Source organism: Oreochromis aureus, linkage group 20 (genome assembly GCF_013358895.1).
Source record: "Oreochromis aureus strain Israel breed Guangdong linkage group 20, ZZ_aureus, whole genome shotgun sequence".
NCBI lineage: Eukaryota > Metazoa > Chordata > Actinopteri > Cichliformes > Cichlidae > Oreochromis > Oreochromis aureus.
The window spans coordinates 10580325-10651803 of record NC_052961.1 but is presented as its reverse complement, the minus strand read 5'-3'; the positions used below and the strand labels follow the sequence as shown (position 1 = coordinate 10651803).

Here is a 71479-nt window from a genome sequence, read left to right as displayed (position 1 = left end):
TGGAATCTGCTTTCACCAACCAGAACTGCAGCTGAGCTCTCAGTAGCTTTTTTCCTTTAGTGACATCACGGCAAACCAGAGAGGAAACGCTGCATCACCTCCAACGAGTATAGTACCCAGCTTTGTCCCAAAATGGGAAGGTTATTCATTCACCCTTTAGAATATAAAGAAAAAAAGACATGCATAAACATTATATGTAGAAAAGCAAAAAAACAAAAACAAAACAACAAGAACATCATGTTCTGGGTAAAAGCCTTGTTTTAATATGAAAACTAAATAACAAAACATGCCTTCACTGCTGTAAGTAAGAAGCACTCAAGGGACAGACTTACTGCTTTTACTAATATTAATGTTTAGAAGGTCTTCGAATGGATTTGATTTGATGTATAACTATTGCTATAGATTTGATTTATAGATTTTTAATAAACGTAAAATTTGATTGTATATCATGTGATCATAGATGCCAATAACATTTTTTCCTTTATCTAATTTTTTGCAGTTATTTCTTTACATCACACCAGAGAGTTAGCCCTTTCTTTCATTTTCTTTGCTCTTTTAGCCAGTGTAAAATTGATGTGACACAAAAATTAAAAATCAGCTTCTGAAATCAGTAAATGTCATCCTATTTGCCAATAGCCTGATATGAGCTGACAACATCAGCATCACTAGCTATTTGAAGAATATATCAGATATAGTCTTTGCATCCAGCATCCAGCAATGTTGGATAACATGAAAACATTCAAGTAAATCCAGTTAGTAAGTAATTTGTCATTTGTCATAATATATAACACAGTGTAACATGAAGTAGAAGTAATGAAGTAAAAAAGTCTCACATTCAGAGGCTGAAACCAGGAAATCTTTTACCTTTTAGCTTGATGCTAACATAAAAAATTAATCTTAAATATGTGCTATTAATATTTTATGAGCCCCGAGTGGGATGGCACACACATTTTCTCACTAGAACAGCCGAGCTGTGATGATAGTGTTGAGGTTATGTGACGACCTGACAGTATATGAGGTGACACATCTTGGCCTCCCTGACTTCACACATACACGCTGACACAGTCTGAGCCTTCATTTAACAGCAAACCTCCAGAAAGGGGAACAAACAGAAACAAATGCCCTGTGTTAAAGGCTGTGACAGTACACACCCATGGCTGAGTGCTGAGCCCCACAATTCCACACATTCATGCACAACACGGCTCTTGTCCAGTTTAAGTTCACCGCCCTGAGTACGGAAACACGCCTGGTAGCTCCATTGCACCACAGCTAGGACACTTTCCACTTTCTGGTTATATGAAGCAAAATTTTAGTTGCATAAAGCCATATAACATGGAAGGTATTGTACAAACATTGGAGGTAAACCAAGTATTTTTTTAGGCTCGTATTTCAGTTCTGCCACTTTGGAGTATTCATACCTCATTGATTTGGAAAAAAATGTAACTTTTAAAAATGTTTTTACTGCAGTTTGTGGCAAAATTATACAAGAACTACCAGGATGACTTTCATAAAATGAATGAAAAGATGAATCATGGGCAAAACATGACCTCATTAAGTTCTGGTCGTGATTCAGGATTCATCTATTTTTAAAACAGTGGTGTTGTTGGCAGATGATACGTCTTTGAGTGCTATTTTTGTTTCAGTCGTGGTCAAAAGTATACACTCATCATGGCGTGAATGATTATTTGGGGCTTTTAATGATTTATTTGATCTGGGTTTTTTGTTTTTCAGAGTGAATTAACTGTGCAGCATACATCTTTAATGACTTAAAAAACAAGAATTGGGTTCCCAAGTTTGATTTTATTTCAACTTTATCGTAAAGAGTGAATCTACAGGTACTTGTAAAACTCTTCAAGTCTTGGATTGAAATTATAGTAACTGTAAAGTTAGAACAGCTAGATCAGTAATGGATGTGTGTGGAAAAAAAAGAAATTATCCAGTTGCTTTAACATTTAATGTAACGATTTATCAACGTTTTAAACTGCAAATTATGTTCTCAAAGTTAAACTTTGATGGACCTTACTGGATAAGGTAAAGTTATCTCACTTCAGATACTTGATTTTTGTCACGGCCAGCGAGGCGAGCTGTGTGTAATTTATTAAAGGACCGAAGATGCAGGCACTAGTGATGTGAGTGGGCTTTTATTGAGGAGGAATACAAACAGAAAAGGTGTGGACGGAAACTAAGCAAAACCTAAACTGGAGGACGCTAACAAAACACAGACCTGAAATGGCGACGCAGGGAGACGCAGGGAGACGCAGGGAGACGCAGGGAGACGCAGGGAGACGCAGGGAGACGCAGGGAGACGCAGGGAGACGCAGGGAGACGCAGGGAGACGCAGGGAGACGCAGGGAGACGCAGGGAGACGCAGGGAGACGCAGGGAGACGCGGGTAGATAACGCAGACGAACCGCAACAGGCAGGAGAACACACAGGACTTAAATACACACAGCAATGATCAAGAGATGGGAGACAGGAGGGGAACACACCTGGGAGAAATCAGAGCTGACGAGACAGGGGAAACGTAAGCTGAACACACTCACATGAGACAAAGACCTTCAGAATAAAACAGGAAACTTACAGACACAGAGAACCAGACAAGACACTGAACTTAACAGACAGACTCACGAACAGACACAGTGACACCATGGACAGACAGAGGGAACACAGAGAAGTGGGAGCAGGCAGGCACAGAACAAAACCCTAACAAATGGCAAACCTTAACAAAAGACATAACAGAATAAACAAGAACATAGAGTAATATAAAGAAATACAAAACACTGAGTCGTCAGACTCAGGACCATGACAGTTTTTGCTGCAAAATGAGATTGTTGAGGATGCTGACACCGTCCCTAACACCTGCCATAGCTGTTTTAATAAGACAGAGTCACTCTGTGATCATATGGGGTCAGGTTGGCAATTACATGCAATCTATTTCCGATAATACAGTAATTAACTGTGATAAATCAGTAAAACTCACATGTTGCTGTCTACATAAACAGGAATTCACATTTAACAGAAGTCCACAGTTAACTATTATATTTGCACTTAGAAGAGTAACAAGAATTAAAACAGCTGGCAGCCAGCTGAGTCGAGTTCCCATGACCTGTGCTCATCGAAGAAGACTCATTCAGACTGATGGCAACATGTCAGCATTTATAAATTAGATAGCACACTCTCTGAGTGATTGCAGTCAGTCCAAGTCAGACTGCGACTGATTGCAGATCTCCTATCATGAGTATTTTAATTTATTTAATAAAATCCCTGTCCCTGTATCGATACAGTATTACTACACAAAATATTGCAATATAATACTGAATCAATTTTTTCCCCAGTTGCCACAGTTTGGGGAAATTATAAAATCAAAGTTTTTCTTTACAGCTTGTAAACATGTTTATTTCTGCTGTAAAGCTGAGCATTTTAACATGGGCGTCTGTGGGGACAGACTCGCTTTCGGAGCCAGACGCAAGCTCCCATTAGAGGAACTTTAGTTTTTGGCACTTCATGTTTCAGCCCCCCAGGGGACATATGTTTTACAACAGTAAAATCCTGCTTCCTTAATAACCTCATCGTGTCCTATGTGTTGCACATGAGTGCAGAATATGGTAGTTTTAACATTTTACAACGATCATCTGGCGAATACTGACAGACTTATTTGATCTGGAGTTATTTTCCTCCTGCTGATGTCTATATGTACATGCTGCTATTGCACCTTAGGCTCTGAAAAATGTGACATTCGACCTAATTTTGAACAAAACTCACATTATATCCATTATTTTGCCGAGATCCTCTGATTGACTCGTTTTAGAAGCAGACCCATTTCCTGTTTCCTGTTTATACCAGGTCCCACCTCTTTTACCTGGAAACACCCGATCAGCACAGATACACAGCAGCATGTGTGTTCGTTAATATTATCCATCAGCACTTTAACCCTCTTGATTTGTAAACAAGCTCTCATTGTATCACGTGAAACATGTTGCAGAGCACACAGTGTCCGGGCTCCTGCTGGAGCTCTGCTGCTGTAAAACAAGTGCAGCTTTATACTCTATTCAGCTCCACCCTGAAGTTTCCCTGAATGGCATCACACAGTTACAAGTGTTTTAGCCTCCACTCACCTGCCCGTCATAATGCTTATGTCAGACTTGAGCTGTTGGTAGACGCAGGGTTAGTCCTGCATGCCTGTGAATAACTGAGCACCATATAACTTTGCAGCATATGGGGAGCTGCATTGTTGTTTCTCCTTTCTTTGTTTTTTTGTGCTTATTTAATTTTAACACCAGCGGTCCAAATTCTGAACTGGCCTGTAAATCTCTTTGTGTGTGCCTTAAGTTTTCAGGTAAGTCTGTGTTGCAGGACTGTGGGGCTTTTGCAGCACTTTCCCAACAGTGCTGACTCATATAATATTTGCAAATTAATTCACTACTGAGTTGAAGCACAATCCAAAGTGTATAAAAGATCTATATATTATTTATAGTTTCTTTTTGCACTGAAGTAAACTTAGTATTTTGAGTGGAGTCTGGCTTCAAATCCTCAGCAGCCTGTTTGTACACCTTTCTTTCTACTATATGATGATATAGCAACAGCTACAAAGTCAGTGCAGCACTTATTCATCATGATAACTGTAGCAAATGTTACCGCTTCCTCTTGATTTGTGGCCCTGTTTTTGTGTCTTAGAGTGGTCTTAATCCACTATTGTTTATTCACAGCTGTGTGAAAGAACAAACAGCGCCTTGCAAACTTGAAGCTTGTTTCCTGTGCTTGTGTGTCCGCTTTTATGTGCTTTTTTTAATCTCTTCATGTCAAATCCGTCGGCTTTTGGTGAATCCATGTTGGCATATTTTTAAGTCGTTGTTTTTTAGTTGTTTAATTAGGATGCTGAATTGATTGTGAGCCATCACCTTCTCAAAAGATTTAGTCAATAAATAAGACAAATGTTGGCCTGAGCAAACCTAATTTAGTGGCCACATGCGGAGCCAGGGGTCACGGCGCACTTCACAGGTTTGTTAAGAGGTTTAGTGTGTTTGTCAGTGCCAGACTCATAGCATTGTGTACACATCTGGAGACACACACACACCTAAACACACACACACATGCTCACACACACACGCTCACACACACATTTCCATACGGATGCAAAAACTGTTTTGCCACAAATTGGCTTAGAAAGCTCTTGTTTTTTTCCACTGTGATCCTTCCTGCTTTCTGTTGTCTTGCTGATAAAAAGTCTTACTTTTTCTGTTTGTGTGTGGAACAGTTTTGGGGTTTTTTTTTACTATTGCTGAAAAACATTCTACAATACTGACTGTTTTTTTGATACATTGCATTCTGTACCCTTTTCCTTTCCTTAATTCATGAGTTTGTATTTACACCTGTTTTATCGCTCAATCAAAAACCATAAGATGACATTTCAACAGCCTGCTTACTAATAACAAACCACACGGAGTGATTATTAACCTGTGTATGTACCAAAACAAGAGTATAGTTGGGGATTTTTATGTTTAATATGATTACATCTAAAAAAAAAAAAAAAAAGGGCAAATCATTTTAACAGTCAGGCTCTGGCACCACTCCGGTTAAATGCGTTGCACCAAAGCCATTTTTACAATACAGCAAACCTGTTCAACTCAAAAGTCTCATGAAACATGCAATAGGTGCTGAATTGTCAAAACTCTTAAGTTAACTCTTAGTTAATTATATAAGACTTTAATGCAGCAGAAAGAAACAGACAGGTTTCAGCTAGAGTCCTGACTCAGCATTTCACTGCCTGAACAACAGAGAAAATCCTGGATGAGGTTTAAAGATTTCCTGGATTCTTTCCACGGTTTATATTTTCATTATATTAACAGACTCACGTATTGACAGCTGGATAATTAAATGCCTGTTTGGCAGGCCTTTGGGGATCCTTTAGCACTCTGCAGCTTTCCTCATTGATTTGATTTAAACAGAAGAGATGCCATCTCTTCCATTACTGTCACTTAACCCTAGAGCTGAAGACATTAGTGGGTTAACTGATGTTAGCTTGTTGACAGAAATTTAACCCACTGATCAGCACATTTCTGATGATTTCAGTCTCGCTAAGGTTAAGAATGTATTTGGATTGTTGATCAGAAATTTATTCAACAGATTGACTGAAAAAAACGTATTATTTTGCAATCTTTCTCAACAGATTAGAAAAGCAACGCGCAGAAGAAAGATGGACAAAAAGTGTCATTTATTTTGTATTAACATGTTGGGTTTTACAGATAAATGATATTTCAAAGACAAACAGCTGATAAGTCCATTTTCAGACATTTTTAATTTATTTGAATGCTTTAGATAGTTTTAAATGGGAGCCATTATGATTTTTTTCATTCTATATACTATGACACTGGTTTATATTCATCCATCCATCCAACCATTCGGTTCCACGTATCCTTTTCAGGGTTGCGGGGGGCGCTGGAGCCTATCCCAGCTGTCTTAGGGCGACCCTGGACAGGTCGCCAGTCTGTCGCAGGGCTAACACATAGGCACAGACAACCATTCATGCTCACATTCACTCGGACATCCACACCTATGGGCAATTTATTGTTTCCAATTAACCTATCCCCACTAACTGTCTTTGGACTGTGGGAGGAAGCCAGAGTACCTGGGGAGAACCCATTCAAACACGGGGAGAACAAGCAAACTGAATAAAGAGGTCAGTGTATCTGTGAGTAATCCCTGTGAGTCCATCAAACTGCTCTAAATGCTCAATTTCAGACCGTTTTTGTCTACTTTTGAATCTCAACGAGTGTGAATATCCACAGTATGATCCTCTCAGACATACAGCTCTGGCTGTGAGCACAGAAGTCCCACCTACCAGAAGTTCAGTCCTTGTGTTTGTGAAGGACAGCCAATCAGAAGAAAACAGGTTTTAATGAGAAGCAGTTTCAGAGACGAGTGGGATAAAAAGGGTTTATTTTTAAATTATTTTTAAATGTGGATCACGCAAAGTAGCTTCATTTAAAACATGGAGCTAAAAAGTCAGTAGAATCAGTCCATTTTGATGAAGACTAAACTATGTGAATCGTTTAATAATCATGACGGTAATTAAGTATTTTGTCTGTGATTTGGATTTCTGCTGTGTGTCGTGTTGTTCACGTTGCACATTTCATAAAATCTAGTCACATGTTCTACAAAATCAACCTATGCACAGTGTCTCTCTGTTGTCAGACTAAGACTGCCCCCTTGTGTTAACTACACCTCACTCCAGTGTCTCCCTTTTTCTTCTGATTTTCTGTTTTTGCAATCAACTGATAAAAAAAAATGGGGAACATGATCACAATACAAGAAACTTTGGCTCTGGCTGGTCCCTTACTGTTACAGTCTGATATTTATTTAAACAAACTAAGCCCAGTGGGTTTTTTTGGGGGGGGGTTTGGAATGACCAAAAAATATAATTCCTCAGTCAAACATTAAAACAAAGCCGTGCTGCTGAGTGTAAGCCTCAAATGTCTATTATTAATATTTGAGGCTCTTTGATGTTCTCTCCTGTGGAAACTATTAATTCAAATGGTTCCTTTCATCTTTTAGAGCTCTAACCAGGCCAAATGTGCCGATGCTTAAAGTTTAAAAGGAGCACTGATGCTGCAGTCTGTTTCCTCAGAAGATTCTGCAGAAACGACTCATGTCCACACCCTGCCAATTAAACTCAAACCAGTCAGCTGGGTTTTATAGTCTAGATAAATTACAATGCCATTCCTTTGGACCGGGGTTTTGAAAAATCAGGCCAGGCAGCAATCATATGCAGTGAATTTGAAGAACTTTGTGTTGATAGTGGGAGGATGTCTGGCAGATGTTGTCATCTAACGTGCAATCATTTCAAATAAACATCAACCACATGATGCAACAGCAAACAAAACAGCAGGGGACTCCTCCTTACATACATCCTTGGCATCTTTTGATTCTAATAAACCCAGAGAGAGCGTGTTAAATCAAAACACAAAGAGTGTCACACCATTCATCACTGTGAGCAGCTGTCACTGTGAACAACTGTGTAACTAGGAATAAAGGGCCCTATATACTGAAGGGACCTCTGGGTCCTTAAGCAACCAAACCATCCTCAGTTTTGATATGCAGAGTCTAATGCTTGTATGTCTTTTGCCATGCCTTAAAGAATAGATGTTAAACTCATTTTACATTGTGGGCCACATACACAGTACACACCTCACTTTGATCTTAAGTGTGCCATACCAAAGAAACTCCCTAATCCATCATTCTAAGAAAGTTTAACTACATATTAACCATGCATTGTAAAAAAAAATAGACATTTTTGTTGTTGGTGGTGAAAAAATAGGAAATGTTGTGTCATATAATTGTTTATTTATCACTTAATTACTTTGCTAGTATTACTAGCAGTGGGAGAGCTCTTCATCAATAGGAAAAGCTGCCAAACAAAAATACAGTTAAAATTCCAAAGTTTATCCCCAGTGTAGAGACCTTGATCAGTCGATTCTGGACTTGTGTTTGACACCCCTGCCTTAAAGAAATGCTGTTAAAATTTTATTTTGGCAATGAGTAAAAATTGCAGCTTAGCTTAAAGACCAGAAACTGTGGGAACTAGGTGATAGGTGCTGGCTGCACCTGTTAAACTCACCAAGTAAAGCACAACTTGTCTCTGTCAGACTTACAGAATAAGCAAGTGATGTTCAAAATTTTAAATTCATTTTAGCTGAATTGCTTGGTGTCCTTTAATTACTTTTACAGTGCATCTTTTCAATGCACTTTATGGTGCTTTATAATATAAGAGAAAGACCCTGGAATAGTAGAGAGAACCCCAATGAAGAGCGAAGGAACGAAGTTTCCATTTAACAGAAAGAGACCTTCAGCAGAACCAGACTCAGGGATGGAGGCCATCTGTCAGGACAGGTCGGGTGTTGGAGGGAAAGCTTAGAGGGAACTGATGAGAAAGGAGACCTGTACTTCTTGCCCACACACTGACCAGTATACTTCTGTATCATGTTTCATTCTCCCCCTGAAGGGTGTATGTAATCGGTTCTGTGTGTTTGTCTGTCTGTTTGTTGGCTGTCTAGTCTTCATAGTTTTCAATCATTTTCAAATTGTGTGTAATGATAGATACCAAAAACAGCTTGAACTGGTTTAACTTTTTATGGACTGTCTTCAAACTTCACAACAATGTACTACGCTGTGAGGCATAAATAACTAGGCTGGTTAAACATTTGACCTAGACCTTTATTGTTAGCACCCAAGGTCAAAGTTGAACTTGAAAAAAAACCCCATATTGAGTAATATAGCATCTTAAAGAGAATGGAGAGAGCTGTACAACATACTTTTAATTTTTTAATATGATGCGCTACGATGTCACACTAATGCCATAACAGACTGATGTTTAGTCTAGAACACTTCCGCACATGCAGCTGTTAATGTTTGACTTTAAATCTTTAATAGAGTTGATCATTATTTCAGTTATTGTTTAGTCCTTAATTCTTGTGCAACAACCTTTTATATTAGTAGCAACCGGTGACTCACAGTCAACGTTCATGTTCAGAGTTTGTGTTTAAATGTGAAGACAACCAGTTTTCTTGTAACTGTGCTTTTGTATAGGCACAGAAATCTTTGGAAATCTTTGTTTCACATAATGTAAATATTAAATTATCCTAAGTTTCCTAAAACAAAACCCCATAGTGATTTTTTCCCGTTTAATAAAAAATGCTTAACTTAGTTTGTATAGAGTGCATTTAACATGATATTAAAGAGATTCATTGCTTTTTTGTACCATTAAAACTTTTTATGACTTATCCTTCTCCAATACTGCATGCTCAAAGTAAACACATTATTATAAATCACCTCTTTTAAGCTGATGTTACTTATTTTCTCAGTTTGCATAATGTTTTAAGCAAAGCCAGCTTATCAGATTTTACAGTCTAATACCCCTACTTCACTACATATCAGAGAAGAAAGCCTTCTACACAGCTACCATTTTTTGGAAGCTATAATTGGGAAATGAAAACTCTCTGCACCAACACATGCATTCAATGGATTAGACCTTTACAGGCCGAGTTGAGCTCTTTAAGAATCTCTCTCAAATAAAAACAATGGATTAAACAAAAGACAAACTGATTAAACTACCAAACATGAATAAGAAGTCTCCTGATAATAGTCCTAATTAATATCATGTGACCTTATAAAAACTGACAGCATTAACTGAGAATTTGGTTTTTTGCATGCAGGACTTAACACATTAACATCACTACAATATTTTGACACTTGGAGGTGTCGATGGAGGCAGAGCTGGAGGAGGCACAGTTTAAGATGTTATGGTTTCAACTTGGAGTGACCAGGATGAGTCCATCAGACAGCTCAGATTTGGCATTTTGGAGACACAGTCACAGAGGAGGGATAGAGGATATACTGGACAAAGAATGCTGAATATGGAGCTGTCAGGCAGGAGGCAAAGACGAAGACCACAGAAAAGATTCATGGGTGTAATGAAAGAGGATATGGTAAGGGTTTGTGATAGAGTGAGATGGAGGCAGTGAAATCACTCTCTCTATAAAGGGAGTAAACTTTATTCTCAAAATCCAAAATGTCAAACTTTATTTTTATTTTAAAGCCATTCTTTGAATTTAATCTCAGAACGAATTGTAGCATATTTTATGTGTCCATCCAACTTTTGTCATTATATATATCTTAAAATTACTTGAGCTCTCTGTTTTCAAATTATGGTGCAATTTAAGTAAAATTGAATTGAAATGGTGTTTGATAATGTATAAGACACATGGAATAGAGGACCCGAATCCAAGACACACAACAGCCGAGTAAAAGTCCAAAATCCAAATCTTTAGAACAAAAATAAGACAAAGCACTTTATTTATCCCCAAAGTTAGGAAATTACTGTGTTACAACATCTTTTACTTTAAAAGTATGAGTCTAGATATCAGTTGGGTCATCATTTAATTGTCTGCTTGCTGTAGAATTCAAAACCAGCTGGTGGAGCACTCCTTGATTGTCGTCCCACTGTCTGAATTCTCCACAAACTTACATCTGCTCAACATTCTCCTTTTAAACCAGATGAATAATATGTCTCTGTTCTCGATTTTTTAATGAGGACACATTTTTTTGTTGTGGAATCAATATTGTTTTCATTATTCAGTTTTTTACTTATTCAAATGATTTGTTTTTATGTGTGCAGATTCTAGGATTAAATTTTCTTTATTATTTCTGTCACATTTTCCTATTTTTTTCTCCTTTTTGAAACATTTTGAGGTTAAAAATCCCATATTATCTGATCTTTTTAAAGTAAATAGATTTGATTAGACTTCACCCGTGATTACATTTTAACCTAATTTATTAATTATGCAGATAATCCAGTGATAAATATCTGGTATATCTTTCACTGATCAAGCACCATGCACACCCCTGTGCTACCTTGATGTCTCTAATCTGCTTTCATTAACACACCTACAGCACTGAAACAGCAGGACAATCATGTTTTATGATAGAGGATTAAAAAAAACCCCAGTTTCATCTGTGCTTTTTTAAGTTGATAGCACTCAATTGCATTTGTTTGTGCTATCAAATGAGTACAGTGTCATGTTTTGAGTGGGCTGTTTCCTGATGTTCTGTAGAGTTCAGCCAAACCGTTATAAAACCAGAGCAGCCTGATATAAAAGTATGAAATATTTATAAATATACAAATGAGAACCAAAAGAAATATTCTAGTCGAGATCTTCAGGGGCAATCCCTCAGCTATCTCCTGAAGCTCTAGTAAGGCAGAGCATAAGAAGATTCACTTTATCCTCATGTTTTTAGTTCCTTTTGGGGGGTTATGTAAATATTTTATGAGAACACACCACAGTCTGAAACTGCAATACATGGAGTTGAGGTTAGAATATGAAATAAAATGGATGGATGGATTATGTCACAGCTTGGTGGCTCTGTGGTGATTGTGGAGATGAAGAAGACCCAAAGTGTAGGAAACAAGAGGCAGAGTTTATACAAAAAACAGTTTTTAATACTGAAGGGCACGTCAAAAAAATCCAAAACAGCTAGATGCAAAAAGAACAATGGAGACCAAAACACCAGAGAATATCACCTGGAAGGTAGCAGGGCAACACAAACAACACAACACCTATAGAAGGACAAAGGACTATAAATACTCGAATGAAGCAGGAGAGAAGTGAAAGAGGTAAAAAACAGTTAGAACTGGAGAAAAGCAAAACTGACACAGGACATAAGAAAACAAACCTTCAAAGTAAAACTGGGAAGAAAAACTAAAGAGATTAACACAGACTGACACTTTAGGGAAACACTAATACCATTAACATTGATAAAAGACACAAACTAAAACAAAAGATAAGATGAAAACTAACTCTCTGACTTTGTAGCATATTAAAAAACTCATATTCATATTCTACTAAAATGGAAATCAGAACAAGAAATTCAACTAACCCAAACATCATATCCTCAAACAACAGGGAGACTAAACACAATTAATACTCAGAAATAATAACCAAACCATGATAAGACTGATATTTTACAATCTTTAACATTAAGAGGGATGAGTTAAGAATACAAAATAAAAGATTTTTCGTGCAATTAAATTTAGAGTAATTGAATCTTTTGTGCTGTTATATCATCTATCCTCAGCATGTGCATACATTAAAGGGAAATCAACATGTTTGCATTCATTTTGTGAAGGGATTCAGGAGGGTCATATATATGTTTAAAGGTGCTTTGGGTACGGCTTTTTGTTTTCTCTTGGGCAGGTCACAAAGGCAGGTTCATCTGCAATTTTGGCTGATAAGTTGATCTCAGTGCCAGCCTATATGAGATGATGGCTAAGCTTGAACACTTCTACACATCCTATCTGCAAATCTCACACAGCGTGCACTGGTTAAGGTGCTTTAGATGGCCTACGGTTGCTACTTTGCAACCCACCTCCACCCTGCTGTTTCTGATTGTGGTTAATGATGCCTCTTCTGTGGGCTCTCTGGGAGTGGGGAGACCTGATCTTTCTTTTTTTTCTCTCTTTTTTGTGACTGAATGATGATAAGATGAACTAATCTCATGGCAGCAACTCAGTGCATTCAGGCATATATACGTGGCCAATATGACCTGCTGAAGTTCATACTGAGCATCAGAATGAAAAAGAAAGGTCATTTAAGTGATTTTGAATGTGGCATGTTGTCACTGATGAACAGGTCGGTCTGAATATTTCGGAAATTAGGATGTATTGAGATTTTCAAACACAACCATCCCACTCAGGTACTAATCTAAAAAAGAGAAAAATATCCAGTGAGCAGCAGTAATCTGGGTTTTTTCTATCGTGTATTTTTTCTATTGTTCGATATTCAAATGGTTGATGTAAACAGCATGAAAGCAAGGAGCAACTCTGCCTTCTGTCAGTCTTCAGGCTGGTGATGGTGTAATGGTGTAAGGAATATTTATATGTTGAATCTATACCACAAGGAAGACATTAAAACTTCCAACCCAGTACCAGCTGGTGAGGCGATATTGATCCTGTAAATGGCTGTTACTGTTTATTATATATATATGGAAAGCCTTTCTTATCTACAGTGATGATGAACAGAGAGAAACAAAACCACATTAATAGAGGTTTGTGAAACAGGTTCTGATAATTATGTCAAAACACAGACGTTAAAATTAGAGCTCATTCACTTTACCCTTAAAAAAAAAAAGCAGCCCCTTTTTCTTCCGCCTTTTGCTCATCAGCCCTTTAAGGCAATGATGAAACCAAATGTAGCTTTTTCTTACTTCTGTTTATGCTTGTTCGTATTCCTTTTGTTTTGAGTGAGAAGAATAAGAAAGAAAGACAGACAGAAAGAAGGTCTTTTGCATGGCTTTGATTGTATTTGGGTTATGTTGGATGCTTAAAGTTTTGTGCTCTTCTGCTCTTACGGAGGTCTTCCTTTTACTCTAAATGTGGCCAAATGTGGCCAATAAAGTGAGTGCAAGGGCAGGTGTGAGCAGGAACAGTCACCGTCCTGCAGCTCTTCTGCACAGACCCGACATAGAGGGTCCATCACAGGGAGGGCGCAGTGCCCACGGGCGCGCACAGAGCTCCCTTTCTTTAAGAAAAGGCAAAGGGGAATTCCTTATGGTGGATGCTGCAGCGATGAGAAGCCTTTTCATCCGGCTGTTTTTCAGAGTCTCCACTGGCTGCGTTAATTACAGGGCCCGGGGCTGCACTTTGAGCTCGCTGTGCTCATGCATGCTCTTGAGAAAAAGCCGCGCATCTGATTCTCACGACACAGACGAAAACCACACACAAATACGCACGCGCGCGCACATGCTCGCGCCCGCCTGAGCCCGCGGAACCAGTCAGCCAGCTGCTCGGGGACATTCTTGTCCAGTCTTCTGCAACTTCGTCTTCACAGACAGCAGCAGCCAGTGACACCGAGGACGACGTGAGCTGGTTTTAAGACGTGGTTGTTTTTTGTAAATCTCCACTTAGCCCAGCAGCTCAGGTCAGAGGATGTGGAGCGTCGCTGCTCCTGCCAGACCTCAGTGAAACTTTTGTCGGTGAGCGGAGCGCACACAGAGGGGAAGAGCTGGACCCGCAGCCCGTGTGTCGGTCACCGGAGAAGATGGGAGACTTCCACTAGGCTGTCTCCGAGAAAACATCATGGCTGTAGACGGTAGGAAGGTTGCACTTCAATATTATTATTAATAATAATAATCAGTAACTCTTTTCTAAATAGTCCGAGTCGCATTCCGCGGAAATCTAAAGCACGCTGATTCCATTACTTTAACTCAATACTTGCTAAACCAGTTTATCTGTTACGTAAGTGGCCTCAGCTGGAAAGAGCCCCCTGAAATAAAGTGCAGCTAAATCTGCCTCCTGCTACATTAAATCTATTAAAAACAGACTCTGTCATATACATGCATTCAGACATTATAAGAATATTATACATAAGAAAGGAACAGAAGGGGGTCGCTGATGGTCAGTGACATAGTGCTGAAATGGACAGCGCATCCAGCATCGCCACTATCAGTGTGACTGTTGCTGTGGTCACTTTCCTGCCTTGGCTTGCTCTTAATTGAATTTACTCCCAGCAGCTAGCTTCTGAAGTCCTGATGTGCATATTTCTGATAGGTAAAGATGTGTGCCAAGTCAGAATTTTAAATACCCCAAATAAGAGCTTTAATTTAACGTATAATCATCCAAAATACAAGATTAAAGATATTGCAGGCAGGTCACACACTTCATAATTTGTTTAGCAAGGATTTTGATCATGAACGCGTTTCCTTTCCAGTACTGGCACTTTTTAAAGAGAAGGTTTTTTTCTCCATTTGAAGGGAAAAGGCTCTGACAAATAGTCTTAATTATGCATACTACATCCATGAAAGGGGCACATTTGTGTTTACAGCGGCAGCCTGGGTGAGTAACATTCTGAAGGAGGGTTCGTACATGCCTCGAGTAAAACCTCAAAGAAACCAAAAATCGCACACCAAGTTTTATTCGTAATAACCTGATAGTGCTGGTTTGCCTTGATGATTGCAGGACGCGGCCTGGCTCCGCTCTCGGTGGGAGATGGTGAATGACAGAAAAGAGAAGCACAAAGCAGGAGAAACGAAGGCACCCTTTCATCTCCTCAAAACCTCGTTTCCCCCTGACAGCCTCTCTCGTTCTGTCCTCTTTTCAAATTCTCTTAGTCAACTTAAGATATTGAAAATGCACATTAGCGCGCACGCAAACACAAGCTGCACACGGAGCTTCAAACGTGGTAAGAAAATCCTTCCAATCTGGCACATGAATGTGTAATGACCCGTGGCTTTCTGCCAGAATCTGTGCCAGTAACAGCGTGTTTACTGTAGTTGCACACTCTTTAATTACTGGATGTTGGGAAGCCACCTGCTGTTGAGTCAGTTTGGATATCTGCCTGCAGGCCTCGTCCTAATGATGAGAAAGTGGCTTGTCTCACAACTCTACAAGCTTTTCACAAAGTAATTGTGGTACCTGAACGCTGACTTCCAGGATTTATCTAGGATCTTGTCCAGGCTCAGATAACTAACTCAAGCCTGGTCTGTGTCAATAGAGCAGCTCCAAGCAGGAATTTCCTAATGAGACCATTCCTGAATGGCAGGTTGTCCATATGGTTTCAACCCTACCTTTTGTTTCCAAGTCATGCAGAGAGAGGGAGTAGGGAAGTAGTCCCATGCTGTTTTTACACTGTCAGCAGGTCTGGCCTGTCTAATCATTATACCTCCTCCCTTTATCTCTCCAGCTGCATCCAGTTTCAGTTTCTGCAGGCCAGCTGTGGAGTACAGGGCTCTGCCCGAGGACTTCAAGCACCAGCTGAGTCGACGGACAGGTGGGAACCTGACCTGGCATGACGGCCGCGGACAGAAAACAGCGGGAGGCAGAACAGTGAAGCTGCTACAGCAGCCGGGGACCGAGGCCCTGCAGGTATTGAGCACCTACATCACTTCAGCATGTCAAAAAGCACACCTGGTGCATGTTGTGATAATCCCCTTAGGTTTTCTTATTCTTGAAGCTCAGGGTGATATCTTTCTTTCTGCCTAATTAAGCTTGATGAGGTTTGCCACAAATCCAGAGTTAGGAAAACCTATATATTTACTTTGAAATTCTAATATGTTAAATATTAGTTTCATTGCTAAAAATTTACCAAGAAATGTAAGAATGCAAACCTAATCAAAGAAAAGGAGAAAGGTCCTGTGCCGATAGTTTCTCAGGTCAGACATTGAAACCTTTAATCTTTCACTCATTTTAGAGTTTTTTCTGATACTGCAGAGAAAAATAATGACAAGTTTCCGACTAAAGTTTTTCACGTGAACTATGTGGCTATCTGAAAACACGGCCACCTGTCTGGACATGATTGGCTGGTTGCAGGCATGACTGCTTAAACTAATGGTCACAGATATGACTGTAGAACAAGCTGTGGTGAAACGTAAACAAGAGGGCCAGTCAGAAAATCAAGCATCATCATTTCAGCACCTTTAGCCAAATAAACAGACTCTATCTGGACATAGATGTAGAGCTTCTTGTAGGCCATACCACAGTCTATGATGTTACAATCATATTTGTCCCAGTGGCTTTGCTGATCTGTGTTGAAGGCATCAAAATAAATTTGTGTGGATTTATACACTTTTCTCTGTATCTGATTCCAAATACATTGATTTTTGTAATACGATTCACTCTGTTACATGGAGATAGCCACCTCAACGCACCGTGGATGACTGACTGGATCACCAGGTGTTGTAATAACATGTAACATCCACAAGGACTCAGAGATGACCAATATAAAAGCCTTACTTTATGTGTTTATGTAACGGAGGCAGTGCATGTTAATGAACATTAGCAGGAAAATATAAGATAGTTTATTTAAGTAATTATGCTGGATTAATTTGGATCCGCATCCCCTGGGTAGCTTGCATTTAAAAGCACACAAAGACTCACAAAGTCAAAAGAATAATCCAAGTCCTGCATCATCCAAAGTTAAAAATGACTATAGAACTGGTTTGTCACAATCTGCTGCTTGAAATGTGGCTTAAAAGTAGGAATTCTGCTTTATTACAATTAATAAGCAATTGCAATATTTAGTTCTTTTTACTGACAGCACAGTTGATGCCAATGAGCTACCTCACAGTCACCTGTGTTTTTAAGCATATTAATATTTTTAAAATCCACTAAGATCAAAAGATTGTTGTTGTTATTTGAATGCTACCAGGATGAAGTGAAAATTACTTTTCTGAAAATCAAAGCTTTTAGTGGCTTTTTTGAAACGTGTTTGCACTGAATAAAGTGTTGTTCCACCTGTTAGTGACCAGGTAGCAAAATCTTTTAACGTTGCATTTTATGATGTTAGATAACTTAGTAGAATGACTTTTAAAGGTTAAATAGAGTTCATTTTGAGTCCAAGATACTTAAACTCGTTTACAACGTCATGTCCTCGCCTTGCAGTGAACACGCTGGAGTGTGTCCTCTCTGCTGGTTGTTTTCTGCACATCATACACACTGTTTGGTATTTAGTAAAAGACATAATTTCGTAAGCCAGTCCTGGACCTGAGCCAATGCCTGTGCCTGGGAGATTTTTCAAATTACTAATGCATCAATATGTTTAATAAATTGAGGGTAATCCACATCTACATAACTTGTCAGTATAATAACCATTTATAGCCATTCAGTTTCCATGGCTATTTAGCACTGTTGTATTTCACTAAAAATAACTATTGTGATTTAAGTAAACTGCACCCATGGCGATATCAAGAAATTAGTGGTGTTATGTGTTTCTGGTTTTATTTTTTATTTTCCGTTCCACTGACTTCTTGCATGCAGACATGAAAAAGTTGCACTGCTCATACGAGAAACTGCTGTGTTTGTTGCATTAGCAATATATGAGCACATGCAAAAACCCCTGCTGCCGTTTGGCAGCTCTCCTCTCAGATTTCTACTTGGAAAAGTCTGAAATAAAAAAAACTCATAATCTGACAAATGCAGCCAGTCATCATCTATTGTTGTAAATGGACACTTTGTTAGTAGAGAATGAAAGTTGCTCTCTCCCCAGCGGGTTGGTGAGCTCTAACAGCCTTTTAGCTTTAAATAGCACAGGTCTTCCAATGCTCGCTCTGTGCTGCACCACCACTGTGCTTGTTGACTGAGAGCAGAGAAAAGCTGAATTTATTTTGATCCTAACTGCCTGATAGTATCCAGCCTGTATCTGTTGTTTCAGGATAATAAACAGTTAGCCGTTTCTATAGATCTTCTCGCGTGAAAACGTCCTCATGTCTACTTCCACTAGTCATTCTATTCCAGTATAAATTAATAGTTTTTTGTTATCTGATACAGCATTGTCTCTTCACACAGCCAGTTTGGGCAGTAGAGACAATCCATTTATACTGTAAGCTGGCCTCATTTAAAGCTCTTGGTTACAAGTCAGAGAGCCCATGCCTTTGTCTTCACCCCATGAAAGACTCTTTAAAAGGCTGTTACAAGCTGAAGCTAAAGCTGCAAACATAGAACTGGGCTGGGCTGATAACACAGTTGTATGCATTGCACGGTGTCTTTGCTTCAATCCTCTTGGATGCACATAAAGTAGTGGTCTGTTTATTTTTGTCTCGACGCACATGAACTTAATCGGTGTTGTGTGTCTGTGCTGCATTGTAATGTGTTTACAGTATTTTCACTTCCTCCATTGTTAAGTTTTTCCACTTACTTTTTTTTTGGCATGCTGTTCTCGTATTCACTCTGTCAGTATGCATCTCTGCCACCTCTCACAGGCATCCAAACACTCATTATGGTCTCTATAGTGTTTTTATACTTCACGGCTGTGGACTCAGAGTAGCACAGTACATATAGTAACCGCTGAAAGGAAAATTATTTGGAATGTTTTTGGTAATGACTTCATAATTTATGTGTGTGGGTTTGTTTTTTTTTTTCTAGTGAGAATATAAACTATATATTAACTTCTGATTCTAAACTGGTGCGCTTAATATGCCTTAATAAAAGGTCTTTAGTGTTAGTATTCCTCAACTTGTTTAGATTTATTAATAGAACCAGTGAGAAGAGGCTTTGGTGCATGTGTTTACTGAGATATACTTCTTAAGTTTTGACCCTGAGTAATACGCCCATATTTGAGGTTTTAAAATATTAAACTACTACTGCAATAAAAGCTTCACTAAACTAAAAATTAAACAATAAGAAGCCAGAGCTTAAAACACAATTTAAAATACAAATAATATGAAAAATATACATAACTATACATAGAAATACATAACTTTTGGTCCATATTGACGTGATAGCATCACACAGCTGCTGCAGATATGTTAGCTGTACATCAATGATGTGAATCTGCTGCTACACCACATCCCAAAAGTGCTCTATTGGATTGAGAGCTGGTGACTGCGGAGGTCATCTGAGTAGAATGAATTCATGTTCATGAAAGGATTTGAGATTATTTGAGCTTTGTGACACGGTGCGTTATACCCATCGGAAGATGGGTACATTGTAAAGGGATGTCAGCAACAATACTTAGGTATCAAGACTCACCTGTTTAAACTGCAGCTACAGCTTCCTGTTCTTAGCTGACAGGAGTGGTACCTGGTGTGGTCTTCTGCTGCTGTAGCATATGTGCTTTCAAGATGTTGTGCATTCAGAGATGCTCATCTTCAAACCTTGGTTTTAATGACTGGTTCTTTGAAGCGGTCTGGGCACTCTCCTCTGACCTCTGGCATCAACAAGGCATTTCCTCGTGTGTGCGTGTGTGTGTGTGTGTTTGGTTAAGGTTAAGGGTTAGGAATTCATTTTTGATGGTTAGGGTTAGGGTAGGCAGCTAGGGAAAGCATTATGTCAGTTAGATGTCCTCACTAAGATAATGAAAACAAGTGTGTGTGTGTGTGTGTGTGTGTGTGTGTGTGTGTGTGTGTGTGTGTGTGTGTGTGTGTGTGTGTGTGTGTGTGAAAATCTCAGTAGATTAACAGTTTCTGAAATATTCAGACCAGCCTGTCTGGCACCAACAGCCACGTCATGCTTTAAGTTTGAATTTCAGCAGGTCGTCGAGGTCAAGTTGCTGCCATGTGATTGGCTGATTAGATATCTGCATTAACGAGCAGTTGAAGATGCATACCTAACAGAGTGGTCAGTGAGTGTATTTAAATTAGTCCTCAAGTGACCCTTACCGAACTAGCAGTAAATCATTGCTAGGGTTTTGCGATGGTTCTTGTTCTGCCTCTAATGGATCTCTGGCCTCAGAAAGTTTTACAACTCCTACTTTACATGACTGTGGTCAATTTTCACATATTCTGACATTTTACTGGGCAAACAGTCGTTTTATCCACAAAACGATTAATAATGAAAAATCATAACCTGCAGCCAAATTAGAAATGGAGCTTTTTGGGATTTTGGGGGATTGTTTTGCATATTGAAGGACGTCTGACTCATTTTATTTTTAATGAATTAAGGGAAATGTTCACTCCAAATCAAACAATGTTTAAAAAATACCGGTAAGTAGAAATCCTTTGTGCGATCACTCTGACCACATTTATTCATATACAAGCCAAACATGAGGGCTCGGGTTTTTACAAAAGGTAGGGTGTGAAGTGAGGAAAAACTGTTTGCTGCATAAATGGAAGTGATGCACTGAGATGAAAGATGCAAGTCAAAAGAAAGGAAAGGAAATCCAGAGGGTGAGAAGGAAGTCTAAAGATAAAAGCTCACCATAAAAGTATTCATGGTGCATTAGAAGTCAGTCAGAGCCAGAAAAATACTTGATTCAAACTCTGAATGTGTCTTTCTTTGTTATTTAGATCCCCATTAACTGCATTGCCACAGCAACAGTATCTGCAGCATGTCAGTGAAAATGATGCACATCACGTCCGACATCCCCTCTCACAAAAAGACTTGACAGTAAATCTCCCACCAGTGAGACAAAACTGTAATCAGAAAGCAGTAAACACTCTGAAGTAAAGCAGAATAGGTCACTTTCTTGATCAGCATCGCATGTTTTAGGAGAAATAAAAGTTTAATATCATTAGCTGCTTGATTTATTGTGTGAAAACTTCAAGACAAATTATTGTTCTTTGTGTTAAACAAAATTTACACAGGGGGGGAAACAAACCGAGTGCACTCGGCTCCAAACCCCAAATCCTGTATTGAGTGTTCAGCCTTGCCAAATACAAAAACAAACAGAATAATTGGCTTCTTGTTTATTGTTGGGGAAGAGCATATTCCAGCTACAAACCATAATCATCGTAATCTGAAAAATCTCACCAGGTGAGGCGCACACTGAGAACCACAATGACGTGACAGAAAGAATGTAAATGTCGCCCTGTGTGAGAGTAAACCACACAGGACGACATCATTACAAAGTCATTTGTCATCATGCACAGTTAAAACTCCTCTATGTCTTTAAAAAATTGTGTAACACTATATATTAAATTGCATTAAACAACTCAAAAGTGATTATTGATTTAAAACGTCTTGCAAAACCTTAATGTTTTGTTTGTTTCAGCTCACAGCTCGAAGCCCAGTGTCATTCATTCTCCCCAAAATTAAATAGAAGAATACTCACATTATGTAGCAGTTTTGTGAACAGGCCAAAGCCATTTGTATATTTCATCACAAATTAATTACTGATCACAAGAAAAGAGACTTAAAAATAAACAGGGTGGCATGGTGGTGTGGTGGTTACCACTACTGAAGGTCCTGAGTTCAAATCCTCCATCTGGCCGAGTGTAGTTTGCATGTTTTCTCCGTGTTTGCATGTGTACTCCGGCTTCCTGATAAGGAGGAGAATGGATGGATATTGTTGATAAGAAAAATACTTTCAGTATCTGTATGCTTGCACTACGCTCCGGTGTTAAAACCAAAAGCAAGCTAACTACTTCTTTTTTAGTTATTTCGATTTTTAGTGCAGATCAGCATTGTGTTATGGAAAGACTCAGCAAATTCTCCAGAGTCTGTGATTCATGCAGGAGTGGAATACTTTGTCTGTCCCGTCTGTAACAACTGAAAATAAAAATAAATAAATAAATAATAATAACAAAGGTCAATCAAATGGACCAATACGGCAAGGCCGTGATGATGTACTTGGTAAAGTGAATGCGTTGGACATCTTTCTTGGCCTTCAGACAGTAATTCTGATGGCTAAAAAGAAAAAAAAAGGAATTGAATACTTTCATTCTTCTGGCTATTATTCTTATTATTACTAATATTATATTTTAATGAAATTAATCATTACTGACATCCTATGGATCAAAAAATTGTTGGTGAAGTGATGGACATTGTTGAATGCTTAAAAAAATATCAAACCCACCGTTCTGGGTTCTATTTTGAGAATAATACTGTTTTTAACACTACTGCATCCTGACATATCAGCCAGACCCTCCTGCAAAACTTTTGCTCCACTGACTCTTGCACATCAGCCAGATGTGATTTTTTTTATCTCGCAAATGAACTGCTGAACTTGCTACATTTTTAAAAAAGTGATTGGCTGATCAAAGGCGCAGCTTGATTACAACTCCAGTTTTGCATCCTGTACATCTATAAGATAAAAGAGCTGAATCCCAACATGACACTGGCCTACATGCACGTCTTTGTGTGCTTTTTTGTTACTGTTGCTGCTGCATGTTCGCCACTCTTCTAGGGAACTTCACAGCTACACAGATGTGCCTACACTGCCTATACATATGGCAACGATCACCCCTGTGTTCTTTAATGAGGCCGAGACATGTTCTACCCCTGTAGAGGCCCAAACTTGTCATCTTTTGATGTATATAAGGCATGTGAAATGAAATGTGATACTCAATATTCATCTTATAATCCTCCCAGCAGATGCTCAGTTAATTGGCTGTGTGCACATGTTATGTACAGTGAATAAAAGACAGTGTGCAGATTTGTACACGGCGCATGATAGATGTGGGTTGTATGGATGCACAGCGGCAACAGCAGGCGAAAAGATTAAAAGAGCTTTAAGGTTCATTCAGGTTTTAAATGGAGTCTGAATTTTGTGCGATTCCTCTGGATACATTTTCATGGGAGACATCTACTAGAAGTCAAATGCCACCGATAACTGAATATCTTTGGCTGTTAATGAGAGATATGCCTGTGGTAGGTTATCTATCTCAGCACAAAGCGCATCAGTACAGTATGTCCCCTGTGTGAACATGTTAGTGTGAAGTTAAAGACTTTCTTTTTTAAGAGATAAATTAAAGGATACAAGTCTCTAGTGTGCACAAGGGAGGTAGAACTGGCCCTCAGCTAATTGAAGGATGATTCACTAACTCGATCCCTGGCTCCTCCTGTTGGCATGTCTTAGACCTAAATACTGAACCCAAAGAAGTGGAAGTAGTGTAGTAGTATATCTGTGTAGGTTCTCAGTCATCCAGGTCATGGTAATCTAAGGAGCTTGGAAAGAAAAGCAACTGCACTTCTTTATGTTTCTTGAAGACATTTCACCTTTTCAGTTGAACTGAAGAAGCTTCTCGGATAAGAGGCGAAATGTCTTCAAGAGACTTGAAGAAGTTCAGTTGCTTTTATTTCCAAGGTCTTTAGATTAGTGTAGTAATAGTGCAAAGGACTTTGAGTCGTTGAACAGATCTCACTTCTGAAAAATGCTGTCTGTTTGCTTATCCTAGTATCTCTATATTTGAAAAATCTCCTTAAGCCTCTTTTTCACTAGCACATGCTCAGCTTGATTCAAGTCCATTTTTGGGGTTTTGCATTAGGTGGTAGTACCTTGTACCAGGTTAAACTTCTTCACAAGAATCAACCTGGCATTTTTAAACACGGCAACAAGGGAAATGGCTGCAAACCGAGGTGCCTCATTCACCAACGCAAACACTTTTTTTCTACACTTAAGTGCTTTCTGTCTATCAATCACACACATTCATCAGAGAACAACTTGGGTTAGTATCTTTCCCAGGGATATTTGGCATGCAGAGTCGAGCAGCCAGGGATCAAACCACCATCCTGCCAGTTAACAGATGACCTGCTCTACCTCCTGAGCTACAGCTACGTCTTCTGTGGTTGGTGGCTGTAGATTTAAAGATTTAAAGTTTAAAATAATCCTTTTTTAATCTTAGACTGAGCATTGCTGTAGCCTATGTGTTCTTCTTCTGTTAAGCTATTTTAGCTACCTTCCCCTTTAAGACCAGCCTGTCTCTTCTGATTGGCTGCCCCTCAGAAACACATGATTTTAACAGCTGGTGGAAGGTTTTCTGTGCTCAAAGCCAGTGTGTGTCCTGGTAATAACAATATTATGTATATGCACTCTGTTTGACGTCATTTAGATTCAGGAGTAGAAAAACTGTCTGAAGTTGTGTATTTAGTGCCGTTTTAAACCTGAGATTTTGCTCTGTAAATAAATTTAATAAAGTCTGGAAACCCTTTTTGATATTTTTTGACCAACCATCTACACAGGTTCAGGAGTGACCTTTATTTATTTATTTTTTTAAATATATTTGTTTACTTATTTTTCTTCCTTCTTATTCTGTATACCTTGGCTGGTGTTATTTTGCATTGATGTGAATTGTTTTTCCTTTTAAACTTTTGATTACTTGACAGCGAACAGGGGTGTTGTTTGTTAGGGTGGGTTTTATTTTAATTTTTCTCTCCTTTTTTATTTTTTTATTTTTATTTTTTTTATGCTTTATACTTTTGTATTTCATTGTGAAAAATAATAAATATATTAAACACTAAACCTGAGATTTTGGTTTCACTGGGTTAATTTGCACATACTCTGACCTCATTATGTACAGCTTTACCCATGTTTGATGTGAACATCCGCTACTGCAGCAGTACACGAATGACAGAAATAAGGAAAAAAGCATTAAATGTCCCCTTATATCACTCAACCCTCTGCATTTATCTGTATGTTTTCCTGTCTGCCTTCTTATCTACAGTACCGCTCCAGTGACAATTATGGGATATATCACACGAGCCCAACACAGCCCAGCCTGATCCGTCCTGTTGTTCTTTGGTCTCAACAAGATGTGTGCAAGTGGCTGAAGAAACACTGTCCACACAATTACCTGACCTACGTGGAAGCGTTCTCCCACCACGCCATCACAGGTCTGAGATAGTAGAAAAACAGTACCACTAGTGAATTCATGAATTACAGTTTAGTTGTAAAAAATGACTTTGTCATCACCTTAAAGGCCGAGCGTTACTGCGCCTGAATGGGGAGAAGCTGGAGCGCATGGGTTTAGTGCAGGAGACACTTCGACAGGAGCTGCTGCAACAAGTGCTGCAGCTCCAGGTGCAGGAGGAGGGACGCAACCTGCAGCTGCTCAGCAGAGGTGAGGGTGTGTGTGTGTGTTTTCAGTCTTCCCAGTCCTTGACTTTGAATACACAGTTTGACATTTTTCACAAAATGTGAAATTTCTGACTCTTATTCCTGTCAATTAAAAATCAATTTTTAGCTAGCAGTGGTTTAGCTTAGCACTAAAATTACATGTTTTATGATTAAGATAGCTGGAAAAAAAATTTTGAACATGGCTCCATAGTTTGTGCTGCCGTCCCACAGCAGGAGGGTCCAGGTTCAAACCCAGGCAGGCAGGCAGGCAGGTTAAAACTTGCATGCTCTCTATGCTTGTGTGAGATTTCTCCACTCTGTTTTCTCCTGTCCTTGTAAAACCTGCTGCTGTAATTATGCCTGTGCCAAGGATACATTTCACTTCTTGGTTGAATAACACTGGAAAAATGTTGGTGGGTGTAATTCTGAAACAAAGGGGCTTTTCACATGGGAGGCATTCTGCTGTGTGTCCACCGCCACCAGCCTTGCATCTGTCTGGAGTCAGGGAAGTGTTATGTCTCTCTGTGATGTAAATATGAGAACAGCAATGTAAACAAACAACACTTACACAATAAGCGGGTTTGTTTTCATGTTTTCCATTCACTTTATTCAGATGAGACTACTGTAGTTTTAATATACAAAGCCCCACCCTGGTGGCCCACGGTGACTGGCCAGATGGAGCCTGAAACCAATGCATGGGTCAGCCCTTCTGTAGGCTTTGTTTCTTAAACCGATTTTTTGTTCACATGTCTGTGTACTCACAGGGGTTAAGTAAATAAGAAGTGGAGTTTGATTTTTGGCTTTTTCGATGTCTTTAAAATCATGCAGATTTTTTGTTCAAACTTCACATGTCTGTGAACTACACTAAAAGCACTGCGACTTCTCATTGAAAATAATTGAATGCTAGCAGTTGTTATAAGCCAACAGTGGAGTTTGATGTAACTTGGCTTTAAGAATAATGGAAAAGATTCGATGTCTTTAAATCATGCAGTGACGTTTTTAGTCAAAATTCTGTTCAAACTAAATCTAAGAGAGATAGCAGAGAGGATTTTCCTGCATGCTTGTATTGTTAGGATGGTTCCCATTTAGGCTATGGAACATAGCTGATGTCACAATGATGATAATAATGCAAAGTAGTTCCATGTCGACTTTTACTTGTAATAAACAAGTCTGGGCAGAGCCGTCATGGCAGCTGCACTAGTCGCATGTAGGATAGGCGCATGGTGCCTCTGTCACTTCCCAAAGACCTGCAGCCGGTGCAGATACTGTCTGTGGTAGATGTAATAAAAGGACAAAACAAACTCGACGTGGATGGGTGTGTGTTTGTTTGTGTATCTGTTTTTTGTTTTTCTCTCTTTCGGGGACGGTGTGTCCTTTTGCTAGAGTAGATAACATGTTGTGCTTTCTTTGTGCTTTGACCTGTGATCTTATCTTTTCTCCTGTTTGTCCCCTTTTCTATTTTCTTTTGTATTCTCTTTACTTCCAGCTGTCAGCTCAGGCATTATTGCACTATTCATATATAAAAATAATTAAATAAAAATAAATTGGCTAGCAGAAGGAGCCTATGCACAGTTTATAGTGATCCTCTTGGCAAAGCAAATATGTTTGGCACATCAGTGCATTCAGGCCATGATTCTGCTTGCTGAAGCTTCTAGAAAAGAAAGGTTTAAAAACAAACATTAAACAATTATTGTCACATTTTGAGAATTTTGATATGAATTGGTATCTTCTGATGATATCCCTTAGACACATAAATGTTATATCAGGCCTTGTGGCATGTGTCTCTTTAGACTGAACAGAAATGTTTGTGCTAATTTTTGATGCTCTAATGAAAGAAAAGCAAAAACTAAACAATAAGCAGTCTGTTTTTAAAACTGACTAAATATTCATTGACTGTCCTGACAAAACTAAAAGGTGATGATAGTTTGAATTAATAATCCTTTGGAAAGCTGCCAAAAGTAAATTGTATTTGCCACAGTTTGTGTTACTGTGTTGTTGTCCTAAATTATCTGACTGTTAACTCTTTTTCATGGTACTAACAGCTCAGTAACGGCTAACTTACATATATTCCTGATTTGTATCTACAGAAACCGTCAGACCTCCACAGTGTTGTTCAGATGGACTTGTTTTGTCTGCAGACTCCCAAAAGATAAAGTTAAAAGGCATTCATGAACCACAGCACTGAAGATAACAGACTCAAGACATGACAAGTATGGGAGTATTCCTGTCAGTTGAAATGCAGAGAGCTGTAATATTGAGTTTTATTGTGTTTTATAATTATGTTGTGGAAACATTACAGTTATCAACAGAAAATAAGCCTTTTGTACAGTTCTGACATTTATAACTAACTAGAACAGTTTAATCACTTGTAAATTCAGAGGTATGGATTAGACGGCCCAGCTCCCACGCAGCAGTGATGTATTGTTCCAATAACCAGCAGGGACCAACACAAAATCTTTGTCTATACTTATCTGTAACATCGAGCGATGAAAGCTTATTATTGCACCTCTAAAAAAAAAAAGCTTTAAAAACTTGCTGTTAAAAGTTAAAAAACATATCTGAAAAGTGTTCATCCTTCTGTGTTTTGCAGGGTCCTTTGGAAGGATAACCTAGCTGGATGATGGAAACACCGGAGTCAGAGTACATATAATCATGTAACGTGAAATGTGAATCAGATCTGTAGGATATGTGCATCCGGTGAGCTGTGGTCTCCAGAATAAAGCTGTTAACTGGAAGTTGGCAGCTTTTCATTCCCTGTCTGCACGATAAACTGATATCATCTTTACAGACTGACTATGAACTGTGATGAAAAAGCATCATGACAATCCACTTATCAATTTATTGCCATCTGTGATTAATTATTAATTAGCTGTTCCTCTCTTACTGTCTCTTCCTCTCATTCTTCTCTTTGAAACGTTTTTTAATGTCAGAAAAACAAATTAATAAATAAAAATATTAAAATTTAGTCGGTTTTTTTGCAAGTGAGTCGTTAGGCTCTGTTGAGCTGAGTGGTGTGTAGTTCCTTTGCCTGGGTTAGATACTACATTACCCACAATCCCTCCGCACAGCTACGAAGAAACTATCCATGGCTCTAACCAGCCGCTGCCGGCTCCGAGGTCTCAGGATCCCAGCGGAGGCGAAGTGCGGTAAAAAATAATGACGTCCCGCTCGGACAGGTACACGTACAGTATTTTTTACCTGTGCTTGAGTTTTTTTGAATCCTGAAATAATTAATGCAGTTATTTTTATTTTTTCTACATTTTTATAGTCTGCAGCAGCTTCGTCCTGTATAACGCTAACCACACTGACGCCCCTTCTCTCCTCCTCCTTCCGTCACCTCCTATAAACAGGGCAAAGATGTTTATTCGGGCCACACCGTTCGTTAAACCCTGTCTCTGTTAGTTAGTTATTAACTGATCAGTATCATGACGATGGGGGGTGAAGGTGCATCAGTTGCGCTTCAGAAGTAGGTGAGCTGCATGCTGACACAGTCGTGCGTCACAGTCTCTGAAGTCACGAGTTCAATCTGTGATCATAAATAAACCTCTGTATTTCAAGCTTTATTACAAACATTAGCAAGGAAGTAATACCTCAATCATTTTTTCTGTTGGAGAAGTTTGAGGTGGCGCCCGTTAAACTAATTTTAGCCTGTTAATAATGTAATCAGAGTACTACACGCCAGACATTTTTTACATACTGACTGACAGCATCATACAGTTGTTGCAGATTTGTCAGCTGCACATCCATGATGCAAATCTCCTGCCCCATCACATCTCAGAGGTGGAGGATTGAGATCTGAACTCATGGTCATGTTCATGAAACAAGTTTGAGGTGATCTGAGCTTTGTGACGGGGCGAAACACGTGACATGATAACGGACAGAATAAAAATTAAAAACTTGCTACCAAAATAATGATCAACTAACAACAGACACCAAAGACACAATGTTACTAGATTCATCGTAAACACGAATATTAAAGAAGTCGAAACTTAAACCAGTGGTCAGACACCATGAGCACTAGGATGGTGAAGAAGATAACGAATGATAAATTGTGAATTTTTACAGTTTTCAGTTTTCTGTCTGTCTTCTGTCTTTGTCCTTTGGGTTGTTGGTCAGCCAGACTCCCTCTGTAAGGGCTGAGACTGACAGTTTGCACTGTTTTCTCACATCACGTGTATCATAAGAAATCATTTTGCCCCATTTGGTTTTGTAGTGTTTCTGTTGATCAGGTCAGTGAACTGAGAGGAAGGATCAACAGACGACGTCCATCATGGCTTCGTTTTATTTAGAGGTGGCTCTATTAATACCAGCCAAGCAGCTCTTTGCTGTCAGTGTTACAGTGATCCTCTTAGACTCTGTCACTCACTCTCTCGCAGAGAGAGAGAAAGCAGGACACGAAGAGAAGAGCAGATTTTTCAGATGATTAAGGCTTCACAGACGTGTGAGTGCACAAAGTGAAAACAGACTAGAAATAGACCTGTAATTAACACGTTCACGGCCTCGGTCAGTGCTGAGGGCCGCTTGCTGTTGTTTTTGGGGAGGTTGCCACAGTGACGGGTGAGCTGGAGGGTAACAGGTTGTCGTCCGAAGCAGATTTGACTCTGCTGGACTGCACAGGAGCCAGAATCTCCGGCTGCTGGTCGTTGAGGTCTGACCGCAGGTAAGATGTGGCTGACTGCAGTGTTGCCGCTGTTGTTTTCTCTCAACACAGACACCTTGCTAGTTTTCCCCTAACAAAGCTCACATACACACTGTGGATACGTGTGTGAGTGCTATAAATAGTTTGCAACCAGGGGTTGTTGACAGGTCAGAGGGAGTGCCGTATCCGGATTAGTTTGCAGTGATTTGGTGTGAGAGCTGGGTTTATTTGGGTTGCTTGAAACGTGTCATTACTGCACATTTATAATGACCTCAGTCGAATATGCAAAACACTCATTAGTCTTCACTTCCATTCAAGATTTGTCCCATTTAGTATGCATGCGCTGTAGTAGTGCATCACATCCAAAGCAAGCAGGGTACCGATTTAGTTTCTAATTATTGCCTGTGGGAGTGTAGAAGTCCAGAAAGAGTCCCCGGAGAGCATGACGCAAAAGCTAAGCTGACTTTTCTATGTTCCACAGTTAACGGTGATGTGAGCCTAATCTAAATCACTGTGATCTAAGCTGCTGTGTACCTAATAAATGACCTTACAGAATTACTACTACACTCTAAGCAGAGATAAAGGAGTATTCAGATTCTTTATGCCAGTACTGCACCATAACCGTAAAAGGAATGACAGTGTAACTTAAAGCTTTTGTTTTGTGGCTACAGTATCAGAACTTAAAATAGTGAAGAGAAAGAGTCACAGCATGTGTTTATAGCATTGTTACGATAACAATAGTACAGCTCCACTCCTACTGAGCTCTCACAATGCCTTTATGCTACAAGCTGCAGTCACCCTCATGCACACTTTTTATCTACTTGCAGAAATGCCTATGGATCAACTTGACATTCACTATCTTGAGCGTACAATGACGTTAGCTTTTCAAACTCTCAGCTTGCTGAGGTGGAGCCGGAACAGTATTCACTGCGGATTAATCGGCTGTATACTTTCTTGAAGCATGTTTATTTCTGTATTTGTAAAATGCGTAACAGTAGTAACAAATTTCCATCATTCATACCCATACAGCTGACAAATTAAGGATAAACCAACATCTCTTTATGTTAATAAAGTGTTCTCATACCACACCATGCTAGAAAAGCTTCAGTCATCCAATATGTGTAATTCCTAAAAGACTCAGAACTTCACTGGAGGAAACACCATTCTTCTAAAGGCTATATTTGGTGTTTTGATCATGGTGTCACAAGCTGTCAGTGTAAAGTCTCCCAGAAACGCTCACTTCTGTTTAAACGTGGTTCCTGTAAATGTCAGAGCATATGATTCATATCATCTTAGTACTGAAAGAGATCCTTCTCATCAGGATAGTGATTTTCCTCAAAGAATAAAGGTGATCAGTCACAACAGTGAACTTTTACTCAAAGCGAACCTGAAAAACCTACCAGCAAAACACCCCAGAGCCTCAAGACCCTCTCACAGTAGGGGTCAAGCGATAAGGATCCTTTAATATGTCTTGTTATATCTGAGGAATAGTCTAAACTTTACATTTACTGTAACTGTATACAAAGAAAAGCTGTGATTTCTTGCAGTGTGGGAATCCACTCTCCTCCAGTCCTTGGGCAAGATACTAACCCCAAGTTCCTCTCTGATGCATCCATCTGAGTATGAATGTGTGAGAACGTTAGATAGAAAGCATTTACATAGCAAAGAATGGGTGAATGAGGCCTGTTGTATGAAGTGCTTAGAGTGTTCAGATAGACAGAAAAGTTCTGCGTTACATTTTTAAATGTTCTTGATTTGTATTGTAATTAAAGTCCTATTTTTTTTCAAGTTGTGCCAAAATGTCATGCAGTCAGAAGTGCAGCAGATGTCCTTAAACTGCTGTTACAGAAAAACTGGATGTGGCCCTTATATGAGATTTTTCATCCTCAGTGATCAACAGCAGACCTCATAAACAGTAATGTGTTTGCGTCTTTTCTGCTTGCACAGCAGGTCTTGGCATTCTAGAAGTTGTACCTTGCTGTTGTTGTTGTTTTTGACCATGAGCTCCACATTTTTTAGTAAAATATTTAAACAGGATGGTTTAAGGATGTTTGGCTATGGTGCAGATTTAATGCTTTCTAAATACAGAATTATTGGAAGAAAAGAACTAATTAACTTTAATATGTATAAAGGTATAATTTAATTTGTATATGTTTGTTTGTTTTCCTATGAATGTGTAGGTATGAATGTACATGTATGTGTATGTGGGCCAATGGCAGGTTAATTGAAAGGAGGATGAATATTTTATTCATGATATTGCATTTCTATTCAAGCATAAATTTGAGTTGCTTCTGTACAATTGGTTAATATATCCTCCTGAGAACTGAGGAACGTGAACTTTTTTGTGATTTCCTTCCTCTTTGGAGCTAAGAGAGGCCACCCAAACACATGAGATATCAATGGTAAGCCCAGGATGTCCTCTATTTAGTACATTAGGACTTAGTAAGCTAGCTCAAATAAGTCAAAAGATATAGACCAAATCCATTCCATTACAGAGGACTTAAATGAATAGGATGGTACTCAGGAGGATATGTAGTTTTGTTTTGTTTGTTTACCATCTAAACTTCACCTATCTATCTATCTATCTATCTATCTATCTATCTATCTATCTATCTATCTATCTATCTATCTATCTATCTATCTATCTATCTATCTATCTATCTATCTATCTATCTATCTATCTATCTATCTATCTATCTATCTATCTATCTATCTATCCATCCATAAGTTTTAACTAACTTGTTAGTATACTAATACAAATACTTGTTAGTAATGTTAGTGTTAGCACTGTGTGTGACCGTAAATTAGCTGCATCATGCAGAAAAGCCCAGTAAGTATTTTCAAAATAAATATAAATTTGCATTAGAAATCAGAGAATACAGACTATACCATTTGCTATAATAACTCTATAGGCCTAGTTGTGACAGTTTCCCTCAGGTTCCTTCCAGGGATTGTTTGTTCAGGCTGTGACCTGCCCTGCTGTTTGCTGTTTTTGCAGTGGGAGCGGGGAGGACTCGTTGGACCGCCTCCTGCCCCCGGCCGGGGCCCCTCGCAGGAAGAGCGCTACCTCTCTGAGTAAAACAGAGCCTCCTCTGCTCCGCACAGGCACACGCACCATCTACACCGCTGGCCGCCCTCCCTGGTATGACGAGCACGGAGCTCAGTCAAAAGAGGCCTTTGTCATTGGTACGACACTCGCTGATGATGTTGTTGGTCCTCCAGACTGCCAAGTCGTGGCTTTGAGCTGCAGAAGCTGTCCTTAATGTCCTATTCTCTCATATTATACCCATAAACATTTTAGTGCTATCACACATGCATACCAGCAGACAACATTAGACACACTCTGAAAAACACACATAATGGGCCTTTGAAATGCTGTGTGGATCTGCAGGGCTGTGTGGGGGCAGCGCCTCAGGGAAGACCACCGTGGCCAATAAGATCATTGAGGCTCTGGATGTGCCGTGGGTTGTGCTACTGTCGATGGATTCTTTCTACAAGGTGATGCCTGTTTGTGTTTTTTGTCTTTATCGATTTGGTAATTATTACAGATTATCTGTTGGCTTGTTAAAGGAAGAAATGATCTATGTGCAGAGAAAATCTTTCGGTAATCTTAGGAGCATTTCCATCACAGACTCGAAGTAATCACTGTACTGCTGTCACTTGATTTAATAAGAGGTTGTGGTTTTGCCTTAAAATTACAGCCTTCGAATGACAGACTATTCATGTGCTGCGCCAGTGAAAATGAACCTACAGAGACCTGCAGGGGAAAAAGAACAGAGAACAATGGAGTAACATATTTGTGTTTAGGAGGAACCTGGAACAAAATACACTGTAAGAACATCAATTAAACTTCATTTAAATCGCCCAGTGTATGCTAAACAAGAAAGAGTTTGAGGCTTCCACCAAGACTAAAAATTCCCTCCACAACCTTTATGAACGGAGTTTCTGGAACCAAAAGTGTGTCTCACAGTTTTTCTTCTAATATGTGTGAAGAAGTCTCATCCACAAAAATCCAGATTTCTAGGTGAAACTAACCACTAGTAAAATTTTCGTGCAAGTTTGTTTATAACTTTTTGTGTAATCCTGATAACAAACAGAGCCAATCGCATAACTTTCTTGGTAGAGGTAATCAATTTGAGTACCAGCAGGAAACCAACATGTTAGCCTGTTTGTTAAATCTTCAGAAAAGATGTCAGATTAATTAAAAATTTCCGTCCATGCTCTAAACTGGTATGTAACTGATACAGTGCAAAAACATTGCATATTTTGTTTAGACAGTAAATTGTCCTCCATCTTGTTCAAAACAGAAAGTTCCAATTTGATGCTCAATCCAAAACAAGTCATTATACGATCCACCATATTGTCTACACAGGATTATGGACCTATCCTGTATGTTCATGCTGTCGCTAATGCTCTTAAACCACTGGATGCGCTCTACCACAGTGCCACGTGCTATTCATTACTGCAGACAGCTACGGCTCTCACCAGCTGTGAGTTACACAGTCATCAGTCCAGAAAGCACCCACTGATCTGTGATCTGTGTTTGTTTTCACAGACTCAGACATTTAACTTCTTTAGTTGAGATCAGTTGGGAAAATGTAATCATTACAGATAGAGAGTCATAACAAGTTCCTCATACTGACTTTTTTCGTGTAAGCTGCACACTCATAAGCAGAGATGTTCAGTCCTTTATAGGACTTTAAATCTTGCTCATGTTTCCAATTATATTTGTGCATTGTGGGTGTTTTTTTGAGTGAAAGAGTGTAACTATTTGCTCTGCTGCAAAGAAACTCTTGATCTCAATTAAATTTGTCACATAAATAAATCTTAAGTTAGTAAATTACAAAGAGAAATATTTAATATTTATGTTTTCTGTCCCAGTGTCCAGAACCACACTAAATAGAAAAATTATTCATCACCATCACAGAGACATGAACCAATCATTTCGAACAAACCACATATACTCTGATCAGGTTTTTTTAGAAACTGCAAATGTTTGGTGTCTTGTAGAGTTTAAAAGATCAGTAAAAGAAGAACTATAGTTAGATGGTTTATTTTTTAAATAAAATACATATAAAATGTTAATTACAACCAACTTTCCAAATGGTAATTGAGCTAATCCACCACCTCTGCCATCCAGCATTAAATCAGTGCCATTGATTATTAAATTTGGATTTTTGAGCCCAGTAAACTATTAATCTTGATTCCTGTCTTTATGCCAAATCTTCCCACTGTGCAAAGCAACATCAGAGTGATGTCTTTTATGTGTCAGTTTTGGACGTCAAATTTTGGTCCACTGAAGGAGTTGTTTTGTAACAACAGGCAACACCTTTTTTTCTACATCTACTGAACGTCTAGTGTTGACGTCCATAGGACCTCCGTGTACAGTCTATTTATAGTCCCAGTTTGGTCGTTTTGGACGACTTTTCAACGTCAAACTTAGACTCATTTTAGGTTTTTTTACTGCTTCCTTAGGCTTCTTAGTCCCATGTTTCCAGAGGGTGGAGGACATGTTTCTTATAGGCTACCAGTTAATTTTTCTGTAGCTTTCTTTAAACCTTTATTACCTTTATCAATATTAATCATGTAAATTTGCTGCACCTTTCATGGACGTCCAGATGAAGTCCAAAGTTCAAATGTTGACGTTCAAGCTGGGTCATGGTTGGATGTCCAAATTGTAGACCTAGTTTGGTTGCGTATAGTTGTCCAGAACTAGTCGTTGACCAACGGACCCAATATAGACATGATCTGAACGTCTATCCGACGTCCAATGTTTAGTGGGATCAGTAAATTAAGACAAAATGAGGTATGCTGAAGTCTCACTTCTCTCTTCTGCATCCACAGACAAAGGTATCAGCTAATTAGTAATATAATCTATAAGTAATAATATAATTTCACAGAAGAAAATCTGCTGTTACAATTAACAGCACAGCAATCCGTAGTTTTTGTCAGATAATTGCATTAATAAGAAGGCACCAATGCAATTTAGACGTCCATCTCAGTGACTGACTTAAGCTGAAATGAAGCCTGTCAGTTCATGCCAGTCAGTCAGATGGTCCACATTCCTAATTTTAGGCGTTAGCAAAGGATAAATGGGTCAGTTTTTGAAAAATTCACCCTCACTACACTTGCCATGAATGGGTAAATTAACTTAAAACATCAAAGCTGTGTTTTGTGCCAGAGTTAAAACATTATTTGAATTCTGTTAAGTTTCGTATTTTAACTTTCGAGTCTATGAGGACTGACTTGTTTGCAGAGCCTAAAGAAGTCATTGGCCATTAGAAGAAGTGAAGTTGTTAGCATTATAATAAAACTGCATTTTCAGCCCAGGAGTTTGATGGTTCATATTTATGGTAATAAGCTGATCTAAATGATAAAATAAACCCTCATTTAAAATCTTTAAATAGTTAATCAAGTTAATGAGGAAGATCCTCTGAAATTCATCTTTACTTTGTGTCTTTCAGGTTTTATCCCCCGAGGAGCAGGCTCTGGCCGCAAAGAACGACTACAACTTTGACCACCCGGGAGCATTTGACTTTGAGCTGCTGGTTTCCACCCTGAGAAAACTGAAGCAGGGCAAGAGTGTGAAGATCCCGGTGTATGATTTCACCACGCACAGGAGACATAAAGACTGGGTGAGTTTGGTTTTATTGCTTCAAAGGAACCTCAGTGTTGATTATGCCAAAGATGAGATGGACCAGAAAGAACCCCAGTGATAAGGCAGCATTCAAAGCTGAAAATGTATTAAACTTAAATGAAATTTAAATTTTTAAAAACTATGTGTCAAAGTGACACACTGCAGCTTTAATCTTATAAAAGCTCAAACGACTGTTTGTGGCGCCGCTTTCTTCTTTAAAGACTCGGCTTTCCCTCCTCTTCTTGCAGAAAAATGTGTACGGTGCCAGTGTGATCATTTTTGAAGGAATTATGTCGTTTGCAGACAAAGAGCTTCTTCAGGTAAGACAGTGCATTCTTTTATTTCCTTTCTTTTGAAGAATTCTTGAGTGAAGCAGACTAATCATCACCAGGAATTGTTTTTGCAGCTGCTTGGCTGAAATGAACATTATTGAACTGTTTGCTCTTCGCACCTGCAGCTCCTGGATATGAAAATCTTTGTGGACGCAGACTCAGACATTCGGCTTGTCCGCCGGCTCCGCAGAGACATCACAGAGCGTGGACGGGACATTGAAGGCGTAATCAAGCAATACAACAAGTTTGTGAAGCCAGCCTTTGAGCAGTACATCGAGCCAACCATGAGGCTGGCAGATATTGTTGTACCAAGAGGTGAGCCAGACAGGCCTCGTCTTTCCTAAAGACCACCTAAACTAAAATGTTTGGACATATTTGTTAACACTGGCTGTTCTCGGCTTTTTGTTCCCTCCAAGGTGGTGGGAATATGGTGGCCATTGATCTGATTGTCCAGCATGTTCACAGCCAGCTGGAGGAGGTGAGTCACCAAATCGCTCTGTATACTTGAGAGCATGGTGCCACCATGTGTCTGAAAGCTGAAACATGCAGACTCCCAATTCTTTGTGGGATAAGTGGCATCAGAAGAAAAATACATCGAGCAAGCTTTCACATTTTTAACCCTTTAACTTTGAAAAATATTGCCAGCAAACTGAATTAAAAACACAAAACCTGCAATTTGTTGATTTTACAAGTGTTAAGTGTGTAGCCATGTGACCTCTACTGTTGTCCAAAAGACAGTGAAAAGTGAGTCCTGCAGTTGGAGTGGATGGCATGTTCCTTTATTGTGATGAACATGCTGAGTCAGTCGGATGTGGCCCATCCTGAAAACAGTCCCCAGTAAAAGCAGTATATGTGTTTGAGTCACATATGATAAAATCCTCAGTGCCCTGCTGTTTTAATAAATTATCTATTCAATTAAAAAAATAATTAGGAACAAATGTACTCAGTAACTAAAACTAAAAACAAAGACTAGATGTGAATGTTGATTTTAGTTATCAAAATACAAAGACAGAAGAAAACCAACTAAAATCATGCAGTACTCTGCTAAAGTCGTCTCATTTTTTGGTGTTTAAATGGGAAAGAGCTGCAGTGATGTATTGAAACATGCAAACATACAGTATATAACGCAGAAATAGAGTTTGTACAGTTCTAATGTGTGCTCATGCAAAATATTTGGTGTGACCACCTTTATTCTTGAGCACAACCTGAACTCTAAGGCAAGCTTTTTCTTTAGGAATAGTTCTCCAAGCTTCTTAAAGGACATTCAAAACTCTTCATTGGATTTTGGCAGCCTTTTGTTTTGTTCTGTGTCAAGAGGATTCCACACTGCTTCGGTAATGTTGAGGTCCCGGCTGTGGGGAGGCCGATCCATGACTGAAAGTGTTTTATTTTGGTTTTTCTATCCAAGTGTGCTTTTACTGCATTGGCAGTGTCAGGGCAAGATATTAAACGTTTTTTTAAAAATAGGAAAAACAGCATCACTATCTTCTGAAACATTATTTTTTCTCTACTATTATTTTCATTTATCGTCTCTCTCTGTCCTCCCTTTATGCAGCGTGAACTCAGTGTCAGGTATGCTGATACATACTTTCACTTCTGTGATTTTGGTCCACTTATTTTAATTGGAAATTTTATATTCAAACTGTGTCCTCTATGCCTTCCACACTGTGCCCCATCTGTCCTCTCTGAAAACTCCCTGCCGCCTCAGAATCCCTTTTCTCTGATAGTGTGTCGGACTAACAAAGTTAAACCTTTCGATCTGATCTGCTTTGTCTCAGGGCGCTCCTGGCCTCTGCCCAGCAGACGCAGCCGTTGCCCCAGACGCTCAGTGTCCTCGAGAGTACGCCGCAGGTCAGAGGCCTGCACACCATCATCAGGTAGTGACATGTGATCATGATGTCCTTCCTGCAGTCCTATAATTTGAAATTTAAAAACTTTTTGATTCCCTCCGCTGCAGGAACAAAGAAACCAGCCGAGACGAGTTTATCTTCTACTCAAAGAGGTTAATGCGGCTTCTCATAGAGCATGCTCTAACATTTCTACCATCTCAGGTGAGTAAACTTGGTTTGAATATCTAGAATCATTACTTTTTATTAATATGATTACCCTTACATGAAAAGAGTTGCTCATAGTGATTAAAACAAACAAACAAACAAAAAAAACAGTAATTAATTCCCTCCAAATCTATTGAGTTTCTCATATTTTAATTCATAGTTTTGGTTTCAAGCTGACTGCATTTTGAAGCTTTAACATTAGCGTTTTGGCCCCCACTGTGTTGGTTTTTTTAGAGCCACAAGTTACCTTGTATGAATAAAAGGGCTTGAGAAACAACATACCAGAAAGTTGATGCTAAATACACTCACCAAAACTGAATAACAAACTACTGGGATGTTCTTAACTACACAGCAAGCCATAACGTTAGTCAGGTTATCAATCAAAACCCTCCGAAAGTCACCAACGGCACACACAGTGAAGTGAAGTGTTGTGATGAGTCCGAGCAGATACCGTTTGGCTGCTTGTAAATCAGCGCAGCCATATCCTATACTCAATCATCCTGGTGGGTGACTTGTAAAAAAGTCACCTGTCTCAGAGGTTTTGGAAGTCAGAACAATCCGTAAAGCCCCAAAAGCTTTTTTTAATGCTGTACAGTTGGACATTTTAAAATGGGAGTATATGGGGATTTACTCGTTTTGCATCCAGCCTCAAGTGGACACTAAATGAACTGCAGTTTTTTGCACCCCTCGATGGACACGGACACAAACACAGCAACAAAAACAAAGTTGCAATGTGCCTGCTGGATGTATGAAAGTGCAATACATGTGTTCCTTTAAATAGTCAAACTAAGTATGACCAAGTATTAAAAAATAATCTGAATTTTACATTTCATGTTTCATAAATCAGCTGTATCAATTAAAAAAATAAAATGAGCCATGGTGAACCCTGTCGGCTCCCAAATTTCAGTGATTCCTGTCACTGTCATGCAAACAAGAAATTTTGTCTGTAACTATAGCGTTATGTTCTACATACTGTGTATTAAAACAACTTCATCTTCATATTCATGTATTTCTATAATCACAAAACAATAAATCCTTTTTTGCGATTATGTTTCTTTCTTAAGATTTTTCTATTACATCTTCGATTCACTGAACTGCAGACAACCCTGTTTTCACTTTTTTCATCCTCATACCTTCTACTGTTTGCCTAGCGGTTAACAACCAAAACCACTTAACAGAGCATATAATTATTTCTCTGTATTTCTCTGAAAATGTACTTGTGTTAAAGCTAAGTGAACACTATTTATGTTGAATTGAGGAGTGAAAAGCTGCCCTTTTTGATGTGAACTCTTGTAATAAAACTTGTTAGGCTTACTGAGTAAAGCACCTCATTAGAGACCCCTTCACAGTTAGCTCGTGCATGTTAGTCATATTATCCAGAGGGCATGTTTCATACTTCACATTCTAAATCTGCTGACTTTACCTTTCTGCATAATGAGCTGATATTATTAACTTCTCCTCAGTCACATAAAACAGTAACAATTAATTTCACCGGGGATTTTCTTTTTTTCGTTTGTTTGTTTTTTTTGGCAAGGAAAGTAACACTGAAATATGATAAAACTTGAAGTGGACCCATTATGCTCATTTGCACCTCCTGGTTTTTATATTTGGATTTCTGAGGAGTAGCTTTGCATAATTCACATTTTAAAAATAAACCTTATTTTTAAGGGATTGAAGAACCTAGGTGCAGCTCAAATCTTCAAAGCTACTCTCCTTTTAGGTTCCATTACATTTAAACCAACTTTCTTCTGATTGGCTGCCCCTCGTGAACAAAATCTTTTATATCAGGTGGGCGTGGCTTCTGACCAAAGCTGCTTGCTAGCCAGAGCTGTGTGCATGAGATGACCATGTTAGGGATTTCTAGGGATTAGGGATTACCTACTGAAAAAGTAACTAAATAAATCACTATGATACTCATTACAGCAAAAAAATAATAATCTGAGTACTCTAGTGCAAATGTAGTGTTTGTACTAAAGATCAGGTTTATATTTTTGTATTTTTTTATTTAGTGCCACTTTTTTATGTCGGTGTGTTTGTTTGTGGGGTATTTGGTGTGTAATAAAACATCATTTCTTCTTCTGCCTTTGCAGCCGTGTTCAATTCAGACCCCACAGGGCCATGAGTACGAGGGCTGCAGTTACAACGGTAAAGGGGTAAGTGATGTTCTTGTTTTACAAGGTCTTGTTAGCTTCCAGTCGAGTATGTCCTCAGGGTTTCTGTCATCATGCTCGCTCCGCTGCCTCATCTCCTCAGATCACCGGTGTGTCGATCCTGCGTGCAGGAGAGACCATGGAGCCCGCCCTGAGGGCCGTGTGCAAGGACGTCCGCATCGGCAAGATCCTCATCCAGACCAACCTCGACTCAGGCGAGCCAGAGGTAGAAAAATATGAGTCATTTACCATCAAATCCATGTGCATGCTTTGCTTTCAAGACTTCACGCGCTCCTGGGTGTGTCTCAAAAATCACATCAAACAAAAGATGAAAATGTTTTGAATGTTTTTTAATTCTTTTTTCACTTCCACATGATGTGTGTCTCCGTGGTAACTACCCTTCCTGCTTTTGTAACCATGGCAACTGGTCTCCTCCTCTCTGGCCTCACCAGCTGCATTACCTGCGTCTGCCCAAAGACATCAGTGAAGATCATGTCATCCTAATGGACAGCACAGTCTCCACCGGCGCTGCTGCCATGATGGCAGTTCGAGTCCTATTGGTGGGTGGAAATTAGCATCATTACCCTGCAGTAAGGCAACAGTAGGGACCCTCTCCTCTTGGGCAGTCACATGTGTTTTATTACCCATCTGTGTGGGCATTGAGTTGATGTTATTTTTTTCTCTGGTGCAGTTTGAGTTGTATTATTCCTGCAAGGAAAAACCCAAATGAATCCTTTCCACTTATTGACCTTCTTAAAGTGATCAAGAAACCACTAACTGTTGTTGCTGTGATGTGTGTGGCTGAGCAGGATCATGAGGTGCAGGAGGATAAGATCATGTTGGTGTCGCTGCTGATGGCAGAGCTCGGGGTGCACTCTGTGGCCTATGCCTTCCCAAAGGTCAAAATCATCACCACTGCTGTGGACAAGGGCCTGGATGATTTTTTACATGTAATTCCTGGTATCGGTAAGCACCTCCATGCATCTTTTCATTCTTTCACGTCTTTCACGTCTTGTAAATTCAGATGGCCTGCGTTCCTACCTGTGCACACATTTTACCTGAAGTGTTTAGGGGGTTCTTTCAGCTTGGAGTCAGGAGGAGAAAACTTTTGAATTATAGCTGACGTACAAAAATAAAAATTTAATGCAAGTTCATAAATCTTCATTAGCTTACCACACCGCCTTCAGTGTGCAGGTGTTGGGTTCATGATTTTAGCTTTGTGCAGGAAATAAAAAGCAGCAGACAAAAGATAATAAGCATCTGTTTCTCTAGTTGACAAATTTAATTTCTTGTACCAGCAGTTTGTAATATTATGATTGTGTCATGTTAGATTTGAAGCAAGCATCTTTTTCTGTCACTACTGAGTGAATGAGCAACGTGAGCATCAGATGGCCCACTCTCAGCTTTACAAACAGAAGTACTTACATATAATTATATAACTTGTCCTGCAGAGAATACAAGTGAAAATACTGCAGCTGTTTTTTGAGGTGCACATACCTGAAATCTCATAAAACTCATTTGCTTATAGGCATTGCAGTCCTGAACTTTTCTCACACTTACCTGATAAAGAGACAAGTGTTAACACAAATGTCCGATGCACTCACATTGCATTTTAGCCGGTCTTTAATCTGCCTGTTGCCTAGTATAGGATCCATTTGGTATCAGATTGCACCAATGTGTGAATGGTGTAGCTAATCGTCTAGTACATTTACTGTTAATGAGTGGTCATCCTTTGTCCTGCCTCCAGTTGCGCTATCCTGGCAGCACCCCACCTAATCCACACATTTCTAGTAGTGACAGTGTGTTTGAAGCTGACTATTTCCTGAAACATGCACATGAGAAAAGATAGCTGTGGAAACCTGATCACAGCCTGATCGTAGCAATGCTGTTTGAAGTTCATGTGTGAAAATGCAGTTAGGGACAGCAGTGCCGAACGCGGACATATCAGAGATCCCACAGTTCAGCTTAGCCAAAATCAGGAGTGTCTGTGTTCAGCTTTGCCGAGGATCAAACGCTTGACTGCAGTGAGTCCAAAAGAGTTGCAGGAGGAGATATTGTTTAGCTGTTAAAAAAAAGGGAAGGTATCAATTTAGACTTGTTATGAACTGTGGGTCAAATGTTTATAGTTTGAAAGAAACAAGTCTTGGGGTTGCATAATAAGGTTCAATCAAATACTGCAACTTCATATGTATTTATATACATAAAGTATTGTGTCTGTGTGTTTATGCAAACTGATATTTTTAATCACACTGAGACAAAAAATAGGGGTAGTTGATGTTTTTATATGCTCAAAATGGGTCATTAAAGCCCGTGGGTAGATGGTTGCTAGGCAGCATGATGGTGTCATAATATATCACGTGTAATTCAACTTTTGTGGATATAAATTAGATGTTAAGGTCATAAAATTAAAACAACAGGATGCTTTAATAAGGTGCTAAAGTTGCATAAATGCAAAAAAACCCCAAATCATTTTAACCTGTTGCAAGGCGGTTGCTAGACAACATGATGATGTTGTAATATCTGATGCAGATAAGAACCTACCGGGACCTACGATGTATGTGTGCGCCAAGTTTGGTTGCTGAACTCCTGACGACCTAGGAGGGGTTTTTGGACAAAGAAACAAACATACAGACAGATATACTGTAGCATTTGTGTATTGTGGGAAGATTTATTATTTATCTAACTGATAACAGAATATCTGTAGAAGCACAGATTTTTTTACCAGAAATTCTTCATTTGATCACTGTAACCGAGCACATATTTGGAAGTTGAGAGTCTCTTAAATGTTCGAGCGTTGTGTGTGTAAACTGATGTCCGTCCAAGCAGTTGTTGTTTAGATTCAAGCAGGTAGGAAGCGAGTTGAGTTTAATTAGAAAGTGAAAAGCGAACATAAAATCAATTTAACGTCCTTGAAAAATACCAGTGGAAAAATAGCTTTCTCTTATTGAGCCATTGCTTGTAAAAAAAAAAAAAAAAAGAGAGAGAGGAGATCTATATCAAAAGCAGAAATTCAGTTTAAACTTTGATTCAATTTTTGCAGCTATTTAGCTTTACTATCTCTTCACACTGTGTTTTTCAGTGCGTCTTATTTTCTTTTATCGTTACATATTTCTCTTGCCTGGCTTCGGGGGGCGATCTCTGCCCCGCTCTGAGTGCGCTGCTGTGTGTATTTTTTAGGGGACTTTGGGGACCGGTACTTTGGGACTGATGGCTTCGACAGCTGGAGTGATGAGGAGGACCAGGAGCAGCTGTCATACTGACTCAAACATTTGTGAGACTCTGTGAAAGAAAACACAAACTACTTGAAAACTGTTGTGCATCATCCTCTTCAGGTGTAGACTAGCAAAAAAAAAAAAATTGTTATATTCACTTTTGTGTACTGTAAATTATTTTTTTTTACTCCTCTGAAGATGATGTCTGAGTCCAGGTTTGTGCATGAGGGATATTTTGTTCTGCTCGAGTATTCATCTTAAATATTTTAATACCGAACAGTAAAGCAGTGCCATTACCTTTGAGGTGCAGTAAAACAATAATGCAATAACGTTATTAAATGGGTCCAGGTTGCACCAGCTGTTCTTAAATCCAGAACTTAGTAAGAGTAAAAGAGTAATTTCAAAGAGTAATGTACTATATTTAGTTGGGCAATTAAAATATAGTGAATGTCTTCAGTAGTTTTGACTGTAGTAATGTGTAAATCTGTCATGCATATAGGGAGTTTCAGTTCAATACAGCAGCACCGTGAGGCAGCATCAGTATGGAAACATGCCCACGGTAGCAGGTAATGTTTGCCTTGTTCACAGTCTCAGTTTTACATATTACCAAGCCAAAGTACAGCTGATTGGACCAAAGAAAAGCTCACATACGATATTATTTGAATAAAAATTAGGAGATCACCAACAGTAAGAAGTTTCTAGGCTCGATTTCTGCTGATTGCTAGGCTGTCTCCCTGTGCGTGTGTGGGCTTTCCTCTTAAGAGCTTGAAGTCCAGTCGCCTTCTTTTGAAGCTCTTAAGACTACCATGACCTGGATGACTGAGAGCCTGCACAGACATGAGGGCTTTCCTCCAGTTTCCTCTCGTAGTTCTAAGACATGTGTGTCAGGTTAACTGGTGATTGGTGAGCTTGTCTGTGGCTGTAGAAGGCTCTCGCTGGTGATCATTTGCCAAAGTGGTTAAATAATTTAATTTTTCTTCATTACTAGACACTAATGAATACATGTAATTCATTATTACAATTATTTGGAATTTTCACATTAAAAAAACCCATAAATTTCATCCTCATGGTGGTGCTAGATGAAAAGTTAGAGGTGCTTCTTTTTTGGGGTGAACAGCACAATAGACAATTTTTTAAGGTATTTGTGTAATTCTTGAAGTCGCAGATGAACTTATCTCTATCGATAAAACCAATTGTGTCTAAACATAGCTCTGACCAGGCTCCATTGGAGAAGTGTGTTTTTAAGAAGAAAGACATTTCACACAATTTAGATTGAGTGTGAAACGTCTGATTGCATGAACCCTACCACCATTATAGGTCATGTGTTTGGTCATTAGTTTGACCATTTTGTGAGCATAATTTCAGACCTTTACTGTTACAATGTAATTCAACCATATTTTCATAGCAGCCAACTAAAACCAATTAACTCGTTTGCAGTCATCTAAACAGCTCAGGCTAATATTATATTCTGGGTATTTGGTTCACATAGATACGCAGCAGTGATGTATAGGATTTACAGGCTATAAATGTTAGTGTGGTGAAGCCTGTTTTAAATTGGGGATATGTTCATTTGCACGTAGTTGTTGAGTCACTTGTATTTTTATAGCACATTTAAAAACACCTGGCTTGGGCCCAAAGTGCTTTCCAGTCCAGGCAGGTGGATTAACAAAACATAGAGGAATGCATGGAAGGTAAAAACAGCATTAAGAGAGAAATATGAGTAAAGGAACTGGGAACATATCAAAGTAATGGCATAAACACAGTGTAATTACACTTGCACAGCATTTGATTTTCCATCAATCCCCTTTCTTCCACATATCCAATTCATAGGATCATAGTGGGGCTGCGGCCTATTTCAGTTGTCATGGGGTGAGAGGTGGGATACACCCTGGCAAGACACCAGTCTTTCACAGGGCTAAGAGACACAGACAACCATCTACAGCCAATGCAGAACCGAACATGCAAGTCTTTGGATTGTGAGAGGAAGCCGTGGGTGCTGGAGGGATCCCACGCAGGCAGAGGAAGGGCTCCAGTCGGCCGGTGAATTTGAACCAACAATGCAGCAACAATGCTAAACTTTGCAGCGCTGTGCTCCCGTGCATTTCTTAAAAATAAGTTTTAATTAAATTAGAATTAAAAATTTTATTTTTTTGCAGCCAAAGCAAAAAAAGATATTTTACATGAAAATTGCCCCTCAACACCTTTTTCCTTCTCACTGTTGCAGTGTGCTGCTCATAAGGAGTCACTTCCTCCAAAATACTGTGGGGTCCAATGTCTTACAGAATAATGCTACTGTGATTTAGTACTATACAAGTAAACACGAATTGAACTGAATTAAATACTAGAAATAACATTGTTGTAGATCACTACTGTTTTTCAACTGAAAGAGTTTTCTTTTGTCCTTGTCATAAAAAAAGAGCAAAAAGTCAAAAATGTGAGCACTTTTTATCCACCATGGTTTATTGTGTCTTATAAATCAAATCAAAGCAATAAAATTTACTGCAAATACATAGTTACAAAGGAAACAAGTCTGAGTTTATGAATAGCTGGTGCAACAAGAAAGTGTTCAGTGAACTTTCACACTTTATGCTGCTCTAGAAGGATTTTTCTGTATGAAATGGGTTAAACTTATGTCTGAAGTAGAGCTGTTGTTTTAAATTTATAGTAAAGACACATAAGAAAGGGGGGATTAGATAAGGATTAAAATGTAAAAAATATAAATCTTGTATTCAGGGTATGAAAAACATGAGATTTTGATACAGATTCAGTTTTCAGCTCTCACATCCACCACTCCAAGTTACTGCTGGAGTTTGACATGGCGTGTCTGCGAGGTGCCGGGTCACGGACGGTCACATGCTCACGCTTGAATACTTTAAAAGCTCCTCTGACTCTCAGGGTTCACGCACAGGCCGCCTGGCTCCTCTCTGCAATGCACTTTAAGGCCTGAAGGGGTCAGTATGGCTCACATTAAGCTTCTTCCAGTATGATTTATAGTGTGTTTATTACCTTTGAGAAATGTGTTATTTTACAGCACAGGAAATGCACACGGACTCACCTGAATCACAAGTTAGAGGTTTGATGTGAGCAGCTGGAAACATCCTTGTGCTTCTCAGTTTAACTGACTGATCTGGTGCTGGCTGCGGCGTGTTAATGCTCACTTGTGAACTTGTAAATAATAATGTTTCAGGGCTAAAAATGAGCAGTAAAAGATCACCTTCCTGTCGTGTTCGCGTCTCTTGATCCTTCTGGAGAAAAAACTGACTCCCCAGCCACTTTGTGACCTTATGCTGAGTGTTATCTCTCCTCTGTCTCTCTCTGATCCTCTGTCTTTTCACCATCATGCACTTTGACTGCGTCTGACGGCCTCATTCATTCATGTTTATTCAGTCATTCATGCTCCTCACAGCGAGATTATCACATCACATAAGCTGTGAACGTGGTATCATCTTCACACCTACAGAATCTCCTACTCGTTTGTTTTGGGCTGTTTTCCTTTTTTTCTTCCTGCGATAGCTCTTCGCCGAGTGGGTGACACTGTGATCACGGATGTCATACGACGCACGCTGTATTCTCCAAGACAGCAGAAGACTCGCTCAGCCATGTGACTACTGCCTCAAGGTTAACCTGTTACCATGGAGACAAGCCCGCCAATGAAAATTCAGCAGACGGTTGCGATGTTGACTGCAAGCTTTTTGTTTTAAGGGGTGACCTATTTTTTTTTTCCTCCCCCTCCCTCCCCAACACTTCACAGCCACTCAGACGCAGACCCCGCTACTCTGGCACATGTGCACGTGCACACAGACATGCATACAGATAAAAAAAAACATGGGAATGCTACTCACACACATGCACATACACGCTCCTCAATGAGGTCTGCAAGGTTGTGCACAGAAGAAGCAAAGGACAAAATGCACAGCTTTAGATTTAAAGTGGGAAAACATTAAATGTTTATAAATCATTTCCCTAAAGGGCCATTACAATTATTGGGATGCATTTCTAGAGATATTTCTTCTTTCCTTCCTAGGCCTAAATACTTGAATCTACAGGCAGCTTTTAAGATCACAAGATGGCAACTGTTAGAGAAATCCATCATCATCAGCAGTGCTTGGCAAATTCTGCTTTCTGTCCGTTTTAATAACCGAGACTATGAGATAAAGCATATTTTTTTTAAAGTGCCACTTTATTACAAAAGTATAAACTTGACTGACATTTCATGAATAGTAATCTTGATATAAAACATTACAATCTTTTGCACTTAGCACTTAATTACACGCTTTTGAGTACAAGACCCTGTAGTCTGAATAGCAAACACACAACATTAGCTGCCACATTTAACTTAGCAGGGCTTTCCAAGAACACACCGTAGCTCCACGGCTTCGAAAAAACAACAAACAGAATACACTGAAATTTACATTGCAGCTGTTTTTGCAGTTTGTGTCACAAGATAAAGTCATTCCAAAAACACAACTGAACATAATAGAAAAAGATAGATTTCTTGACACTGATGATATATTTATTATTCTTTCTCTTTTGTCATGTACATACACATTGCATCAACATACAGTATAATCACATTGTTTGCTGGGGATATTTGGTCAAATGAATTTGTCATTACTGTCCAGGCTTTGTATGCAATTTCTGTGCGGTGTCCTCGGGGTGATGCTCGGCTGCTTAGCCAACCATTTGCTTCACATTTCTGCAATATTTTTAACACTGATAACGGAGAGAGAGAGAGAGAGAGAGAGAGTTCGTCGATGGGGTGATGATGAGACATGACGTTTTGCTAATACACATCAGTTCTAGTGGAGCTTTCTATACTGCACTATGATGAAACCAAAGCAGACTCGTATGACCACGAGGCGGGTACTATGTAGATGAACAGTCCACAGACATGAGTGAGGACTGAACAGACGGGAGGATTGTGTGTATGTGTTTCTGTGTGCGTATGTGTGGGGTGGGGTTGAGTGGACTGTCTCCACCTTTAGGACTCGAGCAGTTCTCCTCAGTCTTGTTACATCTGTACTGTGTTTCTTTCAGGTACGGGAGAGAAAAATAATCCTCCCCTCTGCTGCACAGAGTCCCACTGAGCCAAAGACATCCTTAATCTATCTGGCTTTGAGCTCTACAGAGAAATAAAGCAACACACTAACAAAAAATAAACAACCAACGACAATAGAAAAAAAAAAACATTCATATAGAGGTACCACATGACAGTGCTTGATTTTTTTTCATGGTTTTTTTTTTTTTTTTAGCATGCAACTTGTAGCAGGCAAAGTGCAGAAACAGGATCAACAAAGTAAAACACTTCATTTACAGACGGCAGTGGAGACAGTGTTCAGTCCATGTTTAATGAAACAACATGACGGAGGGGAAGAATCTGGTCGGCTTTTTAAAATGTGAAAACGGTCGAAATTAGTCAAAGCTTTTAGGAGGAATGCAAAATATGTGCAATTTTTTTTATTTAATTTATAATACTCTCATAATTGTTTCTCTTGGTCCCTGAGCTTTCAAGTATTTTGATTAGTAATTCGTTCATTTATATCCTTTAAATTCCGTCCTGAATCGCGTCTTGACCAACTACAGGGAAGGTCTGTTCACAACAGACTAAGTGCTACCAAAATATTTCACACAATGCTTTGCCTTTTTTCCCCAAATAGGAGTCCTACTCGGACCACATATACGACTTTTTTTACCCGCTAGAATTGAGGAAGAATTTAGGCTTTTTACTTTATTGTGCTTTGCACATATGTATCAGTAAAATAGAAGTGCTACTGTTCCCTACAGATTGCTCTGCAATGGTTTTGTGCTCATTTATTTTTCACTACCTTTGGATTCCTTATAAGGATAATAAATTGGACTCTTTATTCAGCCCAGGTCATAACAGAGCAACATTACTACCTCAAGGCCTCTGGAGCCCGTGAAAGGCTTGGCGTTATGACTTGAATGTAAACAGTATGTGTGGGTGAGCATGACAGGGGCTCAGCCGTCACTCCTTGTGGCATTAGCTCAGCTCCTTGTGTTGGAAGGATAGGGGGTCACAGTGCAGCCGCTGCCTCAGAGCCCTGTTACGTACATCTCCATGCCATCGTTGAAGGTGAAGATGGTGGTGGTGCTGGAGGTGGCAGAGCCCTGCTTCAGGTCGCCGATGCTCTCGTACAGGTTCTCCCCCGGCAGCAGAAGGGCTTTGGCAGGCAGGTGCTGTAACTTGGGTGTCTGCTGCGTTGGTGGCGGTGGAGGGGGCTGCTGCTGCTGCAAGGGCTGCTGGGCTTTCTTCCTCCTTGGCCGCAGGGTGGCACACATGTTAGGGGGTCTCTCTCGCTTCCAGGCGCCTCCGCCTTCCATGTTCTCATAGGCCAGATCACACTCCTCTGTCCCAATGGACTCGTAGCAGTGGTCGTCAAGGGGCCCGCCAACTGCTTTGCCCTCCTGAGGTGCCCACGTCTGGGGTTTGACCACTACACTAAACCCCCCATCCCGGTCTCGGTCCCGGTCACCTCGACCCAAGGTCCGGAAGCCGGGGTTGGCTGGGGGAGACCCCGGCACAGCTCTCTTCTTCTTTCCTGGTTTACACACCTTAGAGTACATCTCGGCCACCTGCAATCAAACAAGTTCAGAGATTATCTTCTGTAAAAAGGACTTTAAATAAATCATTCAACCTGCCATTTTATTCACACTATAAGAGTTGTTAGGCAAGCTGCGTAAACCTCCAGAGCTGAAGAATAAAGCCAGCAAGAAGCACCCAAAACCTTATAAACTCTGCAAGACTTCACCTTCACCAATTTGAGTCACTGCATTTGTACTTCTCACACATATTGTTGACCTTTAGAAGCTTTTAATCTGCAGTCATCTGATAAATAATGTGCTTTTCTGAGTGCTAGAGCCTGTTAAACACATTAGTATTTCAGTTTTGATGACTGAAATTCTTTATTAGCACTTCTACATTGTCTTGACTTGACAAGGCCAAGGCCTAATAACTTGTCATTAGTGATCATGAGTGACTACAGCACTCTTTGCCAGCAGGATTTGTTTGAGAGCACTTGTTGGATTAATATTTGGAACAGTGAGGAAGTCCAAGGAATTCAGTGAAGGATTCACTATATGTTCTATATGTTCTCCTTCTAAGTAGGAGAACTGTACATTTTCACAACTTGAGAAGGTCTCTTGGAGCCACTTATAAAAAACTGCCAAATCCAAGATCATCATATCAAAATATTGTGATAAATACACATTATTAAGATGTGTCACCACTTTTTCAAGACCTGCAAGAGCCAAGCTGTCACTCTCAGATGAGAGGAATTTGGTAAGGATATTCAGGAACCACCAAGACTAAAGCCTGCCATGAAGTGGAAATTTCTGGAACACCAGCATCACTGTCCAGAGTGAAATGAGTTTTACATCATCATGGACTAAGAGGGTGCTGAACAAGTAAAAAGCCCCTGCGACAAATTTGACACCTTAAAGCTCCACTGAAATTTGAAGTTGCCCTCATGGACAAACCAAATGCATTCTGGAGAAATATTTTATGGTCAGACAAAGATGGAGCTGTTTGGCCACAGTGACAAGATGTATGTTTGGAGCAGTTAAGGTGAGGCTTTCAAACCTAAGAACACTGTACCAGCTGTCAAGCATGGTGGTGATAGCATCATGCTCTTGGGCTATTTTACTGCCGGTCCAGTACCACCTCAAATTAACAGTTAGATGATTGAAACTTGGACAGAATTTGGTGTTTCAACAGGATAAAGGTAATGGTAATGGATAAAGGAAAAACAGCCTATATGCTAGAGTCACTACAGGTAAGAAATTAGTACGTCTAAAGCTCACCAATTTTTTTTAACATCGTTTATTAAACCTTACAGAAATCCAAAGAAAAAAGAGTTTTGGGTTGTAAAAAATCACTGCTCCCAGACAAGAAATAGTCCCGCTCATACGGCAGTTTATTATTTACACAGTTTTATTTTTCAACAGACTAACCAATTAAGTTTCTTATCTGTACATTAGGGGAGTCAGCACACAGATCCAGGCAAGCTGCTTCCTGTCATTTATGCTCAGTTATATGTCTCCTGGGTCCTGCAGACATGAGGTATTCTCTCGTAACCCTTGGTAAGAAAGCCAAAGTGTTGGATGGCTCCTTTACCTCTTTACCCCATAAAGACAACCTCCCCTCTACCCTTAATGATGAGTTTTGAAACCTCAGTATATGTCATTAAATGCGAGGTTTGGCAACTCTTTTTTCCAAGGCTAGACCTAGTAACCCATATAGGGGGAGATCACCCTCCCTACCTTCTAAGGAAAACCCAGTTTTTAAATGATGAAGTCAATTAAAGAATGTGCGTGAAACATCTTGTCAAGCATTCATTTAAGAGGGAATGGGGAGCTCTAAATGGGATGATCCATAGGTTGAAAAAATAGAAACCCCAGCTTACCGCAGCAGCAGACGGCTGTATATTCTCCACTGTGTGAGCACTCAGCGGGCCCAGGGCTTTATTTTGGAGCATGAGCATGTCATCATCCTCTGGAGGCTTCCAGATGTACTGCTCTCCGTTGCCCATAAACATCACTTCCTGTCAACAGAACAATAAATCACATTTGGGGCAGAGCTGGTCACATGGTCATGCGTGAATCTGCACTGGAAAAAAATGAGCATTCATGAATTTAAAAAGCGGATTTTACAAAACAGACGCAACAGGGCGGATGCACGGCAAATTAACCCCTCCTAAGAATCCTGCAGCACATAAAAACATACTGGATGGATTTCATACAGGGGTGAATAGATTTTCCCTGGAAGGTGGAGCCTGCTTATATTCTGGATGACTCAATTTCAACACCTTGCGTCATCCACAGGAAAATCAGCAGTGAACAGGCCTGTGAGCAAACTGCTTACACATGTAAGCCTGTGAACTGTGCGTGCTGTTGAACTCAGGTCACAGCAGATAGAGCGACCCGCCTGACCTCACGCGGGGCAGCAAATGGTTTCCCACTGTTACCTGGAGGGGTGCACAAAGCCTTACATCCACAGTAATAGCAGACAGTCTGCCTACACTCCTGCTGTTGCGAACATATGGAGGAGGTGACACTGCTGAGAGCAGAAATACCCCACTATCACCAAAAACTCTTCGACAAATAAACGCTGCTCAGCCCCTGGACTTCAAAGAAATTCTAACATATCACCGCACCATGCATGATGTAGCCAAGTGCTCTGGAAACTGCAACACTGGCACAATTACAACCGTGCAGATCCTCTGCAGTATCAACAGGAACTGTGAAAGAAATACTCTGCAGATCCTGATCACAGCACCACAAACTGCATAATAATGCGTCGTACTGCTGCTGACAGAGAATAACAGAATGAAATAATGATCAAAGTGACATTTCTGACATTTCTGTCCAAACAGAATCTGATGGCCACACGTTCTATGGAAACTTGTTATCCGTTTACTTGGCTTCTGTCATGTCTATATGTACGATAGCGGTTGCTCATACATGGCTTCAGACTGCTCTAAGCGATCAGTTTCAGACAGTTAATTTTTTTTTCTCACAGCTCTGTTCAGTGTCAGAGATTAGATATCACTAATGTGGACATCTCAGGCACACAGCTCTGGCTGTGAGCACAGAAGCCCCACCCACATCTTGGTCTAACCTTCTGGTTTAGAGGAATAGCCAATCAGAAGAAAGGGGCTTAAAGGAGGAGGGACTAAAACTGCTTGTTTTAGAAAGTGGATGACCTGAGATGCTGCACCAAGCTCCAGTGTAGGGAATGGAAAAAAAAATCCAAGGCTGATCTGCACAAGACACTAAAAACGCAGCAGATAATTTTCTCTCCCCCTCTAGTCATCCTCCTTAACTTCCTTCAGTTCATAAAACCGACCACTTAAGGTGATGCTGTGTTTCTGTGGCTTATTGCAAAGGAAATATGTAGCTGTCAGGCATCAACATTACTTTGGTTTTTATTTATTTAGGAATCACTTTGCATTTATTGCTTAAATGATAAATATTACATGTTTTCCTAAGTATCGTGATGATTTGGAGAGGGGCATATCCCTCCGTCTTTGTCCTCTCATTTCTTGTGTGCATCTAAGCAAAGTGCTGCTAAGTTTTGCCACCCAGCTGCAAACTTCAAACTCCTCCAGGCACTTCTAGTGTCGTGAAAAAGTAAGGATATACAATGTGACAATGCTATCATATGTGAAAAGGTAATTAATCGCACGTTTTGGAAAGCTAAGTTTAACTTCACTAGCCACGCTAAGGCCTGATTACTGCCAGACCAGTTGAATCAAGAAATTACTCAAACAGATCCTTTTGGATAAAATGATCTAAGAGATTTAGAAAAACAACATATTGTGTCACAATCTAAAGAAAATCAAGAACTACTGAGACGAAGTCATGGACATCCATCAGTCTGGAGAGCATTATAAAGCCATTTCTAAGGCTTTGAGACCCCAGTGAACCACAGTGAGAGCCATTATCCACAAATGGAGAAAACTTGGAACAGTGATGAAACCTTCCCAGAAGTGGCTGGCCTACCAAAATTACACCAAGAGCGCATCAATGATTCATCCAGGTCGGAAAAGAACCCAGAGCAACATCTAAAGAGTGGCAGTGCTTCAGTTAAGGTCAGGGTTCATGTTTCAACAACTGGAAAGAGACTGGGCTAAAATGGCATCATGAGCGAGTTCGAAGGAGAAACATAAACACAGCTGAGTTAAAAGAACACAAATGCTCGTCCCACATTTGCCAAAAACCTTGATGACCCACAAGACTATTGGGAACATATTCTGTGGACTGATGAGACAAAAGCTGAACTTTTGGAAAGTCTGTGTTCCTTTACCGCTGGTTGTATTACCACTGGTTATCAGTTCATGCCGAGAAGTTCAAGCACACTCGAGCTATGCAGCAGGACAATGATCCAAACCACAATTAAGTCCACCTCTGAATGCCCCTAAAAAACTTGCAGTTCTCGTTGCCGCATGGCACAAAGGGTTATTTGGTTTAGGAGGCAATTACTTTTTCACACAGGATCAGATAGATTTGGATGATTTTATTCCCTTAATAAATGAAATCATGATTTAAAAACTGCTTTTGTATTTACTTGGATTATATTTATCTAATATTAGAATTTGTCTAATGAAATAAAACATGAAAAAATAAAAAATCAGGAAGGGGCAAATTTCACTACATTGTACCTGAGGAGTTATTTTTAAGAATGATCTAGATTAACTTGAATTTCAATGTTCATTTTAAAGTATCTCTCCCTCTTTTCATGAAAATGAGCACTGAAAAACATGTGTTATATAAAAAATATGTCTAAAAGTAATGTGGAGTCAGCATCAAGTATAAATCACACCTGTGACAAGTTTTAAAAGAATAGTTCCATGCTTATTTTCATGCCAAGAGTTAGCAACAGAAATCTTATCATCTTTCATGTCTCTAAGGGAAATCTGAAGCTTAGCTCTGTCCACAAGTAACAATATCCTATTATCAGGGCTCACTAATTAATTTGTTTGATCTAGTTTGATAAATTCCCACTTAAAACCGATAAAACTGAACTGCGGGGGAAAAGGAATGGTTTTATCGGGAACTAAATTTCTATTTCTTTCCTTCTGTTGTAAATTGCTCTTTTTCAAATCAGTTCTCTAGTTCCAGGTGCAAACACCAGCTGTTCAGGTATTTGTATTTTTATAATTTTTTTTTACAATGTGCCTGAGAAAGTTTTATTTTTCTAAACTTGAATGTGTAATTACCTCAGAAAGTACCCAAAAGCCGTATGCGCATCTTATCGTGTTGTAGATTCCATTTGAAAGGGAAAAATTATAAAGTGAAAATAGATCTTTAGATTTTTGTTGCAAACTTATTAAGATAAAAAATTGAAAGCTTATTTATAAAAGTGTTCTGACCCTTAGTTGAATGCTTTTTAAAGCCCCTCTGGCATCCTTTAGAGCATTGAATCGTCTTAGGTAAGTCTCTGCAGGCTTTGTACACCTGGATTTGGACAGCTGATCCCATTCGTTCTGGCTGATTTTAGTGGCAAAAACTTCATCCTTCTCAAAATTATTGAATCCACTGTACTCCTGGGGGCACTCAAAGCTTTAGAAATGGTGTTGATCTATACCTCACCACATTTTTATCGTGGAAGTCTACAAAGTTACTTGAACTTTATGGCTTGGTTTTTGTCCTGACCTGCAGGAAGAAGCAATGTGCTTTTTAAAACTGTTCAGCTGATTTATTTTCTCATAAGTGGAGTTTGGCTTGATTTTAAAAACAACTGAAGGTTTATTAAAGCAAATTATCATTATATTATTGCAGTTAAAGCAAATGTTTGATTATGCAGGCCTTTCTTATTTATGATAACATACCAGAGAGGTGAATCACAAGTATATAAAAGCAGTAATTGAGATGAGAATATCCGATATTGTGAGACAAAATCAGAATTCTGAAATGTTTAACAATAGTCTTTGTTTAAATTAGAGAATATTTAAGCAAGAGTTCCAACTGGAAAATTATTTGTGTAGTTTAGATCATTCTAGTTGGTGTTATTTAGCATGGTTTAGATGTGATCTTAGTGGTTATGGGCAGATTTTATGGAGTTGAACATATTAAGCATTTATGTGAACTTTGTAGCTTGGAAAAACTTGGAGATGAGTATCATTATTTGAATGTAGTCATTTTAAGTTGTACAGACATAAAGTCTAATGTCTAAATAAAGGTAATCTCAATGTAGAAATGCCAAAAAACTGCAGTTCCTCTTTTGGTCACTTGAAGCTGAATTTAAAAGTGAGTCAATATGCTTAGAATTTAATGTTAAAATGCCCAATTTTACACAGCAATGTTACAAAAAAATATGGGTTAGGTCAATCTAGCAAATTTCCTCCTTCATGGAAAGTATACTGGTAATTATTTTCTATGATCTATTTGTTATAGCTACCCATTTCTGCTGCATCAATCTTTTTCTGAGGTTTGTTGCGACTCCATACAGTCTACAAATGCATCTTACTAACCAACTGATTACTCCAACTTCTGATCCAAACACGGTAACTTCTAATCTAAAATGTCAAACTCTTCCTATCAGATCATAAAGATTAAGTTTTCAGCATCCAAAACATTTAAGCCTACCAACCTTTGGGAAGGACGGGACATTGAAGGCCTCAACGTTTCTACGGGGCAACTTGGTGCTGTGAGGGTGTGGTGGAGGAGGAGCTGGATGTGAAGGCGGGGCGTGTCTTGGAGGCGGTGCCGGTGGTTCTCCCATATCCGTCCCGCTGTCCCTCTTTTGAGGCGCCTTATCTGCTTTCCTCAGCTTCCTGACGCAGGCGTACTCGGCCGTCTCCGGAGGGTGAGGGGGTGACATGACCTGGGCCTCAGGTTCGGGGAGCCCTCCTTCCACATCGCCGTCTGGGTCTGGGGGCGCCGGGGTGTTGGCAGGGACGGCCGGAGGGGCCGGAGTGTCTGTCTGCCCGGCCCTGCCTACCATGGCGTAGAGGGCATCATCAGTACGTGAAGTGGAGGAGCGCCGGCCCACTTCAGAGTAAGTGTGCTCGCCGTCCTCTCCAGTCCCAGAGGGGATCTGGGGAAGCTGCCTGCCTTGAGAACGAAGGTCAGAGTTAGACCGGCGGCTGGGCAGCAGCAGAAGGTCCGTGCTGGCTAGCCGTTTCTTTTTAGATGCCTCTGCAAGGCACATACAGCCTGCTGTTCTACCGTCCGTGCAGCCGATACCCCCCTAGGGAGCAGAACTCACACACTATACTCCTCTTTTACCGGAAGGTTCAGCAAACATTTGTGAACATGAATAAATCTCTCACTGGTAAGAGGAAATCTGAAGTTGACAGTAAACTGGGAACTGACATAGATGTTTGAGAATATGCATCCAAACTGGCTTCATTCCACTGCAGTGGAAGCAGGACAAGTATGAAGCAGGACATATGCTTATATTTCTTCAAACTCTCTGAGGCTACTGTCACAGTGCCCACAAACACAGTTCCCCTGTTGACTGTCAGCGATGGAGCTCCAGGATTTATCTTGGCACTGTGATTTGTGTCTTTGAGAGCGAGAGAGAGATGCACGTTCATAAATCAAGACTGAACCGTCTAGTGGAATAAGGCTGAGTTGTAAATGTAATGTGAATTCTGTTTCAGGGTAAATTTCTCCGCGAATATGTCCTCAAATCTTTTCAGAAAAGAAGATTTTGAGTAAATTTAGGGCCAGATCGGATCGTGCGGATGTGGAGACAAAATGTTGCACTTTTTTGCAATATTAACATTATTTTTTTTTATCACCGCCAAGGAAGTTACGTGATTGGTTTGATTCTTTTTTCCTTTCTTTCTTTTCTTTAATTTTTACTTTGTTTGTTCGTTAGCAGGATTACTCTAAAGGTTACGGATGGATGTGCATGAAAATTTTACCAGAGATGATTAACTTTTGAAGTCAATCCAGATCCAGCTCTTCATCCAGGAAGTTTGGGAGGATTCTTTACCAGATAGGGCAAAATTGGACATTTTCACATCATAGCTTCACAAATACATTTCAGATTGAAATAAGAAAAAATCTGGAGATATCATCGTGATGACCTCAAAACAATATCACAAACAAATCTCAGGAGGGAGGGAATTTTCAGTCTTAGACGACTGTTTGAGTCAGACTGTGACCTGGAGGCTGAAAACTAGGATAAAATGAGTAAACAGATAAATATATATATGTATAAAAAAATCCATTAAAGTCCTTTCAAGTATTTTGCTTTTGAAGGTTTCTTAAAATCTGACTGACTTTTGGAGTTGACCCAGACTTGTGTCCAGCAGTTTTCCAAGGGCTTCTTTACCAATACATGATTACAAAACTGGATATTTTCCCACGTTTTCATGGTCAAGCGAAATGTATAAATAATAACTATAAAGTTAAATAAGTCAAAACAGAACAGATAGTGGTTACATTTTATTTATAGTACTTGTACTTGTTATGCTGTTAATCGGCTGTTACATTTTTCAAATGATTTTCTGTTTTTGCCATTTCATGGACAAATTTGTTCTCGCTCTAGTGTATCTCCAGTTTTGGTGATTGACATGGATTTAAATTAACAAAACAATTACAAGCTTGTAATGTGTCTAAGGAAAAAATGAAATACCCCACCCCTCTGAAAATTCCCCCCAAACACCCCTGCATAATATCAAAAGTGCTTTGTCATGCAGCTGGTTGGCTCCTAAAGAGCTGATATCGTGGTGATGCAAGGTTTTCGTCTGACACCAGCGGCGTACCGTATAAAAAGACCAGGTCAGGATTAGTACGTAAAAGACTCACTTTTGCCATTGCAGTTCATCTTGTTCATCTCAGTGTCTGATTTACTGATGGACCGCAGCTTCGACTGCCTGAGTATACCCTGACAACACAAACACACACACAAACAGACAAACACAGGGGCCAGTTAAACACTAATTAAGACTGAAGAGGTGCCCTCTGAATGATAGTGCGCCCTGCTGAATTGAGTTTATTCAGCTACCTCTGCTCCAATACAAACAAAACACCGAGGAGCATGTTGTCTGATACCTACCATGTCCATGAGGCGGTGTTTTCCACCCTCGCCGGGGACATTGTGTGTCTTCCCCTTCCTGTGACAAACAAACCACTCTGTCATACACGATTCAACACTGTGTGTGTGTGTGAGCCTTGTTTGTGTGCGGCTGAGTCATCCTATGACTGTGCATATGCGAGAGAGACATTCAAAGTACATTTGCACATGTGCATACCAGTGGTGGAGAATTACTGAGCACTCGAGCGCTGTAGTGCAGGTTTGATGTTCTCTACTAGATTACAAGAGCCCTTCGACCACATTTAACCAGATTTCAGATTAATATGCATTTTTTTTTAAACAGCAAGTTGTTAAACTTTAAACCGGGCATGTCAACATTTTTGGTTCTTTCCTCTTCAAATCAGTTTTGCATCAAAAATACAGATTAGAAGAAATTCAAAGTTTAAAACAGTTTTTTGTCATTAATCGTTTTATGAACCTTCACATCTACTTTGTGACCCTTTGCAGGGGGCCTGAAACTTATGCTTGAAACCACAGGATTAAACCACTTAATAATAGTAAGTAGGTAAAAGTAGTTCCACCTTGGATTTTGCTAGTGGAATAGAGCTTTTATTTTATTTTACTGGCACTTCTGCTTAAGCTTATTTAAAAGGTTTGAAATAGGGATTCATTGATTGTGACACACGGGGAATCACAATTTGGTCTAAAGATGCTGCCAATACCAATTTGTTTTTAGTCTTCATATTTGTTGTTTAATTCCTCTTTGATTCTAGCAAAATAAAGTAATCTTTCTAAAGCAATATCTGACTAGTTTTAAAGTCTTTCTGCTCGTATCACACAATGTTTAACTGCGATAAATTACAAATATCAGTAACTTGCATCCATAAATCCCAACTTATCCACCAATACACCAATATCATTCAAAAAGGCCAAGAGCAACCAATATACAGGTCTTAAAAATGAGCATCCTGATTCTGAACATGTGTGTACGGTCATTCATGCGTGCATAGCGCTCACCTCTGGCAGCCCACGCAGAGCACCACAATGAGGATCGTAACTACAAAGGCTGAGGCAGCAGCGATAGCACCCAGCAGCAGGACCTTGCCGTAGGGAGGAGCCGTGAAGTTCAGCCCGTCCTGCATGGAGGCCATGTGGGAGCGCTGGCGCTCACTTGCTCTCACACACACTCACACTCACACCCTTACACTCATGCACGCCGGGAAGTGCCACGGTCTCACTGGGATCTGCAGGGAGAAGGCACAGAGCGGTGCTTAATTACAAAGTGATCTAACCTTTACGAAACATTAAGTACGTTAACAAAGCAGCGGAGCCAAAATATTATATTCACGGTGCAGAAGGAGAGCAGCAGTTTGAAGAGAGAGTGAATTCCCATCCAGGATGAAGCACTGAAGTGAACAGACATTATGCCTCAGGCATGTGCTGCTGCTTTACCTTGTTTGAGGGATTACTGAGCTTTGTGTCACACCTACATAGACATCAACAGCATACCTGCTCGGCAGCATAGCATCTACGTCTAAACGTTACCACACCAATCCAACAATACATTTAAAGGGGACCTACAATTTTTTACTTTTTCTTCTTTTTCAGCGGTGAGTACATGTAAAACTCAACCAAAGTTGTCCCTAAACCAATTTGAGCAGCCAGGGAACAGAACAACAAGCTCCTGCCTTCAACTGCTACCTTTCAGTCATTGCCCAAGAGCTGTGAGTAGTGATTGCAAGAACAAGATGGCGGATATGAGCGGCAAAAATGAGCGTCGAGGCTCAGCCGAAAGGGTAAGATGGAGAGTATTTGGCAATGTGGGAGGACTTCTGGCAGAGCAGAGTCTCTACTTCTCTGCACCAAAGGAGAAAGTTGAGGTAGTTCGATCATCTGACTGGGATGCCTACTGGGTGCCTCCACTGTCCAACTGGGAGGAAACCCCGGGGCAGACCCAGGACATGTTGGAGAGATTATGTGTCTTGGCTGGCTTGGGAATGAATAAGTGTTCTCTTCTTGAAGAGCTGGAGCAGGTGGCTGGGGAGAGGGAGGTCTGGGTATCTCAGCTTTAGACTGCTGCTCTGGTCACCCAGACTTGGATGCACAGCAGAAAAAGGATGTATAGCCAGATTTTCTAAAAGATTGTAGTATTTGAGTGGGCAAATCTCAGGCTACACACTTCTCTGAACACTCAATTTCAAACACTTTTTTTCTGCTCTTGACTCTGTATGATGGGAAAAAAGAGCAGATATCCCTAACATGGCCATGCCAGCCTAAAAACTTATGGCTGTTAGCTCTAAATGTCCACCCACTTGCTGTTTTAATCTTTTAATTGTGAGGGCCAGCCAATTAGAAGAATGTTATAAAAGGAGGGAGAAGGAAGCCTTTCTTTAAGAAAGTCAATGAACTGACAGACTGCAACAAGACCCAGAATAAGATAAACTACTTAGAACCATGAATGATACAAAGCTACAAAGTCCAAGAATGCAAACATAAAGTTTGAAACAAACATAATAGGCCCTGGTTAATGTTACTGAATACACTGTTCTAACTAAAAAAAATTAAATCTGAGCAGTTTTGTGAGATACCATGCAGTTTTTCAGGTTGCTTTAAATGGTTAATGTAAATTTCCCTGTTTTGCTTGTTCTGCCATGAACAAACTTCCATATTGAGGAGGTACAATGAGTCACAGCAAAGCCGAACATGCCAGCAGGCAGAGTGACCTGAAACACCGAAGGAGACAAGTGTGAAAGCGGAGCGAGCAGACAGACACATCTCTCCCTCTTCTTCTCTGCTCCTTGGTGCTTGGCAGACAATTTTCACATTTGGCAGCATAATATGTTTCAAGTAAACAATAAAAAACACGGAGCTATAACAAAAAGACCAAACAAACAAGCCTAATCTCTGTCAAATTATGCCATCTGTCTACTGTGACAACATCTTTTCATGTGTGTTAATGCGTGTTTGTCACTTGTCCATCAGCAAAAACGCTGCAGACTGCAAGAAACATACTGAAGTTGCATGTATCTGATTCTTATCTGTTTATTCAGTTTAAAGCTACGGATTTCTTTTTAAGCAACACAATCTATTGGACTGTGTCCTTTTAGACAGACTCTTTGTAAGGTTTGCGTATGTGCATCCTCTTTAAACAACCTAATTTAGTTTTGGATTCCACGCAGACAATTTCCTTCTATTCAAGATTTAATCACCACAGACTGAATTACTTTACCAATTTGTCTGGAGTCTTGTGAGCAACATGTATCCTCTCTGAAGGTTAACCAAAGCCTTGAACACCTTCGGGCTGTTTTTAGGAGGAACTACTGCATTACCACTGGGCTTTTCAGAAACAAACACATCAGCCTGAAGCGGCTCCGGTAATTTAGCCTTCGCACTACATTCTGTTAGTGAGGCCTAATAAGGATTCAGATCAAGTGTGAATTGCTGTTACACTCTTCTTCATTCTTCCTTCTACCTGTGCACATTCACTGTCACCTTGTGATTTGGTTGAATACAGTTTGGGGTTCATTTTTCTTTGGGACAGTCAAAGATTTGAACTGTATTTCCGGTGATTCTGTCTACAAATATTTTACGTACCAAGTACCTGGTAACAAATAAATTACTAATTAGTCTCCAATCGAGCTCATCAAGTCTTATACTACAGAGGAGAAGGTAGTCCTTGTTCCTTGTTTGGATCACTGTGCATGAACCAGAAGCAGTTATCCACCTTCCACAGGTTCAGCTTTTAGAGGCCTTCCAGCTTACAACAGATCTCCAGAACAGAAGGACTACCATCATCATCTTCAGTCCAGGATAGTGGAGGGAAGCAGCTAATTAATAATAACAGTTCTCATGATGTCGAGTTACTGTTTAGTCACTTCCTGTTTTATTTTGAAATCTGCTTGTTATGAACTTGAGTTACTCCAAATTCCCACCTTTCTTTTCCCGCCCTTTTCATGCAGCAACTCCTGCCAAACTCCTCCAAGTTTACTGATTGCCCGATTTGTTATCACCATTCAGGATTTCATGCCATTTCTTACTGTCCCCTGTTTTACAGACTTATGAATGTTTTTGTTTGTTTTATTTGTAATTTATGCCTTTTTGAGCATTTGCCTATGTCTTGATAGATTTGTTTGCTCTCTCTGACTAAACACCTGTGTATAACCAGTTAAAAGTTCCGAATTTTGGTCTCCTGTGTCTCCCTGTGGGAACAGTGGTGTGAAGGTTGCTGTTGCCTCCTAGCAAGAAGGTCCTGTGTTTGAATTCAGTATCTGGCTGTGGCCTTTCTGTGCAGAGTTTGTATGTTCTCCCTGTGTCTTCTTGGGTACTCCAGATTACTCCCACAGCCAAAAGATTTGCATCTAGTGGGGCTATGTTAATTGGTGAGACTAAATTGCCCAAAGGTGAGAATGTGAGTGTGAACGGTTGCATGTCTCTCTGACCGGCAACCTGTCCACGGTGTGCCTCTCGCCTCATGACACCTGGGCTAGGCTCCAGCTCCCTGTGATCCTGAATTGGATAAATGGAAGAACACGGATGGATAGATCCCTATAAACAAAACAGTTATTGCAATTCATCCTGCCGGGGGATGAAGACACTTTGTTTAAAACCTTAAAGGAGAACCTGAAATGGTTTGTCAAATCTTTTGTTAAATGTTGGGTGGATTCCACTTGATAATGAAAACTTTAACCTTCTGGTGGCCCTACAGGAGAATCACCAGACAAAATTTGTCTTCTGGGAATCATAATTACCAGTACCAAATTTTATGGCAATACATCCATTGAGTGCAGCTATATACTGTAATAAGTGGAAACTAAAAACTTTAAACATAAACAAGCTTTCAGTGAATATTGATCTGTTTTACTCAATAATGAATAAAAAAGTGAGGGAATCACAGGTAGAATTTATCTTTTGGGAATATCATGAAGATCAAATTTGATGGCTCTCATTGTCAGATATTTATTTGCAATTATAAAAACCTGCTGTGGCCTCTTCACAATAAAAGTCTTTGTTGTTCTCCAGTGGAGTTGTACTGTGAAGGAAATGTTGACTGAGTATTAGCCACATGAAAAAAGCTGCGTGAAGTGTTGAGTTAAAAAAAAAAAAAAAAGTCAAATGTTTCTAAACTTGCCTGAGAAACTTTGCACAACTCAGAGAATGTTAGGATCTTCTCGCTTTTATATCAATGGTTGCTGCAGTAAACCCACAATATTTGAATACAATGACTCTTATTGATTCTCGTGACTCATGCTGACATTTATCCCAAGTTAACAAAAAACAGAAGTCTAATCTTTCACATTTCATGTTATCTGATGTACCTTCATCTCTCCCACAGCCCTTAACAAAGCATGAGCATGTGTCTCCGTGTTGTGGGAATGTGCATTTGAAGCTGTGAAGAACATTTAAATAAACGTGACCCAAGTCTTAACAGCAGACATAATGTCAGAAAAGGGCTTTTACCATTTTTTTCAGGTCCTGCTTTTTTAGTCTTTCCTGCAATCGGTTGCTCAGAACATATCATTTAACTCAGTTAATCACACAGAGTACAAACATATGGCATTTTTGAATGTCTCTATGGTATTGTAGGAGTTTTGCTGACTTTTGCTAGTTTGCATTTGTTCCAGTAGAAATCCAGTGATGAACTCAACTGTTCCCACCAACAAATCTAATTTGCACCAAACTTCCTACACGGCAAGTTCAGTGTGATCTAACCAGAGCGCTACGCTAACGAGCTTTGTTTTCTTCAGTGATTGTTATTAGTGAGATCCATGTCACATTTTCCCACAGTGGGTAAAATGCCATTTTTAAATTCTTTGAGTGTGTCTCAGGAATCTGGTTTCACAGCATATCTGTCAAAACTATTCTGACTGTGACCTGCTTTTAATGCCTCTTAATCATGTACTGGTGCTACACCTTAGCTGAACAACTTCCAGAGCAAGTAGTCTGAAACATCATGTTGGATTTAAAGAACCATAGTCACCTAATAGGCAATGACCAGTTAATTCATAGAGTAATTATATGTGTGCAGATTTGACAACAGAGCAGAGGAGTGGATATGGAGCGGGAGAAGATAATTAGAGAAAAGAAAGGGAAAAGATGTAGGTGTGGAGGAATAGAAAGGAGAGAGAGGAGGGAGGAAGACGTGTGGGAGTCTTGTGGCAGGTGTTTTTGAAGACACTGAAAGTAGATGATGAAAAGAGGCTGTCACATTTCCTAACAAGGTTTCCCAGCCTTCCTTCCTTTCCTCTTGCTCCCCTGTGTCAGTGAGTGTGTCCACACCTCCCTGGCCATTCTTCTTTCTCTCTATCCCCTTGCCTCCGCCTGCGGTGTTGAGCCAGAGTGACGCCTCAGCACTGCAGTGTAATCTCTGGCCCTAGAGCTGCTTCGTATGAGCCAATTGGACGTAGTGCTCAGAGCAAGAAATGGCCCTCCACTGGCTGCCTTTATGCTACACAAAGCCCCCCCTCCCTCCTGTCGGTGATGCTTAGTGTGCTCGTTACAAACCACGGGCTCTACCCTTCAATACCTGCAGGTGTGGATTTGCCAGGTGTTGCCCTGACTGTTTATCACAAATGAGATGAGACCGTATGTGACCAGGAAACTGGAACATCATTGATCAGTATTGGTTTTGACAAATGTGGTTCTTTGATGATTCAAAATATCACATGGGAGCGCGATCTTGACTTTTGGGAGTAGCAAAATGCTATTGATGTGGTTAAAAGCTCCCAAGGCTAGAAAGTAAGGTTTTGGATCCAGTTTGTCTTCATATTTTGTGTATCTTCATCTCTGCACGCATCAGGGGAAAAAAGGCTGCAAGCGCTGCAGCAGTCAGTCGATAAAGACAAAAAACAGTTAAAAATATCTGACACCGTTTCATTGATGTCAATAAATAACCTGTTTTGTTCAAAATATTTTTAAAACATGAATCGATCACATGGTCATAACACATTGACTGTGGGAATGCAGTGATTATTCAGTTAACTGACTCACAGAAAACTGATTTCATGACTGACTAAGAGTTGAATTTTCTAAAGAAAATACACATAGCATGTGGTTCCAGTTCACGAGAGAGGATTTGTTATGTTTCGTCTAAGGAAAGAGTAAAAGTGACAGTGCAATATTACTACAATGCAATATCATACATTCACCACAATAATGATGGGATCACAATACAGCAGTTCTACAATACATGCAAGCTATTCATCTGTGATGCATTACAATTAACTGTGTAAATGAAGAAAATATTGTATTTTTTGCCTTAAAAAAGCTAAACTCATCCACATATTACTTAAAGCTGACTTGTTATGCTCATTTTCATATCCATATTTTTATTCTTGGAGTCTAATTGACAGACTTTGCATGGTTCCTCTTTCAAAACAAACCCTGTTTCTCTTCCTCTGGGGCTCAACTCATCATGTATCTGAAACAAGCTGTTTTAGCTCCCTCTTTCAGGCAACTTTTTTCTGATTGGCTGCCCCTCATTAGCAGAAAGTTTAAACAGCAGGTGGGTGGGGCTTCTCTTCTCACAGCCAGATCTGTGCCTGTGATGACCATATCAGGAATATCTGCTCTCAGTGACATCATCCAGAGTCAAGAGTAGAAAAAAACTGTTTGAAACCGTGTGTAGAACCGTTTAAACTTTCATCTCACAGGGATTAGAAATGCACTGACCTCATTATGTAACAGTATATCTAAAACAGTTTCTTCTTTTCACCACAAGCTAACTTCAGCTTAACCTTCAGTCATTTGATAAGCACCACTATGAGGAGTCATGACTCTGGTGAGTCAAACTGATGGCATGTTTTAACAAAAATAGTGAAATATTTTGCTGTGTTTTTATTGCATTCCTGTAATTTCCACCTTATGACAAACTGGTTGGCAAAAATTTAGAGTGTTTATCGGATGATGCAAAAATATTAGAGAAAACAGGAGATTTTGCACTGATCTCTGATGTTTTACGGACCACAGCGTGAATCAGAAAGCAGTCGATAGCTGTGGGTCACCTGTTGACTTGGACCTGATCTGAATGGCTGCAGAAGAAGAGGGATGGTTTATAGGACTGATGTTGAATCATACTCTGTAACCATAAAATTTCCCTTTTTTTTAAACATGTACATGATTTCAAAAAATAACATGCTCATTTTCTCTATGTGTGGCATAAAACAAGGCCATGGGGATAAAATACAGAATTATGGTGTAAAACCCTCAGAAATGCATTTTCAGGAATACATTTAATGCTAGCAGCAAGTCATACTAGTAGGCCTTTAATTTTCTAGGAACATGCACATGCACTGCATTCACATGTTTGTCCATTATTAATAATCCTGGAGCTCCTTTCAAACAAGCCCATCCAGCCAACAGTGGCCTCTCCGCCAATCTGCTCAGGTTTTGATAAACCACCTGGGAGTTCATGTGGAGCAAAAAAAAAAAAGAACCTCACCCTCTGTGTGACACAAATAACAGCAGTGTGTGTGTGTGTGTGTGTGTGTGAGGGAGGGAGGGAGAGGAGACTGCTATTGTGTGAGAATGTGAATTAGGTCAAATGTTTGCTTGCAACAACGACTAACCATGCCCCTGTGAGTAAGAACGCTGAAGCCCGTGTGGAAGAGGATCTGTCTTTATCCGTGGCTGCCCCTGCCTCTGACACTATGTGACACCTACCTATCTAAATCAAATCAGAATAAATATAATTTCTTGAGATCATATGATTGCCATCCTGTCCGAAGTGAGATGCTGGGGAAACGGTGTGTTCACACTCAATGATAGCCCTCCACGAAGGGCTTGCGTGCGTGCGTGTGTGTCTCAGGGGAGGTTGTATGTATGTGGCTCATGATGGCACCCACTCAGCAGGCATCAATCACACACTGGGTGACGGTTCGGTTGCTGGCTGCCCGGCTCGCCGCGCCTCCGGGCTCTGGCAAACTGCAGTGATGCTGGTGACAACAGGTTACAGACCACGACTCAAATGAAGCCCCCTGAGACCGAAAACCATGCAGGGTGTGAACGGGGATTATTTAGGGTGGGAGGTGAGGTGGAGGAGGGGGTTAAAAAAAAGAAGAAGAAAGAAAGGAAAAGATGCCCGTGCAGGTAGATGCTATAGGCGGTCATAGAAAATGAAAAATGTCAGGCTGATGCAGTGTGCTTTTATCGTGGTTTCATTAAGCCTGTAGCTCGACACATTTTTTTCCCTCCCTTTTCTTCTCCTGTAATCATCAAAGCGTTTCCGATTAATTCCAGATCAAAGTGAGGATGGTAAAGGATGTTGTGTCCCTGAGGTCAGGTGGTAACTTACACGACAAAGCCTGTCCCCACCATCACCACAACCACCCCAACCCCCAGCTCCCCAATTTATGAGTGCTAGAAGGGAGGGAGACAGGGGGAGGGGGGGAGAGCTGCAAATGTTAAGGGCAGGTCTAACGTTAATGATCTTTTACGCTTTACAGTCAGAGAAAAACGCGTGATCGGAGGTTTCCTGCGCCCCTCTCTCGTCAAATCACTACTAAGTTCTCTGATGAATCCCTTAATTTCGGGGTTTAAATCACGCAAGACAACGCAGTAACGCCGAGGTTGGTGCACACGTGTCTCTGTGTTAAATGTATGACCAGGGGAAATGAAGGAACGGCAGGTCGGGCACAAAGAAAAACAAGCAAAGCTGCACAGGCTACAGACCCTGGATGAATTAAGGTTGTTGAGTACGTGTGCAGCTTATCGAGCTGAATGTATAGGCACATATCAATGACCCCCTCCTCTCACTCTCTCCCTCCTCCCTCCAGCCTGTCACACAGCCACGGGCACAGAGCATTGCGCTATAGCATCCCTGTACTCACTCAGCTCAGAGATTTTGGGAGGCGCAGCGTCAACCCCGGTCGCTTCCTTCAGTGTCTGCTTCCCCTCGGACCGGCCGCTCCCCGCGAGCATAATCAATCAAAGGCGATAACTTGGCTTTCCTGGGCTTCACGAAACAGGAATGCACCATATTGCATGTGGCATCCTTCGAGCGCCCGCTGACCCCCTCGTGCGCCCTGTCCGCGCTCCTCTGCTCCCCAGCCAGAAGGGAGGCTGGGAAGTGTTAACCTGCCTTTCTGCTGCTGCGGCTGTATCTCCACTATTATCTCCAAGAGCCAGGTTTCTCCTCCACAGTTCCTCAAGCCCCCTCCATCTCTGCTCGCATCCCCTCGACTCAGCTACTGTGCTTCCATGTGACACAGGCAGAGCTGGAGACCCCCCAATTATGATTTTTGTCTTTTTGATTCTAGCGTCATCCCTCGGCAGGACTTGGAAGTGCGCGTGGAGGTCTAATATATGGAGTGACCCTGGTTCAGGAGAGTTTAGGAGAGTTTCTCAGTCCCCGCTGTAAAATCAACTGTTAGGTTAAACGTGCATATACTCTGATTTAATTCTGGTGCAGAAAAAAAGACAATTTAATCTGTGTCAAAAAATGTGGAAAATTCAGAGTCAGAATTATAGGCAGTGTAGCCTACTGCTGAAAATGAACAAAAATAGTTTAAAGAGTAGTATTTTTGTTTAAATGGCTGATGTGTGAGGCAAGGTTCGTGGCACCCTTTAGTGACACTTTTATGGTCAGTAAAAGCTCCCATGACCAGTTTTAAAAAAGCAGAAAAAGTCAGCTTTTAGTCTTTATTGCTCCCCTTGAACCTGGATGTGAGATCATACTTACGAATAAGCTTTACAGCACGATCATGACCCCTATAGGAACCTCTACCGTGAGATACATTTGCCCTTTACACTTAGGTGTAAGCTGGAGTCAGGGCTGATGAGATGAGGTATATCACAGTTCCTGAAGTTATTTTATGTCCAATGTGATGTAAGAAAGGGATATAAAAGTAGGCCAGTGATGATTTTTTCACTGGTGTAGTTTGGTGTAACCTTGCCATACGCAGACCTTTGAAGCCTTTACCTCTACCACTACCACCACCTGCTGGTGTTTTCAGAGCATTGTGGAGGCGCAACCACCTATCAGGGCGCAGTAGACGGTGTTGCTGTATGAGGGTCGATCCGTGCCACAGTTAGGGGGAGACAGAGGATTGTAGAGGACAGGTACTTTAAGCAGTTAAGAGTTTATATGAGTCACTTCAGTAAATGTCCTGAAATAGTTCATACGTCTAATTGTTGTTTGTGTTTCATACTGGCACTAATTCCAACCCAAGTACTCACCGTCCTCAAACCCTGACCA

At 40.0% G+C, this 71479-nt stretch overlaps 4 protein-coding genes across 6 annotated transcripts in view; 2 read left to right on the top strand and 2 right to left on the bottom strand.

Annotated features, from left to right (window-relative positions):
• emilin3a (elastin microfibril interfacer 3a) overlaps nucleotides 1-2270 on the bottom strand; it is a 6323-nt gene extending 4053 nt beyond the window's left edge. Inside the window, exons 1-2 of one of the 2 annotated variants that reach the window (XM_031735890.2) lie at nucleotides 2225-2270; nucleotides 21-154 (exon numbers count right to left, since the gene is read on the bottom strand). The gene's annotated coding sequence lies outside the window, so the exon portion shown is untranslated. Of the gene's footprint in view, nucleotides 1-20; nucleotides 155-948; nucleotides 1031-2224 lie in introns of those variants that run through there. The other variant, XM_039604112.1, reaches the window with a different exon arrangement.
• Nucleotides 2271-14047: 11777 nt separating this feature from the next.
• Nucleotides 14048-28488, top strand: samd10a (sterile alpha motif domain containing 10a). Its single transcript, XM_031735913.2, has 6 exons — nucleotides 14048-14638; nucleotides 16229-16410; nucleotides 25362-25530; nucleotides 25617-25757; nucleotides 27841-27963; nucleotides 28344-28488. The coding sequence occupies exons 1-5, from the start codon at nucleotides 14626-14628 to the stop codon at nucleotides 27936-27938; spliced, it is 603 nt and encodes a 200-aa protein (XP_031591773.1). The 5' UTR covers nucleotides 14048-14625; the 3' UTR covers nucleotides 27939-27963; nucleotides 28344-28488.
• Nucleotides 28489-28824: 336 nt separating this feature from the next.
• Nucleotides 28825-47985, top strand: uckl1a (uridine-cytidine kinase 1-like 1a). Its single transcript, XM_031735892.2, has 15 exons — nucleotides 28825-28929; nucleotides 33391-33578; nucleotides 33784-33890; nucleotides 36857-37027; nucleotides 37278-37349; nucleotides 37487-37676; nucleotides 37778-37839; nucleotides 38917-38933; nucleotides 39140-39238; nucleotides 39319-39412; nucleotides 41506-41568; nucleotides 41669-41791; nucleotides 42018-42125; nucleotides 42375-42531; nucleotides 44743-47985. Exons 1-15 carry the CDS (start codon nucleotides 28910-28912, stop codon nucleotides 44823-44825), a joined length of 1554 nt encoding a protein of 517 aa, XP_031591752.1. The 5' UTR covers nucleotides 28825-28909; the 3' UTR covers nucleotides 44826-47985.
• A 977-nt stretch (nucleotides 47986-48962) lies between these two features.
• si:dkey-70p6.1 (uncharacterized protein LOC570575 homolog) lies at nucleotides 48963-70405 on the bottom strand. Of its 2 annotated transcripts, none has more exons than XM_039604851.1 (7): nucleotides 70113-70405; nucleotides 61306-61532; nucleotides 60310-60367; nucleotides 60060-60138; nucleotides 57889-58352; nucleotides 53201-53338; nucleotides 48963-51371 (listed from the first exon to the last, which is right to left on the bottom strand). In XM_039604851.1, exons 2-7 carry the CDS (start codon nucleotides 61437-61439, stop codon nucleotides 50832-50834), a joined length of 1413 nt encoding a protein of 470 aa, XP_039460785.1. In that variant the 5' UTR covers nucleotides 61440-61532; nucleotides 70113-70405; the 3' UTR covers nucleotides 48963-50831. The 2 variants fall into 2 exon arrangements, with proteins under 2 accessions (XP_039460785.1, XP_031591715.1); XM_031735855.2 differs by having other exon boundaries at nucleotides 57889-58436; nucleotides 60105-60138.
• Between the last annotated feature and the right edge of the window lie 1074 nt (nucleotides 70406-71479).

What these genes read in the sequence shown, in the direction of transcription:
- samd10a (XM_031735913.2), top strand. An exon ending in CTCCCACCACGCCATCACAG is followed by an intron (nt 25,531 to 25,616) that starts GTCTGAGATAGT and finishes ATCACCTTAAAG; the next exon opens with GCCGAGCGTTACTGCGCCTG. An exon ending in CCTGCAGCTGCTCAGCAGAG is followed by an intron (nt 25,758 to 27,840) that starts GTGAGGGTGTGT and finishes TTGTATCTACAG; the next exon opens with AAACCGTCAGACCTCCACAG.
- uckl1a (XM_031735892.2), top strand. Translation starts at nt 28,910, where the DNA reads ATGACGTCCCGCTCGGACAG. An exon ending in GCAGTTACAACGGTAAAGGG is followed by an intron (nt 41,569 to 41,668) that starts GTAAGTGATGTT and finishes TCATCTCCTCAG; the next exon opens with ATCACCGGTGTGTCGATCCT. An exon ending in ACATGTAATTCCTGGTATCG is followed by an intron (nt 42,532 to 44,742) that starts GTAAGCACCTCC and finishes TGTATTTTTTAG; the next exon opens with GGGACTTTGGGGACCGGTAC.
- si:dkey-70p6.1 (XM_031735855.2), bottom strand. Translation starts at nt 61,439, where the DNA reads ATGGCCTCCATGCAGGACGGGCTGAACTTCACGGCTCCTCCCTACGGC. An exon ending in AACACCGCCTCATGGACATG is followed by an intron (nt 60,139 to 60,309) that starts GTAGGTATCAGA and finishes TTGTGTTGTCAG; the next exon opens with GGTATACTCAGGCAGTCGAA. An exon ending in TACAGCCGTCTGCTGCTGCG is followed by an intron (nt 51,372 to 53,200) that starts GTAAGCTGGGGT and finishes GTTTGATTGCAG; the next exon opens with GTGGCCGAGATGTACTCTAA.